We start from the raw sequence: 62,836 nt of genomic DNA, 5'->3' as shown, positions 1-62,836 counted from the left end.
AGGGCTGTAGTAGGAAAGCGTTCCCCCATGCAGTTGGCTGCCTGCACCGTTTTTCCACAGGGACGCCTGTTTGTGAGAAATTGAGACGGGAGTACTAGGGGAGTGTCAGTACTTGAAGGTTGGTCTTGTGGGTAATATACTAGAGCAGACTGAGGCTCGAGAACTGCAAGTGGCTCTTTTATTTGACTCCTGCGGCTCTTTGGAGCACATGATGTTAAAACACCATGTGATTTAATGATTAACCAATCAGGAGGCTTTTACTATGTTATTAACCAATTGTAGAATATTTGATCAGTCATGTTGCTGTGAGGATAATTAGGGAGAGAGAGTAAATGAAGCAATGAATTGGCATTACTGTGGCTGTTTTGGGTAATGTTGATCACTAATTGGGCTCCTGAACCACTGAGGGTCTGTAGTAACATATCAGTCAAGACCACCTGGGTTCAGTTCTCAGTTCTGCAATAAGTTTGCTGATTGACTTTAGGCATAAGAATGGCCATACTGGATCAGACCAAAGGTCCATCTAGCCCAGTATCCTATCTTCTGACAGTGGCCAGTGCCAGGTGCCCCAGAGGGAATGAACAGAGCAGGTAAACATCAAATGATCCATCCCCTGTCGCCCATTCCCAGCTTCTGGCAAACAGAGGCTAGGGACACCATTCCTGCCCATCCTGGCTAATAGCCATTGATGGACCTATCCTCAATAAACTTATCTAGTTCTTTCTTTAACCCTGTTATTGTCTTGGCCTTCACAACATCCTCTGGCAAAGAGTTCCACAGACTGACTGTGTGTTGTGTGAAGAAATATTTCCTTTTGTTTGTTTTAAACCTGCTGCCTATTAATTTCATTGGGTGACCCCTGGTTCTTGTGTTATGAGAAGGCATAAACACTTCCTTATTTACTTTCGCCACACTTACTTTCTCTGTGCCTCGGTTTCCCATCTGTAAAAGGAAATATTCTTTCTTTTCCTCACCCATCTGTCTTGTTTATTTAGACTGTAAGTTCCTTGGGACAGGGGATGTCTCTTACCATGTGTCTGTACAGCACCTACCCCGATGGAGCCCCCTAGGCCCTATTATAATGCAAATCATAACATTGAATAATAGTCTCTACAGTCATTCCAGCTTGAGAGCTGCACCATTTTCCCCACAATGACCCGTGCTGGGAGAAACCAACTGGCTGTGAGATGTTCCTATGTCACCAGGCACTGTGCTTTGCCATCTTTCCATATGGCTCTGTCTTTGCTCCCTAATGATGAAGACTCCCCACAAAGCCAGTAGGGGCAAAGTCACTTTTCAATTTCCAAAGGACGATTTTAAAAAAAAAAAAATTGTCCATTTCCTTTTTAAAAAACTATTTACAGAAATAGCTCGTGATTCATCAAAATATTTTCGCTGAACATATAAAACAGTGGGGTCATTCACTCAAAACCTTGCAAACCACATTCCCTCCACCTCTCGCCCCATCCCGCCCCAAACAGAAGGATTTGAGAGTGTCATTTTGTTTAGAGGGTTTGTGTGCACACAAAGAACGGTAATTATGTAGACAGATCAGTTATGGCATTGGCCCTGCTCAAACACAACTCAGCCTATTACAACTCCTCTCTGTATTGAGACGTAGACTGAAATGTACGGCACCATTCATGGGAGGTTAACCGCTTTGCTGCAGTGTGGTTTCTCAGCTGGCATGGGTTTGGTTTTGTTTTTTCTCTCTCTTTTTAAACTGAGAAGAATTTGCCTCTGGTTAGGTCTAGAGCGTGTTGCAAAACATCCTGTAAAATGAAAAGTCAAGTCCTGTTGCTAAATTTTTGTGAAAAATGGAAGGATCAGATTCTCAGCTAGTGTAAATCTTGACTCATACATTGACTTTGATGGAGTGACACTGATTTATACCAGCTGAGGATGTGGTCCAGAGGAGGAAATCTTCCAGGGTGATAAGTTGCAAAATACCACCCTGAAGTAGAAAGGAAAGACAGTCTTGTGACTAACTCACTGCTGGGTGCTGGGACAGCTGCGCTTAATTGAGCTCTGCCACAGACTTCCTGTGTGGACTTAGGCTAGTCACTTATGCCAAAATTTGCAAACGTGTCTATAAAGTGGGCCTCCTAAATAAGAGGCCTAGTTTTCTGAGGTGCGAGCACCTGCAGCCTCCACTGGCTTCAGTACGATTAATTGGTCCATTTTTGTGGGATCTGTCTTCGCTGCAGACTTAACTCAGCTCTTACTCAGGTGTTATCCCAAGCCCCCCTCCGATCCACACACACAACCCTCTGGCCTGAGTGAAGTGGTGTTTTCTACCCCAGCTAGCTGGCCCGGCTGGGACTATAGACCTACCACACCAAGTGATCTCCCTCGGGCTGGTAACCCACCCAGGATGAAGGCTAAATCACTCAAGTACTCAGAAGGACAGAGAGTTTCTCCCACAATTCACTGGGAAAGAATCCTAAACCGGCTCAGCTTACTACAGCACAAAGGACCACACAATGTGCCTCCAGAAACCCTAGCGAAGCACACTGGGGAGCATAGCATCAGAGAGGACAAAGTAACTCAGGCCGGGCTGTGCAGTGTGGCAGGCTAAGATCTGGATGCTGGTCACTCTGAGTTAATTCTGCAGTGAAGACAGATCCCTGGAAAATCCCACTGCTTATTTAGGCAGCCGAGTATGGATGTAGGTGTCTAACATTACTCACCCCAGATTGCAACTTTTTCTTTCACATCTTTGCCCTTTCATTTCCCCACCTATAAAATTGGGATAATATTCACCTGCCTCGGTTGCCAACAGTCCCTTATTTCTTCATCTCTGTACAACAAGATCAGGAATTGCTGAGTGCCGCAAAAAGCAGCAACAAAAACTCCTGCTGAATGTAGGTGAGTGCTGCTTATTATTATTATAAATAATGATAATTAATACTATCGGGAGGAGGGGTGGGGCAGAGATGCTAAGAAAACAGTCCCTTATTTTTGAAATACAATGTTGGCAACCCAACGTAGTAAGGAGTGGCAAGGTTTGGTTTGTTAATAGTTGGGAAAGTGCTTTGAGATCCTTGTGTAATATACTTGACAAGTGGGTTACCCATCCCGCTCTGTGCCTGCTCCACGCAGCATGGCCACCTGCCACAATTGCCAGCTAATGCACTGAGGCCTTATTTAAACGTGGCTGCAGCTTCGTTCTGCTCCTAGAGAGACAGGCCCTCTAGAGTCTATGGAATGTGCAAAACCACAATAAAGGAACGTCACAAGTTGTCCTCTGTATTAAACAGGTGCAAGTGCCCACCTCAAGTGTTTGGGATTTTTAAACCCCTCCCAGTAGTAGCTGAGCAGGTGTCCGTGTTGTTACAAGAGCACTCCGTGTCTGTACTGCTGTAAATAGCTAGTGCATCGGAAATGCACCTGTAGGTGGCGCTCAAGAACACGTGCCACTGGTCGTGGATTTTGTAGGACCAATAAAGTTTGTTGTTGCTGTGCGCTGCAGATGGCTTCCTTTATGCCGCTCATAATACTCATCACAAAACCAGCAGGCGCATTGGCACGGATTAGCCCCTCTTTGCAGGCAGCGAAAAACACCCCAAGCAGCAAGTGCGAACTCCATGGAGCAGTACCGCCTCTCTCTCTCTGAATAGGCCATTGCAGAAGAAGCTGTGTTAAGACCAAGAAGTGGGTGTTTGATCAAGACATTACTGACAGATGTCCAATACAGGGCAAAAAAAAATCCTCTCAGCTATCGGGGGAGGTGATTTAAATTAATCTACTCTGACTTCCATCTTGAAGGCCTTTATTTGTGTGTGTTGTGTAATTGGCTGAATTAGTTTGTGGTTGATACTGTGTTTTGTTTTGTTTTATTTTTAATAAGGGAAGATGGAACCATAGCCACTGAGAAGAGAAGATCCTGACCCTAGTCATGGGCTGTAACCCTAATCCATGCCAGGTGGCTACGGCCAGGAAACCCAATGTAGTCCTTTGTTACAGGTTTTGGTGTTGAGAAGGAAATAACCTCAAAGTATCTACTTGGATTTCTTAAGAAAATGCTTAAATGTTAGCAATTAGAGCTGGTTTAAAAAAATCAAATCAGTTCTGTGAAAATTCTGGCGATCATTATAGTTCTCAGTTTTCTATATGGAACTGATTTCTTTCTTTCTTTTTGTTATTGTTTAAAAAATTCTGTGGCGTGTTTTTAATTGATTTTGAAATCTAATTTTGTTTTTGTTTTGAAAATATTCAGTTCTGAGCCCACCCCTGCCCCATATGACTAAATCTGCCAATCAAAATTAATAGTTGAGTAGGGAGGAGGGAACTACCACAAAAAAAAAAAAAAGGGTGGGGGGGAGAAAAAAAAAAAGCCTGATTAAATTAAAACTGAAAATGACCAGCAGAAATTTTCACTGAATAACAGAATTCCAGAAGCTGGGAATGGGAGACAGGGGATGGATCGCTGGATGATTCCCTGTTCTGTTCATTTCCTCTGGGGCACCTGGCATTGTCCACTGTCGGAAGACAGGATACTGGGCTGGATGGACCTTTGCTCTGACCCAGTAGGGCCGTTCTTATGTTCTTATCAAAATGTTTTCAAGAAAATTTTCATTTTTGAAAAAAAAACCTTTTTATTAGAAAGATTTCAGTCTACCTATTCAACGTAGGAAAGAAATGGTAATAAATGAGACAACTACATTATCTAACTGGCTTCCATATACCCTTTCTAGTTGCTGTTCTTCATCCAGAATCATCAGGTGCAGGCTAGAACATGGTTTGCAACAATGCTATTGCCTTTTCCTCTTCTCAGAAACTTCTAGCTAATACGAACAGACCAAACATCTGGTAGTGTCATTAATACACATGTAAGGTACTCAGATAATTAACCCTCTAGCTGCCGGGGTAAAATGTGATGCCTGGGCCACACCATGTTGGCCACACATGTTGCGGTGTCAGGTAGTTTTGGGAAGTGCTAGTCACTCCCAGGTAACCATCATAATAACACTGGCATTTTTATGAGAATCTTCAAGTGTAATCTACTACACTGCGACTGTAGCTTTTTGTTCTAATACCCTGGCTTAGTGTGTTAATGAGAGGCTCCTGTTAAGCTGTGTGTATGTGCTGGCTGTGTTTCCCCTCCTGCTGCTGATTGTAATGGAGATAGAGAAGAAAGCTTTGACTCCAAATGCCTGTGGGCAAATACTTGGAGAAGGGTGGGTGGGAGGAGGGCGTTAGGTAGAGTCTAAGACAGCGTAGGGGATGCAGAGTGGACTCTGGTGTGGACCATAGGAAACAAACCTGACTTTGGCCTTTACCAGCCCTGGCTCGCTCTGCTCCACCCCTAGAGCTGGGATCTTCAGCCTGAATAAGCAGTTTGTCTATGGAAGGGGGGTGACTCGTACAGAGGGGAGCAACTGGTGTGGGGAGCTCACCCCAGCCGCGGTGTGAGGCAACTCCGTGCGTTGCTGGATGACCTGTCTCATTCCTTGTGTGTCTTACTGAATCCACTGTCCATCCCACCCTTATTATTTATTTCTATTACAGCAGCATTTAGAGGCCCCAGCTGAGATCAGGGCCCCATCGTGCTTGGGGCTGTACATTCATAGTGAGACAGCTCTTACCCTAAAGCGCTTACAGTCTAAATAGATAAGGCAGACAACGGGCGTGAGGGAAACTGAGGCACAGAGCAGGGAAGTCCCCCAGCAGGTCAGTGGCAGAGCCCAACTCTCCTGATTCCCAGTCCATTGCTATATCTCCTGGACCAATCTCCCTGCCCCCGCCCTAGCACCCCCAGCCCTTTCCCACCCATACGTGGCCGTTTTCCCCTCGGTGACGGATTTAGTTGTTTCCTCTCAGTTAGTGCCTCTGCTTTGATGTGGCAGAATGATTTCCAGCTGCCTCGCAGGGCTGTCTTTTACTCTGGGAAACCCACTGGAAATGTCAGGGCTGGGGTGAGGTGGCTGCTTCCCAGGCTGGGTTTCCGTTGGGGGTGGGGTGTAGGGGAGAAAAGCATCATGTGCCAGAACCTGGCTCTGACCCCCGTGCTCTACACATTGTGAAGCTGGGATGCCCTGAAAATTCCTTCCTGTCCCCCTTCCCTCAAAGCCAGATCTTCAGCTGTGTGAGGTTATCGGCCGGGCCATCCCTTTGTCTGTTCCTGCTCCCGTCCTTCTCCCTGTGCTTTCCCAGGCCTCTGTGACATGCTCTGGATGTGCCCCCAGGGAGTGTGCTGAGCTTCCTGCTGGAATTTAGAGCAGCCTTTAGATCAGATAGCAGAATGACAGGTGTCTTAGATTAAGTTAGATGGAATGAGGGTGGAAAGGGGAAGGCTGCTTTAAACATGTTTCATAGGAGCAAATCCTGCCCTAAGCTACACCTTTGTATCACCATGAAATTGAAGCAGGATCGCTGGGAGGAAATCAGGAGAGAAATCATTTGGAGTCAGTGGGGAAAACCATTGGAAAATCAATGGGGAAATCATTTGAGATCAAGGGGGGGCGGAATCACTGGGAAACCGTGGGGTGGCTTAGATGTGGCCTGTGATGTTTTTTAAGCCCTAAGAAAACTAGTTTTAGTTCTTTTTCTCACGGCAGTGTGAACTGTAAAGAATCAATAGGGAGCTGCTATCCGCAGAGGGTAGGCCACTCGTGGGTTCAAGGCAGACCCTCAACAGAGCAGCTTTCAGGATAATATTGTTTCCCCTATTCTAACAAAGTTTCTGGTTCCATTTTTGAAGAAACAACTTTCTGATTGTTTTTTTTTTTTACTGCTCATATGACCCTCTATAATACTGTCTTACATTTACATAACACCTTTGGTTCCAAGGGATCCTGAAGCACCAGAGTTTACACACAGTGTTCAAGGATCACTTCACCACCGCTGCAGGCATGCAGGTAGCCTGGGTCCTGTGAGATAGGACAGGATGTGAGAAATGCAGCTCCCATTTGAATGGATGACCGAGGAGGAGATTTTCAAAGTCGCTGCAAGGTAAGTTCTAGAACGATCATGAAATTGGGATTCCATTTCAATGTCCCCTCCTGCTGTTTTGAGGGCTTCATCATGAGACCGAGCTTTCTGCTGAGCCGGAAATGCTGCTCTTAAAGAACTGAGAAATGGTTGGAACGGAGGACTTGGCATCTGGACTCTCAGCGAGTGTTCCAGCAGGACTCCTGGGTTCTTTTCCCACCTTTTGAGGAAAGAGTGGGGTTCGCTAATTAAAGCAGAAACCTGGGAGTCAGGAGCTGGGGGTTCTGGTCCCAGTTCGGGAGGGTGTGTTGTCTGGTGTTTGGAGCAAAAGGGTTAGGAGTTGGGTCTCCTGAGGCCTATTCCCAGCCCTGCCACTGATCTGCTGTGTGACCTTGGACAGCCGGGTTAATCCCTCGGTGCTTCAGTTTATCCATCTGTGAAACAGGGATAATAACACTTACCCACCTCACAGGAGGGCTGTGAGGACTTAATTAATGGTTATCAAGTGCTCGGATGAAAGGTGCTAAGATGATAAAGATGATAGCTGCAAAGTATCATTAAAAAGACGCTGAGCGCACCCAGATTCATCTTGGCATAAATAAAGAACTGTCAGGGCCAATGGAAAAAACCCAGTGGATTCGCCTGCTTGTCAGCATGAATCTTACAAGCGGAGGAAAGTGCAGTACTGACATTTCATCATCAAAGCGTCGGCCTTCGTTCTCATGGACCTGGGCCACTTCCCATCTGTAGCTACCAGGAAGCAGTAGGGTGGAGTGAGGGTCCCGTATATCCCCCCTGGGGAGAGCTCGTGCTCTGATGTTGGTTATGAAGCCCCCCGCCCTGGCAGAAATGGGAGGAAAGTGGTGGATGTTAAGACATGGGGGCACCGATAAGCAAACAGGAATGTGCTCCTGCCAAAGCACAGGGCTGACCTGAACCTAGGGTGATTCAGAGGCGTGCTGCCTCATAGTCAGGAAATCCAGGGCACACCCACTGAGACATGCTCAGACGTCCCAGCGCCCCGGGTGTCACGACTCACGAGCGAGGCCAGCTCCCCTGTTGTAGCTGTTTGAAACGAACCCTAGTGGAAAACTGGCTGGGTCTTTATGGCGAGTGCAGAGGCTGGCCGGAGCGGTGTCAGGTCAGAGGAATAATACGGCCACTGTTTCAAACACCAGGGGTTTCTTAGCTCGGATAATAATGTTTCTCTTGTTGGGCTTGTCTGTTTAGATTGTAAACTCTTCAGGGTACGCTGTCTTTCTCGCTCTGTGTTTGTACAGCCCCTAGCACAATGGGATGCAGACTTAGCTGGTGTTTTGGGTGCTGCTGCAATACCAATGATAAAGCAGTGCTCTCCAATTAGGATAGATCACTAATGAGTGATCAACTTTTGCTAGTTTTTTTTTTTATGAACCACCTTGTAGAATTTAATAGAGAATTCTATCACCACGAAGGACAGTTTACAAAACCTCCATAGAGGGGGTCTCATTCTCCATTAGATCCTGTTAGATTTTAGAGCAATTTCATACCCCTGTTTAATTTCTGTACATCTTGGCTGGAATTTTCATAGGAGCCTCAGTGAGTGAGTTACCTTTCAAAACCCCAGCCTCCATGCCTGCTAAATTCTATCCTATTCTTGCCCCTTCTCCTTTAGATGCTTGCGTCCGCAAGGGCACCTCAGACTTTTCTTCCACCAGGGAAGAAATTCCCATGGATTGTGTGTCTGAATTAGATCTTATAAAGAGCTTCAAACGCTCTGTGTTGGTTGCCTTCTAGAGTGGAGTTTGGCCCCTTTGGCTGATCTGTGATATTGAGCTCATTGGGCAGGCCCATAGCCCATGTATATTTGTACTGGCAACAGCAGTTAGTAGTAGTCGTATTTCAGCAATGGCTAGCGATGCTAACAGCAACGGGGCCCCATTGTGCTAGGTGTGGTATATACACATAGAGAGACAGCCCTTGCCCCTGAAGAGTTTAGAGACTAAATACACAAGAGAAAGGATGGGAAGGGAAAGAGGGACATACAGAGGAGACATGACTCACCCATGGTAACAGCAGGGCAGTGGCTGAGGTCCTGAATCCTGGCCAGCACCTTATCCACTGAACCACGCTGATGACTCTCTGTAAATTATAAATCTATGCTAGCCACGACATGGAAACGACACCCACGTGCATTCACACTTACTGACACTGCGTCAATTCTGATTTCATTGACACTGGTTTCAGTCCAGAATAACTCCACTGACGTCACTGGGGTTACTCCAGAGTTACACCAGTGGAGAATCTGGCCTATTTAATAAACTTGGAAATACTGGATTGTCAGGCTCTAGTAGTGTAAAAAGCAGTCTTAAAAAGAATGTGTCGGTACATATTTTATCTAAAAACGTTTCGAAGTCAGTTCCATTAAAGCAAGATATAAAGTAATATCGCGAGTGAGTGTGGAAACAGTGAATACAAATGTGAACTGCTCCTGTAATTAAAATATTACACTAGAAAAGGGAATTTGAGACTTGATTTCATTCTGTCACTTTAAACAGTAATACTGATAACGCTAATCATATTTTGCCCTCCATCTGACTATCTCAAAGCCAGCGAGTTAAACCACAAAACCCAATATTGACCTCATTTTGTAGATGGGGAAACTGAGGCACAAAGAGGGGAAAGTGACTTGTCCAAGGACAGACGGTGACTTAGTAGCAGAGTCAGGAATAAAATGTGTCTCTCCTGACTTCTGGCCGTGTGTCCTAGTTACATGACAGTCCTTCACACAAGAATATGTAGTCGTACTGTAAGTATATTGGGCCACATCTACATCGGTATTTGGGAGCATTACCGCTGGAGGAGACAGGCTATTGTTTCTGTTCATGCAACACAAGGGAGGTTTTGATGACTTTTCGAGTTAGGCTTGCTGTCCCTTTTTGCTTCCTTGCCGCTGTTTGAAAATTCATCCTTTGAGTTTAAAGAAAAACAAATTTGGATTAAAAAATGTGGAGATCAAAGACTTAAGCATTGGCAGAGGGATATAGTAAGCCCATGCTCGTCCCACATTTCCCTGTTCCCCCCACCATACTTTGACGGCTTGGCTCTACTTCCCCAAAAAAGAAATCGGCTTTTTTTTTTTTTTTGTTCCTTTTTAAAGTGGCTTTGTGGATTGTTGTGTCTGTTTGTTTGTTCTCGCTGCTTTTTTTAAATCGTAGTGCCAACCAGCTTATTATAGGCTGCATGAACTCCAAATATCTCCAGCATGAAGGAAACTGGGTAATCAGCTCTGAATGCAATTTCCTGTGTGAGAGACGGGAGGCAGAGCTTACAGTCTGGAGATAGACTGCACAAACTTGTCCAGTTGTAACCTAACACTGCCCTGAAGAAAGAGCTGCAAAGATAAAGACGTGAAGTGTCCTCTTTATTTGAAAGTGCAGGACAGTCCTGGCAGGGACAAGGCACCAGGAAGGGCATTTTTAAGGAATATGTGAAGACAAAGAAAGAAAGAAAGACAAGTTGAAGAAATCTAGTTGAAGAGGGCTGGAGGAGTGGGGTGTTTGGAGAAGGGAGCAGCTGCAGAGACCTGAAGGAGACCTTCACATGGAGAGGACGATAGGATGACACTCCACTTGTGGGAGCTCCATTAAAGTGTAAACAAAAAAAGTGAGTTTCTCCAATGTGTCTGTGTATTCTTGGGGGTGGGAATTGGCTGATCACAGGATTCCTCAATGCAGCTGGGACTGAAATGTGTCTGGAGGGAAGCTTATGCAGAGCTGGAGTTTCTTGCAGCTGAACAATCAAGCAAACTTTTGTGCATGTGGATGCGGCAGTTGGGGAGAGGTGTCCTGCCCGGGTGAGTTAGAAATCACTTCTTGGGGTTGTGCGATTTCCTTCTTGTCTCCCCACCTAAAGTCTTCATGCTGATTCATTCCATGTGAGAGTTCCTCATGGCTGGGTTGTTTAGCAATCTTCAGTGAGCTTCTCTCTCTCACTGTCTTGCTCTGCATGTGGTGTGTCTGGCAGGTCCCAGTCAGATGTCCCAGGTGAGAAGTGATCTCTCAAGCCATTCTGACTCACTCAATGGAGACCCCGTGCCGGATCAGACACCCTTCCTGCCCACTAGCACAGGTAAGCACAAGGGGCTTTTGTCTCCCTCGCTTTAAACTTACAGGGACTTGTCTCTCTCTGGCCACTGGCAGGAGCCCTAGGCTTCCCTGTTCTTTTTATTTGTTAAGTAGAAGTCTTTGTCCAACTTTCTGGGTTATAAAGAGAATTGTAGCTCTTTGTGGCTGAGCACAACGTGAGCTAGATCCTCAGCTGGTGGAAATCAGCATGGCTCCACTGAACTTAAAATAGCTGTGCTGCTTTCCACCAGCTGCCCTGTGTGTATATCCACCACACAATGGGGATCAGAACCCCAGCTCGTGAAAATCCAGGGACGCTAATGGAGCCCCACCAGCTGGTGATCTGTGGGCGTGGGGCGGGGGATGGTGCCACTAGGACAAGAAAGTTTGTGTGAAACTTTCCCGCAAAGTTTCTGTAACTTTCCCATTTCTAATGGGACTTCCCCAAGCGCCAGGATCGGTGGGAGCAAGGGCGCTGGAGACGAAAGGTGCTTGCTGAGCTGTTTTCCTGGCTTGGGAAGAGGCGAGGATGTTGGCTCTGCAGGAGCCAGAAGGGTTAAAGAGCAGGCAGACGAAATGGTGCAGAGACTTATTGGCGAGGGGCTCACCTCCAGGCTTAAAGCCCACCGCTTCCTTTCCCATATTTTCTCTCTCTGTCTCTCTCTCTCTCCAAAGACACTATTGTGCTCTCGCGCGCTGGCTGTGTGGGACGTAACCTCTCCGAAGGGGGGAAAGGGAGCTTGGGTTTCTTTCTGCTGCCTCCTGCCTGGGTTGCAGACCGTGCAGTGGGAGCCCTGATGCAGCTGCACTGGAGCTTTGGCTTCTCACAAGAACTTTTGTCTCCATTCAGTCGCCTCGTGTTCTTGGGCCTGGGCCAGCTCCTTGCGAGATGCAGCTTCCCCCCCACCCTCGCTCTGGGCCCTGATCCTATTAAATTTAATAACATCCTCTAGCCCCTGCTCCGTACCCGGAGAAAGCTGTCTGCTTTATTCCTTCCCCAGATCTGGCTTCAAGCCCCACAGTCGGAAGGTGGGGAGGCTCTGGGTTGCTGTATGTAGGGGGGTCCATCCGATACCCATGGACTGGCCAAAGATCAGAGAAGATCAGTGCTCCAATGGCAGACCATGGGGAGACCATCGGGCGGATCAGAGCCTGATCCTGCCACCCTTGCTCATGGCACGTGGCGCTCAGTCCCATTGAAGCCTGTAAGATTGCTCAGTAAATGCTCCTCAAAAGGGGTCAGGGCTGCAGAATCAGGCCCTAAATAAGTGGGTTCCCTGGATCCCTGATTGCCTCCATCTCCTCCTCCCACCTGGAGCAAATCCAGTGAAATTCCACTACCCGTGAGAGTCCTGCTCTCTTTCCATGCATCGTGCTGTGTTAGCTACAGTGTGCTGGCTCTGAGAAAGCCTCCTCTTGGAATGTAGCTATTGTGCGTGGGGAGGGAAATCAATTTGACCAGAAGAGGTTTCCAGGCTACTAAATGATGACTCTTCGCCAGCTGACTCTGAGCGAGTTGTTGTATACGTAATAAGCTCTCCTGTAATTTAATATTACCTGCTGTAGAACTCTAACGCTATGTGAAAGTTGTCCCGTTGTTGTTATTATGGCAACACCATAATGCCTTCATTTGCATTTGCCGTAATGAGAATGTTGATTGGGCTGGGGTCTTTGGCTTTTTCCGGGGGATGTCACGCACAGTTGGAGGACCTCCATTGTCAGCGCAATTGGCTTCCGCAGATATTTACATGGAGAAACTACACTGAAGGGCAGATTGAGAGGAATGGGTCAGAGCAGGAAACTGACAGCGAAAGGTGAAACACAGCCTATTGTGTGTGCTGTCAGAGTGAGACACAAAAGAGGCCAAATTAATTCCTGGTGTAATTCCACTGATGGACTTATCCTGCAATGTGCCAGGGCCCAGATTTCAGAGAATACATTCCCTTGTTGTGTTCCCCCAACATTTCCAACTTTTCCACTTCCTGTCCCAAACTCTTGTGTATTGTTGCTCTTTGCTGTTCAGCGGCTGACATGTTCCACCACAGAGATGGCTGCACCACAGGGAAGAATTCTGTGCATCAGTGGCCACTGTTTTCCACCCCAGAGGTGGATTCATTTCAGTGGTGGGTGAGCAGTCCATAACAACCTCTGCAGGGCTAGGTGGGTTTTACTCGGGAAGTTAGCCCGAGCCTCCGCTGGTGCCGCAACATCTACACAACTATTTTGAGCGCACTGGTGCAGTTCTGTCTACACTCAGCAGTCTGTGATGGAGCAAGTACTTGAATCCAAGTCTGCAAAGTCCCATGCTAGCACCACTGGGTTCCATCTCTTTCACAGCCTGCTCTTGGGGCCTGGGACTTTGGCCTAGATCTAGGTTGCTATGTAGCAGAGGTTCGACAGGGCAAGAGTTCTCAGCTTTCAAAACACCAGAAGCTCCTACCCCTGTTTGAAAAGGCACCAAGTGCCACTGCTTACTGGGAGACGCTCACTGGTCCATGCAGAGCCAGAATTCCACCGAGAAGAGTCCATTCCTGCTCTTTGCTGAGGACTGAGGTGAGATGTTTGTTGTTTTTTATCCATCAGGGTAAGAGCAGCTGCTCCTTGCGGCCTTTCCCTTTGCAGGATTTTCATCCTTGTTTGGAGGGCACTCCAGGGATGGCATCCAGTTTGTCCACACAGTGTTATTTGCTGAAACCTTGTCTCTTGGGAAGTTTCATTTGAAGATTCTGCCTCCCTGTTCCTACACCTAGGATTTGATCATGGGGATTTGAACCCAATAACCCTTTCAAATATAATTAAGGAAGCCAAATTAACTTGGTGAGATTGAGTTGATAAAATAGGTGGGGAAACTGAGGTGCACGGAGGCTCAAGGTGAGCGAACCTGTGGCAGAGCTGGGGACAGAATCCAGGTCTCCCCACTCTTAGTCTCATTCCTGACTATGGAGCCGTGCGGTTTCTACCTTATGAAAAATGACGTGACCTGGATATTTCTTCTGGGATCTCTGTCCCCTCTCTTAGTAGCCATCTCTGAAGATGGATCCCAGGTTATCACAACCTTCTTCTCACCGCAGGGAGGGCTGGACCCAGGTACCTAGGTACCATCAAAGCAGCCCCTTTGACAGGACCGCCCAGAGGAGGGGGCAAGTGGGGCAATTTGCCCCAGGCCGAGCCGGGGCCAAGAATCCCTTTCCTGGCTAGAGGCGCCTTTTTAATTTTTACTCACCCGGCAGCGGTCCAGGTCTTCGGCGGCATTTCGGCAGCGGGGGGCCCTTCAGTGCTGCCGAAGACACGGAGCGAGTGAAGGACCCGCCGCCACCGCAGACTCGGAGCGCCGCCCGGTGAGTACAAGCGCCGCAGCGGGTGGTGCCTTTTTTTATGTCCGCTCCCCCGCTTTGCCCCAGGCCCCCTGAATCCTCTGGGCGGCCCTGCCCTTTGAATTACCAGAGGACAGCGCTAGAGAAAGATGAGAATCCACTGGTTTCATGTCCAGCAGTGAATGAGTGAGCACAGGCAGCCCATACTCAGATGCCACCTTCATATGGCAGCATGTTGGCTCGTATGGGCCAGTCTTTCTATGACCTTACTTTAGCATGAATACCCTATAGACTTTTCTCTTTCTCCATCACTTCCCTAGAGCTGGTTGGAAAATATCAGTTATTTTCTCATGTGGCATTTAGAGGCAAAGAAAATCTGGGCCTTTTGGTTTTTGGTTTTTGAAGAGAATTTTTTAAAAAAATCTATTGTTTCACCAAAAAAAATCTCCCGTTTCTGATTTTTCATTTCCCTCCCCCTTTTCCAGAATAGAACAAATGGAGGGGACAGCTGGCACAACGTTTGGGAGGGGCTGAAGAAAAAATGAAAAATGTAGAGAAGAAACGAATATTTGGGACAGCTTTTTTTGGGGTGGTGGAAGCCATTTTCCGTCAAAAAAATTGGTTTTGATGGGAAAATTTGGACAAGTTCTACACTCCTCCTCTCTCTCTTTCCCCTGCCCTCTTTCTCCTGGGTACACACACAACTTTTCCTCCCCTCTCTGTCCTATGCACCCCAGATAGTCTCTCTGGCCACTCCACCCGCAGCGTAAGCATCTCACACCCAGTGAGCTCAACTCTGCCCCTGTCAGAGGCTGCCGGTGACTCCCCAGCACAACTGGGAGCAGGCCTTGGCCGCCGGTGCTTCGTTTCTGGGCTCCCCGTTGACATCCACTCCCCGGCTTGGCTACAGTAGCCAGCAATTCTGCGGCTTCCTGAGTCTGAGCAGGGGAAAGGGGAGTGTACTTAACATGCGAGCACACACACACACAGTGGTTTTTTTGACCATTCACAATGAGTTTGCCCTGAGGTATAACACGGGGCTGAAAGCAGTTTCTGTCTCGAGGCCCCAGCCCAGCCCCGCTGTACCGCAGGCCCAGCCCCTGTGACAGGCCCAGACAATGCCTCTTTCATAGAGGGCGCAGCAGAAGCCTCCCTCAGAGCTCAGCTTCTCTGGAAATGGGAGCTCTGCTGAGCTGGGTTTGCTGGGGCGCAAACCACAGGCCGCCCTGCCCAGTCCATTGTCCTGCCCGTGCTGCAATCAAGATCAATGGAGGAGATGCTGGGACTGGAGGCCTTGTCCACATGGGAGAGTTTTTCCAGTATACATTTTTCCACTACAGCTCCACTGGTGTAACTATGCCAAAAGAGTGCATCCACACCGCTTTGTTTACGCCAGCTTAAATCTCTTCTCTTATGAATCGTGCAGCTCTGTGCTTTTTCAAAATAACTGCACTCTTGGCACATCTCCCTTGGTGCCCTATTCCACCACTACATTCTCTGCCTCCTGGGATTTTTCTCGTGTTGCACGGTCAGATACCTTCAGGAACCTGCTGGCATCCTGGGACTTGGGGACAAACTATCAAACTCCCATGATTCCTTTCCAGAATCATTTGGTTTTAGCAAGCCAGCACCACTTCCAAACTGCTGTCAGGCCGTATGGGGAAAGCCCGGCTGCTTGGCACAATCCTGACAGTCAGGGATACAAACAGGGTACCCCAGAGGTATTGGCAGTCGAGAATGAGACCTCAGAAATGTTTGCTGTGGGGCATCATATGAGGGAAGCTTATGTACAGCCGCTGGCTTGCATGTGTGAAGGACTGTGCGTTCCTGAGTGGTCAGTCTGATAGCTTGTCGGTTCTGTCCCTCTGGTTGATCTGTGGACTCGGTGCCCCTCCCTCACCTGAGGGGCGGGGACTTCCGTTGTCTTGGTGGGCTCTGTCCACCTACCCAGACCTGAGATGGGCTGACAACTTGTCCTCCCTGCCAAATTCGTACTTAGGATTCATCTACCTGCAGAGTTGCACCAGTTTAACGCCAGGTACAGCTTGAAAGTGATTTAAGTTCTGTCTACACGGCAGTTGGCGGTGTAATTTCCAGCTCGGGTGGATATATTCGTGCCCTCTCGGATCGAGCTCGCGTGCTAAAAATAGCAGCGTTGCTGCAGCTGCACAGGTGGCAGGACAGCTAGCCGCCTCAAGTGCATGTCTTCGCATGGCTGGCCCATCGCATGGCCCATGCAGCCACGACTACACTGCTATTGTGTACTAGCATGATCCAAGCTAGCACTGGGATAGACTCATGGATTCCAAGACCAGAAGGGGCAATTATGATCATCTTGTCTACCCTGCTGTATAACACAGGCCAGAGGACTTCCCCAAAATATTTCCTAGAGCAGAGTTTTTAGAAAAACAGCCAGTCTTGTCTTGATTTAGAAATTGCCAGTGATGGAGAATCCACCACAACACTTGGTAAATTGTTCCAGTGGTTAATTACTCTAACCATTAGACATTTTCGCCTTATTTTCAGTCTGCATTTGTCTAGCTTCAACTTCCAGCCATTGGATTGTGTTAGACCTTTCTCTGCTAGACTGAAGAGCCTATAATTAAATCTGCGTTTCCTGTGTAGATACTTACCGACTGTAATCAAGTCACCCCTTAACCTTCTCTTTGTTAAACCAAATAGATTGAGCTCTTTCAGTCTATCAGGTAGGTTTTCTAATCCTTTAATCAATCCTTGTGGCTGTTCTCCGACCCCTTTCCAATTTATCAACCTCCGTCTTGAAATGTAAGCACCAGAACTGGACACAATATTCCAGTGGCGGTTGCACCAGTGCCAAATACAGAGGTCAAATAACCTCTGTACTCCTACTTGAGATTCCCATTGATACAGCCCAAGATCACATTAGCTCTTTTGGCCACAGTGTCACACTGGCAGCTGATTATCCAACCCACCCCACCCCCAAATCTTTTTCAGAGCCTCTGCTTCCCAGGAGAGAGTCCCCTATTGTGTAAGGATGGCCTACATTCTTTGTTCCTAGATGTACACATTTACATTTAGCTGTATTCAAATGCATATTGTTGGCATGTGCCCAATTTGCCGAACCATCCAGATCGCTCTGAATCAATGACCTGGTCTCTTCATCATTTACCACTCCCCCAGTTTTTGTTTCATGTGCAAACTTTATCAGTGACGATCTGATGTTTTCTTCCAGGTCATTGATAAAAATGTTAAATAGCGCAGGGCCAAGAACTGGTCCCAGCAGGACCCACCTGGAAACACATCTGCTTGATGATGATTCGCCATTTACAGTTCCATTTTGAGACCTATCAGTTAGCCAGTTTTTATTCCATTTAATGTGTGACACGTTAATTATATATCACTCTAGTTTTTTAATCAAAAGTTGTTCAATACCAAGTGACCTCCAGTTCCAGTATAGACCTACCCTTAATTAAACTGGTGCAAACCCATGTATGGATGCTTTTATTTTGATTTAGTTTAAATTGCTTATGTTGGAAGATTATGTAGGACAGTATATAAGGAGTGAAACTACAGAAGGAGGGCCAGATTTCAGGCGGGACCTAGTTTTGTGTGACACTCGGAGTTTAGGAATGCAAACCAGTGGCCAGTCCTCTCAGTATGTAACGTTGGCCTCTCTGCATGCACAAAGCAGGGTCGCCCGGGGGTGCAAGTGGGGCAATTTGCCCTGGGGCCCCGGCCCCCACGAGAATATAGTATTCTATCGTATTGCAACTTTTTTTTTATGGAAGGAGCCCCCAAAATTGCTTTGCCCCAAGCCCCCTGAATCCTCTAGGCGTCCCTGGCACAATGAAGATCTCTTTCTACAACTCTGCCTGCCTGCCATGTCACTTATTGCACAGTTCAGGAACAGGTTTAAACTAAGTGAAAATAAATCTTTTTAAAACTGAATTAAGAGAGCCCACACAAGAGCTGGCACCACTTTAAGTAACTTGATTGCAAAATGTGTGTGTAAACAGCCTCTCAAAAAAAAAATTAGAAACAACCAACCATTTTTTTTTCATTTTGCCCCCCCAAAAAACAATAAAAAGCTTTCTACGCCAAACACCTGACATCTATATTTTGCTTCTCCAAGTTTCATTGCAATTAGTGAAACTGCTGCATTTGTTTAAAATTAAAAAAAAAAATATTCTTTCTGGCATTTTCAAAGATTCCAGTTTCAAAACAAAACAATCCCTCAACTGGGTTCTGCTGTTTGCCACTAGAGTGCTGTGTTCTTCCTCTAGCTTCTAATTAAATTTCCTTTGAAATCGCCTGCCGAGATTCTGAGAGTTGCAGAAACCAGATAACGCCCCTTATTTCTTTTTCTGGAGTTTTTCATATTTTCCCAGAAGTGTAACAAGATGTGCATGGCAGTTGTGATCTCTCCATCTGTGTCCCCATAGCCTGATCCCTCCTTGGGGGATTTTGTGTCAGGGCCTGCGTTCAACATGGGCCCTATATACGGGACATCGTTCATTTCTTTCGCGTGCTTTGTGCTTGGGCTGTCCTCTCCTTGGCTTCTCAACACCAGGCTGCATGGGAGGGTAATGGAGATGCCATGACCAAACATGGTCTTCTCGTTAAAGCACTACTGTGCGACTCAGTAGCTCACTTTGCCACACGGTGCCCCATGGCAAGTCACAGCAGCCAATGTTTTCCAAAAGTGGCTAGTCTTTTGGGGTGCCTCCATTTCTGGGGGGCCCTATTTGGAGACATCTTAAAGGGGCCTGATTCCCGACAGAGCTGAGCACCCGGTCTCTGAAAATCATGCCCCTTTAAAGGTGGAAACCCAAAATCATTCATCATTTTTGCAAAGTCTTGGCCTAATTGTGCGTGTGTGTGTGTGTGTGTGTGAGAGAGAGAGAGAGAGGGAGAGAGTTCCCCATCTCTAAAATGGGGGTGACAATACTCCCTTTTTCTCACCTTTTGCCTTTCTTATCTATTTAGATTGTGAGCGTTTTGGGGTAGAGACTTTCCCTTACGTGTAGTCTACGCAGCAAAAACAAACCAACAAACAAAAGCAGGGCAGTGCAGATGTTTGCCAGGGCCCTGAAACCCAGTGACAGGAAAGGTCTCGGAGCCCAGGTTCCAGCCCGAGCCCAAATGTCTACCTTGCTATTTTTGGCCCTGCAGTGCAAGCCCCATGAGCCTGAGTCAATTGACCTGGACTCTGAGACTCACTGCTGGGGGGTTGGTTTTTTGTGCAGTATAGATGTAACCTATGAATACAGACAGCACCTAGCACAGTGGGGCCTTGTTCTTGGTTGGGGTAGGTCCAATACAAAAAAGAAGAAGAAGAAAAGGAGAAACACCCTCTCTCTCATCCTCCCCAAACCTTTGCTGAGGTTCTGAAATGTTCTGATACTTGTCAGTGTTTGTGGCTTTTTATTGTCACTTCTGATTTCCAGCTAGATCTTGTGAAAATCCTGAACCCAAGCCTTGAACCCAGGCTTCAAACTTGCAGAGCTCATGGCTAGTCAGATCTGTGGTTTGTTTCAATTCAGAGAGCTAGGGCCAGATCCTCAGCGGGTGGAAACCATCATAGCGCCACTGACTTGAACAGAGCTGTACTGATTGATGCCAGCTGAGGCTCTGGATGATAAATGAATCCAGAAGTAGGTGCAGGTTCCAAACACCTTGAAGTTCAAACCCTGCATTTCAGCTCAGGCCCATCTCAGGCGACAGGAAATATGCGTGCCCAAAAGAACATGCGCGAAGCTTTACCAGGGATGTCTCCAGCCAGCAGCAGAGAAATCTGGTGAGAACTAAGCTTCTCTCATCCCTACAAGGAAGGGAGAGATAAAGGGGCCTCTGCTTGACCTTTGGCCAGTGCTTTGTAGGTTTCTTTTAATCCCCCAAACTCTGCATAAGGCACCTTACCACCCATATCATTTTGGAATTTTTATTGCCCTCTCTACCCAGGTATACATTCTGTAATGTCTCCTTCCCTGGATAAGGAGGTTGAAGATTAAAGAGAACGCAGTATCAGTAGAGGTCACGGGCTGCAGCGTCTGATGTAGGACAATAGCCTCTTGTGCTGAGCTTTGGAATTTTGTACCCCGGGATGTAAGCACCAAATTGACCACTGTTTACTATTGGTTTTGCTGATGGGCACCCTTGGACCAGCCTGTTACATTCTGTTTCAGCCGCAGGGTAAATAATCTGATTGAAAGAGGAATGCAGAGGCCGGGACTGGGTAGAGTAGGGAATTATCAATGGGAGCTGGAAATTCTCACCTCTTGGGCTAACTCTAGCCCTGCTTGGGAATGACGACTGTTTGGTGCTCTCTATGTATGGCAGGTCTCGGTTCCTAGTGGGCCGGGGTCCTCGTCATGAAATAGCCATCCCAAGTGGCACTGACAGGCATTGCTGGAGACTGAACTGCTCTTTCCTCACTATATGTGGCTGCTCCAGGTCAGGACTCAGGCACGTTGGCAGGGTGGGGAAATCTGGCCCTGTTGCTGTACCTGTTTTGTGGATAAACAGATGACTTCAGGCTGCACAGCCGTCACTCCAGCCTGTCTCGCAACCGGTGTCAATTCTGATGCACCAAGCAAGAATGTGTTTACCCAGTTTGGCAACTTTCAATTCCCTGGCTAAGAACCCAGGTGCAACACGTTCTCAGGAGCAGATGCAAATTTGCACGGAAAGCAAGTTGGACGATTTAAGGTCTCCATGAGAAATGACTTGCTCCACCCAAATGGCCTAATCATTGGACTGCTTTGCAGTCATTAGACCAACAGCTATGTAATCTGTGGCCCATATAGGGTGACCAGATGTCCCAATTTTATAGGGACAGTCCCAATTTTTGGGTCTTTTTCTTATATAGGCTCCTATTACCCCTCACCCCCTGCCCCGATTTTTCACATTTGCTGTCTGGTCACCCTAAGCCAGGGGTCAGCAACCTTTCAGAAGTGTTGTGCCGAGTCTTCATTTATTCACTCTAATTTAAGGTTTCATGTGCCAGTCATACATTTTAACATTTTTAGAAGGTCTCTTTCTATAAGTCTATAATAGATAACTAAACTATTGTTGTATGTAAAGTAAATAAGGTTTTTAAAATGTTTAAGAAGCTTCATTTAAAATTAAATTAAAATGCAGAGCCCCCCGGACCGGTGGCCAGGACCCGGGCAGTGTGAGTGCCACTGAAAATCAGCTCGCGTGCCGCCTTCGGCACGCATGCCATAGGTTGCCTACCCCTGCACTAGACCCATAAAGCTTTGTGCTGCCTTTTTAAAAAGAGTTTATTCCCATATCGCCCTGACCCAGTTGAGGTAAGTGTCATGATCCCAGGCCCAGATTGGTCTGTCTATAGTCAGTACCACCCCAGAAATTCTGGATTCTCCTCCCTGTTCTAGAAGGGGTGTGTTGTCTACTGGTTAGAGCAGAGGGGGAGCTGAGATTAAGGACTGAAAAATTCTGTTTTCTTAGCTCTGCCGCTATGTTGCCTTGGATGGACACCTCTCTGGCTTCCCCACTCCATCTCCCCCCCCCCCACACACACAGTAAAGTGGGAGTAGTAATAACTTTCTGTTTCACAGGCTTGTTGAGATGAGATTGTATGAATGTAAAGTGCACTGCGATCAGGTTCTGTAAAGTTGGACCCTTGTACAAAACCCTAAGATGGCTAGCTAGAACTTAAAATGAAAGGTGCTCTATAGGTGCAAATTATTGTTCTTGTTAATAATGATGTGCATCAGCTCACATTTATCTATTCTTCAACTAACTTTTTCTAAGAACTCTTAGGTTAGAAAGGCACAATTTTCCCTGGCAGATCCTATGCTAGTTTGACCCTGTAAGGGTATATAATTACTGTACCCAGCATGTCCTTAACTAGGCTCTCCATAATTTTCCCTGGCATTGTGGTGTGGTTCATTGGGCTGTAGTTCCCACAATCTCCTTGGATTTGCTAGGCACCGTATTATCAGCTTTCCAAGCTTCAAGAATAATTGCTGTTTTTAAAGCTATGTTAAATGCCTCAGGGTCTGATCCAGCAGCCTTCACTCATGCAAAACTCCCAGTGAAGTCAAGGAGGAGTTTGCCTCTGTATGGAAGAATAGGAAGAGGCCAATATGACTCCGTCAGGAGCTCTTCAATGACCTAAAAATCAAAAAGGAATTCTGTAAAAAGGGGAAACATGAATGAATTGCGACAGAGGAGTACAAAAGAATAGCACGCATATGTAGGGACAAAATCAGAAAGTGTAAGGAACAAAATGAGTTACACCTAGCGAGGGACATAAAAAGCAATAAGAAGACGTTCTTTAAATACATTAGGACCAAGAGAAAGATGAAGGAAAGTGCAGGTCCTCTTCTTAGCAGGGAAGGAGAGCTAATAACGGATGACCTAAAGAAGGCTGAGAGGTTTAATGCCTATTTTGCGTCATTATTCACTAATAAAAGCTCAAGGTGACCAGATACTCAACATAATTAATATTAACAAAAAGGGGGGAAGATATGCAAGCCAGAACAGGTTCAAGAATATTTAGATAAATTAGATGTATTCAATAGGGCAGAGCCTGATGAAATTCATACTAAGGTTCTTAAGGTACTAACTGAAGCAATCTCAAAACCATTGGAGAACTCATGGAGGACATGTGAGGTCCCCGAGGACTGGAGAAGGGCAAACATTGTACCTGCCTTTAAAAGGGGGAACAAAGAGGACCAAGGGAATTATAGACCAGCCGACATAACTTCAATATCTGGAAAGATACTGGAAAAATTATTAAGCAATCAGTTTGTAAGTGCCTAGACGATAATAGGGTTATAAAGAGTAGTCAGCATGGATTTGTCAAGAACAAATCATGCCAAACCAACCTAATTTCCTTCTTTGATAAGGTTACTGGCCTCATGGATGGGGGGAAGTAGTTGACATGATACATCTTGATTTTAGTAAGGCTTATGCCACAGTCCCACATGACATTCTCATAAGCAAATTAGGGAAATGTGGTCTAGATGAAATCACTCTAAGGTGGGTGCAACTGGTTGAAAGACCATACTCACAGAGGAGTTGTCAATGGTTTGCTCTCAAACTGGGAGGCGGTATCTAGTGGGGTACCGGAGGGGTCAGTCCTGGGTCCAATACTATTCAATATTTTCATGAATGACTTGGATAATGGTCCAGAGAGTGTGCTTATAAAATGTGTAGATGGCACCGAGCTGGGAGGGGTTGCAAGCACTTTGGAGCACCGGATTAGAATTCAAAATGACCTTGGCAAATTGGTCTGAAATCAACAAGGTGAAATTCAGTAAAAACAAGTGCAAAGTACTTCATTTAGAAAGGAAAAATCCAATGCACAACTACAAAATGAAGTATAACTGGCTAGGGGGTAGTACTGCTGAAAAGGATCTGGGGGTGATAGTGGATCACAAATTGAATGTGAGTCAACAATTTGAGGCCGCTCAAAAAAAGGCGAATATCGTTCTAGGGTGTATTAACAGGAATGTTGTATGTAAGACCTGGGAGGTAATTGTCCCGCTCTACCTAGCACTGGGGAGGCCTCAGCTGGAGTACTGTGTCCAATTCTGGGTGCCACCACTTTGGGAAAGATGTGGATAAACTGGAGAGAGTTCAGAGGAGAGCAACACACATGATCAAAGGTTTAGAAAACCCGACCTGCGAGAAAAGGTTAAAAAAACTGGGCATGTTTAATCTTGAGAAAAGAAACCTGAGAGGGAATCTAATAACTGACTTCCGATACGTTAAGGGCTGTTCTACAGGGGACGGTGATCAATTGTTCTCCTTGTCCACTGAAGATAGGACAAGAAGTAATGGACTTAATCTGCAGCAAGGGAGATTCAGGTTAGATATGAGGAAAAACGTTCTAACTATAAGGATAGATAAGCTCTGGAACAGGTTTCCAAGGGAGGTTGTGGAATCCTTTTCATGGGAGGTTTTTAAGAACAAATTGGACAAACCCATATCAGGGATGGCCTAGATTTATTTGGACCTGCCTCCATGCAGGGGACTGGACTTGATGATCTCTTGAGGTCCCTTCCAGCCCTATATTTCTGTGATTCTATGATCTTGGGTCCCTTGGTTTTACCACAACCCTCAGTCTTGCTGACACATGTATTGATCCAGCAAAGCCTTTAGGGACTATTCACATGCTGGACGTGTGCACAAATGTTTTGCTGAATTGGGCCCTTACTGCATTTCAGTATCTCAAGATGTTCTGTAACCTCCTCCATGGAGAACCCCTCTCTCTTGTCTGTTTAGATTGTATGCTCGGCAGGGCTGGGACTGTTTCTTTGTGCATATACAGCAGCTAGCTTGTTGAAGTCTCTAAGCATTGCTCTAATACAAATAAATAGTAATAAGGCTGCATTCTGATCTCCTGTAAGAAATATCCTTTGAATAGGAATTTCCCGGTGACCTTCCACAGTAAAAGATTCAGCTAACTTCTCTGCTACTACATCATCCTCTCTAATTCCCCACCAAACCTTCTCCCCTTGGGGGCCTGGGTCTCCAGTCATGCACAGGCAGCTTTACTACTTCAAATGTACATTGGGAAATGATTATTTTTGTTCGTTTCTGGCTCGCTGTTCATCACATGGAGACTTAGTCTCGCATCTATGGCTGTCTTCATTGCAAATGAAGGTGTGTGTTTACCTCAAGAATGGTGGGGGGGGAGAAGCTTGATCTCAGCTAGCAAAATCAAGAGAAAAACTGCCTGTGCCTTGTTACCACTAGGATTTTGCATTACAATAGCTCGCTCCATGTAAAGACACACTTCGTTTCTGAAGTGAAGACGTAGCCACTTGCAGTGGTGTAAATCAGGAGGAATTGCACTGAAGTCAATAGGGTTTTAGCTGTTGTAGGTAGCAGAAGAATTAAGTGTCTCATACAGGAGTTTATTTCCAGCTTTAACCTTTCTTGAAATACGTTGTATTGTGTTGTTCAAACAGCTGGTGTTTTAGCTATGTGCGTTTCCATTTTGCCGTGCTGGTTTTACTTTCCTCCTCTTTAATTTGAGGGGGGAGGTCTGCTCCGAGGCACACAAACTTTCTCTCCCTCTAATACCGGGGCCTCTCCGTGCTGAGACTTCTGCCGTGTCCTGAACTGTGAGCGTTTCCTTGGGTTTCCTTGTACCGTGCTGGGAGTGGGACATGGTTTGGGCCAAGTCATCTGAATGGTTTAACCTTGATGGTTGTTTGTTCAGTGCCTAGAGGCTGCTACTCAGCTCAGGGCTCCATGGGTGCTCTGCGTATAGCCAGTGAGAGACCTTCCCTGTGCCAGAGGTGGGATTTTCAAGGAGCCAAAGGGAGGAAGGTGGCCAGATTCTATTTTATACTCCGTGGGGGTTGAATGCCTTAGCGTGCCCTTGAGAAGCCCAGCCTCAATCCACAAGCCAGACAAAGGGGGTGGGAATAGGTTGTTTTAATACCCCATCTCATGGATTACAAAATTGTCCACGACAGGAGTTCTTGCAGTGATTCTGAAGCAGCTGGCACAGGCCATTGTCAGAGAGGGGCCTGTGTGCTGACCGGCTTGGCTGTCCCTATGCCTTTATGTCTCTACCCACCAGAACACTATAAATAACAAATAATAATAACCCTGGTGTGGAGCTGGCGAGTTATTTGTGGTTTTGCTAAGGAAGTAACTTTTCATAGAAACAAACATTGGTGACCAAACGCCTCGTGGTCCAGCAGTGAAAATGTTTTATACACCATCACCCAAGCGTGCCGAGAGACACTAGGGCAAACGCCGCCAGGGTAAGCAGCCAAGGTATGGAAATCGGTGAAAGCAAAGCTGTGTTTGATCTGTCAGGAGCTCACTGATTAGCTTGTGCTCTGCTGTGGTTTTCTGGGCATTTCTCTTCCCCGCTCCCCCTCCTTTCTCTGAATATCTTTGAATCTGAAAGGCTTTAGTGCATTAATTTCAGACTGAATGTAAATAAGCCATTTGGATTTTTCCCAGTCGAGCAAACTTTCAAAACAGAGTTTTGTTTCTCTCTCTCTCTCTCCTTCTCCAATCTGGCATATGGGATTGGAGGATTTTTCTCGCACTCCCTCCACCATATTCTAAATCGCTTAATCACATTCTAAAATAGTCATTTGGGGGGGGGTCAGTAAACCACCTGGATGGATGAGGCAGTATATGTGGGAAAACCAAGAGAGATCACTCATTCATTTTATCTGCAAAAAACCAGATTAGAAAGCTCCCAAACGGTATATTGTTGCACAGTAGCATGTTGATAATGGCAAGCGCCTCAGTAGAGTATATCTTTGTTTATCTCTCCATCCGCCATCATCTTTCCTCTCCCTAGTCATCCCTGGGAGATTAAAGGGAAGAGAAAGATGAAGACAAAAATGGCAAGAGAATCCATGCCTTCATTCATATGAAAAGGGGACTCTAGCCAACACGCTAGATACAGATATTCTTCAAGTTTGGAAGGGCATAAGTCTGGATCGAACCATGGTGACTCCCCCTCCTTGTCCTCTTTGGAATGGGTCAAACCAATGTTCTAGGTCGAAATACCCCAAGTTTTGCAAAAAGAAGAAGTTTGTTTCGGACCTTGGCAATCGAAATACATCTCTAACTTCAGGGCACAAGGCAACCTCTAGCTCAGAGAATTAGGGAGAAACTTTCCCTCTTTTATTTTATATAGTTTCTTGTACCGCCCTCATCACCAAAGCCTGAGCGCATTCCAGTAACGTATAAACAGACATAACTAGCCTCTGACATGTCAGGAAGTTATTCCTGAATTGTCCACTAGGCGATTTCTTGCCCCTTCCTCTGTAGAAGGTGGTACCGCTAGCCATTAGAGATGGGACATCGGTCTAGCTCCACCGCGGCTCTGGTCTAGTACGGTCATTCCTATGTTGTATTTAAGACATGCTTGGGACAACTAAGTATTTAGCGATGGGAAGACCTCTAAAGGTTCAGCTAAGTACCCACAAGTTTGAGTACTCCAGGATTATGTATATGTAGACCATTCCTGACAAACACCTGTCAGGGATGGTCTAGGTATACTTGTTCCTGCCTCAGAGTGAGGGGATGGATTAGATGACCTTTTGAGGTATCTTCTAGCTTATACATTTCTGTGATTCCTCTGACCCTTAGCCAAACCTCTTAGAACTTTTCAATTGGGATGCTGGCACAAGAGTCTTTCTTGGACACTTCCTCTATTGTGGTCCACAAGAACAAAAGAAAACGAAGAGGAATCTAAGAAAGTGTGCCAGTCATCCTCGTGATCCTTTACTTGTATTAAATCTGAGGTCATTCTAACCTCCCTCTGAAGTCAGAGCAAGGGTTAACCTGGGTTAGCTGAACTTGTGCTGACTACAGCTTGTTCCTTGTTTACACTCGAAGCTAAACTGAGTTCCATCCTGGTTCAGCTAAACTGACCACCAATTGCTGGCAGGGTGCAATTTCCAGTTGTTTGCAAAAGAGTTTTATGATATGTTGACTAGATCATGATAGCTAAACATAATCTAACTCCCCCCCACACACACCCTACACACCTTTTTATCCTACTCAAGACCAGGCCCAAAGATTGGCCCATAAGTTTCATAGCTCCAGTGGGAATGTAGTACCACAATAAATCCACAATAAATCCATCCAATGAATGGAATGCCCTTCTACTTGTAACAGGTGTCATTTTTGCACACCTTATATTGAATGAATGGTACAAGGTGCCCAGTGAAATAGGTGAAGATACATGGCTGACACATTACTCAGTGTCACCAAATCTTCCTGCAAATCTTGCAATATTTGGCATGGGTTTGTTCTTAAAGTCTCAGCTTCTGGAGTCTAATGATGTCATGAACATTTCAGCTTTCCTTTTTTCTTAAGTAAGTTTCTAGTCCTTGTGGTTGAAGGGAAAAATCCTGAATATGGGATCCAAGTGCATCCTACAGGCTCAGAAACCAGAAGGCAAATGAAAAGAACATTTTTTTTTTTAATAATCTCACATTTTTAAGCCAATCTCATGATTGATTGAGGCCTGACTCATGACTTTTGAATGCTTATTGCATCCTATTGTCTCTGTGCTTATAAACAAAAATGTTTTCCTATGCCCAGTTGGCATTCATTTTTTCCCCTCCAACATATTTTAAAAATATTGTGCAGAAGTTATGTTGTTTGCATCGTTAATGATGCACCACAGCTCCATTTTGTTATCTAAGCAGGACTCAGGCATGTACTTTGTAAAAGGGAAGGGGAAATCTATTAAACTGCATGAAACCAATTGCCAGCGTGCTATCCTGGTTAAGCAATGTACTCTCTGGTTTTGGGCCTGATTGAGGCGCAGACTGTATCAGCGTTGGTATAAAAGTGTAATTGGGGAAGATGCAGAAATGGCATTTTAGTCAGTAGAGTAACCTGGTGATTAGAGCAAGGGGCTGGACCTCAGGACTCTTGAGTTCTATGCTCTGCCTCAGTTTCCCCACTTGTAAAACGAGGATAATAGTTATCCTATTGGGTGCTGAGGCTTGAATGAAAGGTGATCTCAAGATGTGGTAAAGGGAGGCTGGTGGGATGCAGCAGCTATATGGCATATGCGTATCAGTATGTAACTAGGAAATGAGAAAGGTTAGGATCAGGCAATCCCCAATCCCAAAATGTCTGACGTTTTGTTAGCACTTAATGCATCAACCCCTAGTTGTTAGCATCTAATCAGTGTCTGCTCACAGCTGTTTGCCGGGGGTCAGGGATGACTCTGGATTCTGCTGCAGGGGCTCAGCAGCTTCCCAGGGAGATCCCTCGGAACCCCAGAAGATTTCAGGGCAGCCTAAGTCTGGTGGCTGCCTCTAGTGCCGTGAGCAGCTCTCTCCCTGGAGGTCAATGGAACGTCAGGCTTTGCATGAGAGGAAAACAACCGGTTCCTGACCAGGGGGTGTTGGGTGAAGGATAACACGGCTCTGTCGCTGACCTGCTGAGTGATCCTGGGCAAGTCCCGCTCTGTGCCTCAGTTTCCCTTCCCAGCCTTTGTCTGTTGTGTCAGGGTGGGATTTTTAAAGACATTAAGGCTCCTAACTCCCATTGATTTCAGTGGGAGTTCAGTGCCTAAATACTTTCAGAAAATCTGGCCCGAAGCCCTTTGGGGCAGGGATGGTCTCTCACCATGTGTACGTTCAGCACTCAGCACACTGGGGCCCTGAGGTGCTGCCAATAATAGAAATAATTACAAAAGTGAAGAGGTAAACCTGCCTGGATTTCAGGGGTAGTTGAGGGTTGCTCAACATCTTGCAGTATCAGTCTCCCCAGGTGTGTTGTGCAAAGGATTATCGAGCAGATCAGAGTCCCCAGGGCTGAGCAAGGATAGGTGGAAGCCACTGGCTCACAAACACTGTGTGGGACAGCAAGTGCTGCAAACATGTCTTTAGCGCCTTGTCTTCTTAGAGCATCTGATCCAGACAGACCTCCGCTGGGCACCAAACCCATAGCTTTGCAGATCATACTCTATTGGGCGCCTTGTTATGCCAAGTATCTCTTTCAGTGATGCAATTACACTCTTCAGAGCAAGAAGTATGAGAGTTCTATTTAGCGTTATACCTGATGTCACTGAAATAATATCTAACACGTGGCTACTTCCTCCCAGAAGGCATATAACTCCTGGGGTACCTTGCCAAGGGATGATTAGGAGCCAGGACTCCTGGGTTCTACTCCCAACTCTGCTGATGGTTCGCCATGCAAATATAAGGAGGTTACGTCATCTCTCTGTGCCCACCTGTAAAATGGGGATAATAATTACCTGCCTGTCTGTTTCACAAGGCTTGTTTCTAAAGCACTTTGAGATCCTGAGATGAAAGCTACTGTATGAGTGTAGGGTGTTTCGTTAATAGTATTGTTTTCCCCTGGGCCTGACTGGGTCTGGAAAGCTCCCAGCAGGGAAGAAGATGCATCAAAGCAGGGGTTGATCTGCCTTTTTACAGGGTCCCTCGAGCCTGTTTGAAGCGTGAGCATGTCTGGGCAGTCTCCCTGACACCACCACAAGGAAATCTGTCTGAGCTCTAGCCAGCAAAGGTGCCCACGCCCATGGGGCACTGAGCTGTTAACAATGAGACACACGTGTTGACTCCACAACATGCCAATCACAGAACCACAGAGAGTAGGAGCAACTCCTGCCACTGGGTCTCAGTGCCAGGAGAGGTGTTGGGGCTGCTTCGGCAGCTCACGTGCTCTGCAGAACACTTGTGAAGCGCATCGCGGCGGCTCTCACGTGTGGGTACGCGGCTGAAGAGATGCCAGGGAGTGAGTCAGTGTGTCTCACACAGGGGAGAACCAACTTGTCCAAATTCTCTCCTGCTCTATATTTCTGCCCTGTTTGTTCCAGTGGAAATGAATCTAATTGCCAATTTCCTCCCTCCATCTCTCTGTTTGTATAGGAGACCTTGCGTTCGGTGTAATTAACCAGGTATGAACAGCGTGCAGCCCAGCCAGCTATCTGTTTGTCTATCAGTATTACTTGTATTGCATTAGCATCGACAGCCTCCGTTGTACTGGGTACTGCAGACACATCATGAGAGACCCTCCCTGCCTCAAGAGCTTATATTCTAAACGGACAAAAGGGGCGTTACAATCCTCGTTTTATATTTGAGGCACAGTGACTTGCCGTGTTACAAAGCTGGGGATTGAAACCAGATCTCCCAAGTCCTTGTTCGGGGTCTTAACCACAAAGCCATCCTTTCTCTCATCTTCTGGTAGCCCACCACCAGTAGGTGGTAGCCCCCAATTATCTGGAAGTCTAATTTTTCAGATGTTGGGTCCCATCCTTTAGTCACTTGCATTGGGGTAAACCAGGAATGACTTTACTGAAGTCGGTGAAGTTACAGGGGGGGAACCCTGTGTATGTGACCATCAAGCCCCTGATAATATATTACATTGTAGGCTTTTCTGAGTAGGCAATCATGTCTTTTCTAATTATTGAAGTGTTATGTCTATTTAGGGCGCCCTATCAAAGTGTGTGAATAATTATCTCTGGGCCAGATCCAGCTGGCCGATAGCACTAATGTATGACAGTGTAATTCCATTCGTATCAGTTCTGGGTTTACACAAATGCAGTGGAGAACCTTATGATCACATGGCCTGAAAGGTAACCTCAGGATCACGTGTGACAAAGGGCTTGAACCAAAGCTCACTCAAGTCAATGGAATTTTTGCCATTGGCTTTAGATCAGGCCTATAGGGGCAAACTTTGCATGTCCTACTCAGGCCAAACTTCCATGATTGAGCATGATTGTGACCTGCCAAATGACTGCAACATTTAGCTCTGTGTGGCCACTACTCTATTTACAACCAGGTATGCACCTCTTTCTCCCATGGCTTGGGTTTTCAAGGAAGCATTAGAACATTTCCTCCCCTTTGCCCTGCTTTGAGGGGTTCACATACTTCTACTTCCTGCCCCGGCTCACTCTGAGTGTTGGACCCAAATTCTCAGTGCAAACCTTTCCTGAAGCTGCTGAATTTCTCCTGGTTTCACATTAAAACCAGGCAAAATCACATGCCTGTGGGAAAGTACTGTAGAATGGAAGAGGGCTGAAACCAACAGGGTTCTACAGAAATTACTCTAACAGCCTCAAAGATTTCATAGCGAATGAAGGTGGGGGAGAATTCTCTGCTGGATTCTACAGGATAGTTTGAAAAACCTCTAGAAAGATCACTGTTTTCTATTAAATTCGATCGGACTGTCCCATAAGGGGATTTAATCTTGATGTTCGTGTGAAACCATAAACCAGTCCAGATTTGCTGGTACGTAGAAAACAGCTGGGAAGCAAAGTCTCCGGCACGCACACTCCACCACCAAGCATTGGAGGTGCTAGTTAAATTCTGGGGCTTACATCCCTCTGAACTTAAAAGTAGGGCTTAGCTAGGCTGAAAGGCTCAAGGATCCTCGGCTGTATTTTTCAGCCAGGTGAGCATCACGCATGTTTTTGCCTTTCCTACCAAAAGCTCACGTGCCTCTGTTGACTGTCTATCTAGGTGCTTATATTGCCCCCATCCGTCTCCGAGCACCTCACCATCCTGAATGGATTTTATCCACTCAACAGCCCTGTGAGGTGGGGAAGGGTTATCCCCATTCTACCGATGGGGAGCTGAGTTAACCATGCAGGAAGACTGTAGCAGATTTGACTGGGAGTCAAATTGAGGTCTTTCAAGCACCGAGCTCATGCCCTATCCACTGGGCAATCTTCGCCACTCTCTTTGTTGGATAGCTTTGTACGAGGTCGCTGTCTTCCCCTGCTTTTCTCTCCATCAGCCTCTCGGAATCTGGTCTAGAGTCCTCTAGAGTCAGTGCAAAGAGTCCCGCTGACCCCAGTGGACTTTGGATCAGGCCCTCCTCCCTCATGTCATTATGGCCACTATAATTATATGTGTGAGGTCTGCCTCCCTTCCTCCCCGTCTGCCTCCTGCCCTGTCTGCCTGCATGAAGGATCTCTTGTTATCTTGAGTATAATGAGGGGTCCAAGGCCTGCCGCTCTCTCCCCGCCCTCTGCCCCTGCCCGGCTGTGTGTAGGACCTCTTGCTATAGTCAGTGTAATTATGGGTGCTTGGTCTAGCTTTATCCTCCTAAGGTATAATTTAGCTTTATATAAAGTGTGGTTCCGCCCCGATGCTGCTGCACCTCCAGCCCCTGTTGTGTAAACGGTTGCTATTCTGAGAGATAAGGGAGCATGGGGGAGGGTTGGAGGTGGATAGGCCAACTGGGAGGCCAGTGGAAGAAAGTGAGGGGGACTCGGCAGAAAGGGGCCGTCTCTTCATGTTCGCAGGATCTCCGGCGGCCTTGTCTGCATGAGAGGAATTACCCTAACATCACGCGATCCCTCTAACATGCCCTGCATACAGACACCAAAGCCGTCTCGGGTGCTGCAAGCCATGCCTGGCTGCTGTAGGATTCCCGCCCACCCCCAGGGCTAACCAGGACTGAGGCTGAACGGTGTCCGCTCCATCATGTTTTGGCCCGTGCGGCTGGAAATCCGTGTCGCGTCACAACAGCAAAGCCGAATGAAGTCCTCGTCGGGCTGTCCCACAGTGCCGCTCTGGCCATCAAGCTAACCCACCAGTCGCTCATGTGCTTCATTCACAATGGGCCCCAGACAGGTGGTAAGGATGAAGCTGCACAGGGCCTGGATTTGGGGGGGGTCTGTCTGTCAACTCCATTGCATACCTACCGACACCCCTGCCTGATCTTGTTCCCCCATCTGGACAGAGGGACTTGGAGGCCTGCCTCACTAAGGCTATACCTTCCACCAAGTGCTGAGGGCTGCATGTCTGGTTTGTCCATCTCCTGTGGGCCAGCCCCTTTGACGGAGACCTGCCAGACAAAAGCCAAGCCAAGGGAATCTCAGGAGCCTGGCAATCCAGAGGATTCTGGCTGAAGCTGGGATATGTGACAACCAGCTGCTCAGTCTGTGTGGGTGCGAAGGAGCTGTACCTTTCCAGCAGGCTTCGGGAGCAGATGGCATGTGCCTGATGGCCTCCTCCTCTTTCTCACTGGTCTCGCTGTGCTACCATTCAGTTGCGGTAACAGCTCTCCCACGTTTCTCATGCAGCAGCGTCTTGTGGGTGCCAGCTGGGACTGCGACAGCATGGGCTGCCTATCACTCAGTGCCCTCTTCCTCCCATCTGGGATCGCCCTGGTGAGATCCTCCTCAGAGCAGTGCCCTTCTAATGCCCACTACGGTTCCTGGGCCCTTCTTCGCGGAAGTGCCCAAAGCGCATGCCGGCGAAGACTCCCACAGCATGGGACTTTTTATTCACCCTGTGATAGGATGCTGCTGTGAGAAAGCAGTGCAGTCTGCTGGAGTCCCAGTGAGCTTCCACACAGCAGTGTCCTATCCCTGCTGGATAGAACCCCTGGCAGTGTGAGCTTCCCCACAGCAGTGCCCTGAGGGTTGCTAACTGGAGCTCTTGTAGCATGGGCTTGCTCCCAGGAGTGCCCAGGCAGGACTCCAGTAGGGTCTGAGAGAAAATTTCAAATATTATTTTCTGAAAATGATCATGGGAAAAATACCCATGTTTCCAATTTCATACCAGGCCGCTATGGGTATGACTACCCTGTCCACAGCAGGGAGCCTCCTAGCCCAGGTCGACAGATTCAGGCTCATGCTACCACACTAACAATAGCTGGGTAGGTGTCGCCTTTTGGGCTGGAGCTTGGGCTCTGGAGCCTGGGGCGGGAAATAGGCTTCAGGGCCGGAGCCATAACGTCCAAGTGCTGTCTACGTGGGTACTTCCAGAGCGCTCGGGTGAGCTCTGCAAGGCCAAGGCTGGGAGCTCGCTGCCACGGCAGCATATGGGACAGAGAGGTTTTGCTTTTCACAGGGTAACCAAATGGACCTCAGACCTTGTGACCATTTCGAATTGCTGCGCGTCTTCCAGGAACAAACTGACCGTCACGCTCACACGGCATTTTAACATTTAGAAAATAAGCAGGGGTTGGATTTAAACAAATCAAATGATGCACCAGCCTGTTTCTGAGTAAAACATCTGAGAAATGTTGTATGATTTTAAAATTTGAATTGTGAAAACCTGGTGGGATTTTCAAAATGATGTTTATTGAAGTCTTTTAAGTCATGATTTGAGGACTTCAGTATCTCAGTTAGAGGTGAGGGGTCTATTCCAGGAGTGGGCGGGTGAGGTTCTGTGGCCTGCAATGTGCAGCAGGTCAGTCTAGATGATCATGATGGTCCCTACTGGCCTTAAAGTCTAAGTGTCTTATTTAATTGTTTGTCCAGCAGTAGCGCCTAAGGGCCCCAGTCACAGACCAGGAGCCCATTGTTCTAGGCACTGTACAAACACAGAACACGATAGTCCCTGCCCCCAGAGAATTCACAAGTGCTCAGCACTGGCCTGACTCTGTTCCAGCAAAGTCAAGGGGACTTTTACCATTAACTGCATCAGGGCTGCCCTGAGGATTCAGGGGGCCAGGGGCAAAGCAATTTCGGAGGCCCCTTCCATAAAAAAAAGTTGCAATAATATAGAATACTGTATTCTCGTGGGGGCCCCTGTGGGGCCCGGGGCCTGGGGCAAATTGCCCCACTTGCCCTCTCCCCCCCCCCCCCGGGCGGCCCTGAACTGCATGAGGAGCAGAGTCGGACCGTGCTGAGCGCTTCTGAAAATGCCACCCAAAATGACCAGATCCTCAACTGGTGTAAATCGATGTAGCTCCCTTGGCGTCAATGGAGCTGTGCCTGTTTACACTAGCTGAGGATCTGGCCCTAGGCTTCTTAACTTTCTTGTGAATAGTGTGCCCAGGCTCGAATCTGGGAAGCCTGCTGCCTTCGCACTGTTTAAGGGATGTGAAGATGGAACGGATGATGGAAGAGGTGTCTCATTGTTTCCTGGTACTCCCCACTCAGTCTGTCTGATGCCATCTGTTGTCTCTGGTCTTATATTGCAATTGTAAGCTCCTTGGGGCAGGGACTGTTTATGTTCTGTCTTTGTACCGCACCTAGCAAGGTAGGATCCTGGTCCATGGTATGCTAGCACATATAATAATAATTAGAACCTTACTGTCTTTCTCAGATCAGGAGGAGATCTCGTGCACTTCCTCCACGCAGAATCCAGCGGTAGCACCGTCTGCTCTGTGCCACATCCCAGCCCCTCACCCTCAGGCCCCCGCAACGGAGGAGAAAGAGAAACTGCCAGATGACGACAAGTCCCTGAACCTTCTGGCAAATGGAACAGCACCACCCAAAAGTGAGGCCAAGTCAGAATTCATGGTCACTCCCGAAGCTGTGACACGTAAGTCTCTGCTTCTTTTCCTTGGGTTCTGCTGGGGCGGGGGCGGCATTGGGGGTTTGGCTCCTTGAAATCACGATGGTACCTCTCCCCTCACTCATGGGTTCAAAGAAACCCATAAACTATTTGGGACGGGGACTGTCTTTTCATTTTTGGTATGTACAGCACCTAGCACAATAGGCCTAGTCCCAGGTTGGGGCTTGTAGGAAGTACCGTAATACATACAAAAATAATGTCAGAGGCTCCTAGCAATAGTGAGCACTATCCCTGTTCTTCCATTATCCTCCCACTCCCAGATAAAAGCAGGGAGCTGTATTTTTATCCCATACACTAGGGTGTGGCGCTAGTCCGGGTGGCGAAAGTAGGAGTAGCATCCAGTGAGGGGGTAATTGCTGCTGCTGTTGTCTGTAGTGTTAACCTTACCTGCCAAAGTTATACACAGGGACATGTGGGAAGAAAAATGAGGGACACGCCTTCTAACTCCTGTGAAATGCACCAGACGGGGAGAGCCCCGCAGAGGGACAGAAGGGGGAAATGGGAGGGGTTTTGCTAACATTACAGACGGTCCCTCCTACACCGGCATGTAGGCAAGTTAAGTAACTAGGGGTTGAAGAAGTGGCAGGACCAACCTGCAGGGATTGTGGGTTTAAGGCTAAAGTGCATCTCTCTGACTGCCCCAAACACAGCTAAGGGCACAGTAGGGATGAGGATCTGCAGTTCCCACATGAGAGACGGGTTGTGTCCTTTGAGAGAGATCTGATACCAGCAGCTCTGCAGAGGGACAAGTCAAGGGGGGCTCATGCATTGGGGGTACTGCTCCGCTGGGATAGCAGTGATGAAAGCTGTGGCATAGGCAGGTCGAGAGCGTTTTTAGCACTGTGCTGTCGAAAGCCTGCTCTGTGACGGGTCAGATAACACAGTGGGAAGATCGCCAGAGTTCTGTCTGTCTGTGGCTATGCTATCGATCTGCAATCGGAGGGTCACTGCCGCTCAGGCAGGCGTAGCCACGCTAGCTTTAATCGAGTGAACGCAGCTGCGAATCGCCCTGATGGCATAGCCACTGGTGTGTGCTGTACAGGCCCACCCAGTCCCCCTGGGTGTGTACTTGCAATGCTAGCCTGTGCTGAAGCTGTGTTGCTGGGGCTTCTGTGCTGTTTTTAGCTTTGCCCGTTAGTTAGGTGAAGCTGCAATCGTGCTTTGGAGTGCAGCGTAGGCATAGCCTCTATCCATGCGCCCACTTTTGCTGGGACAGCGCCACCGTTGCATTATGGGTCCCATTTTTGCCAGTGCAGACAACCAGCTCTATCCCCTGTCCCCTGAAAACACCAGCAGAGCTGGATCCAGGGGCAGGCTACCCCTACTGTGCCTCGTGCTGAAGGTGAGGGAAGGTGGTTTATCAGGTTTGGGAGAAAGCAGGCCAGTCCCTTGCTGAATCGTTAGATCTGTTCTCTCCCTGCCCTCGGACTGCATCCCTGAGCCTGGATTTAAGGGTCTTGCCCTCAGTCTGCCCCTTAGGCACACAACAGTAAATCCCCTTTCGTTGGATAGTTCAGTAGAGTCTTTACTTTTCCAGGGGCATGAAATGGATTGAGGCTTCCCATTGGAAAGCGGGACGGTGGGGGCTGAGGCTCTCAGTGAGGTTGACAAATTGCCGGTGGTGCAGACTAGCGGGTAGGACGGAGGGCAGCCAGGGAAAGGATAGCGAAGTAGGGTTGATCCTGATGGATGGACAGGATGAGAGTACATGGAGTGAAGAGATTACGTGCTTCCTGTACTGTAACTTGGAAACCTTGCAGGCATCTGACCTTCTGCACCTCTGAGTCACTCTGTTGTACCCTGCCTGGGGAGCAAGCTCTCAGCCCTCCTCTCTTTGCCGCGGATTGGCTCACGCATGCTGCCTCCGCATCAGCCCCAGTGCAGTCCGCCCTAGGTGGCTTACCTGGAAACAGAGCAAGCTCTCTCTGGAGTGGATGAACAACACTAGGGCAGTTGACAGGTACACAGGCTGTGGGGGGGAGAAATCCAGTCTCATGCTTCAGGGTATCATCAGATTGCAACAGGAGTCAGGAAGAATTTCCCCCACTGAATATAGCATTGGTTAACTGCACTGTGATGAAGTTAAATCTTTCCTCTGAATCTCCAGGCATGCAGCTGGAAGGAGGATATTGGACTGGACGGAACAATGATCTTAGGTACTTATCTGGCCCCCATACCATAATATCTGAGCCCCTCATAATCTTTAACGTATTGATCCTCCCAGCAGCCCTGTGAGTAGGGGAGTGCTAGTATCCCCATCGCACAGGTGGGGAATTGAGACACAAAGGCAATTCCTAAGTGAGTTAGGTGCCTAAGACCCATTGACTTTCAATGGGAGTTAGGTGCCTAGCCCACTGAGGTGGCTTTGGAAATCCCATATTAACTGAATTACCCAAGGTCACACAGAGAATCTGTGGCAGAGCAGGGAATTGACCCCTAGATTAGCACCCAGACCCCTGGCCCATTCTTCTTTTCTGATATAATGGGGCAGGGGGGTAACAAGCAACCATGGAACTGGATTTGTTTGTGTAACTTCTCACCTAGCACCAGGAAACCTGAGCTCTAGGAGTGAGGCTATTATGTGCCTTAACCCTCAATGAAGGGTCATTCAGCTCTGGAACAGGCTGTTGAATCACCATCATTGGAGGTTTTTAAGAATTGGACAAACCTGTCAGCAGGGATGGTCTAGGTTCACTTGGTCCTGCCTCGGTGCAGCGGGCTGGGCTTGATGCCGTCTCGAGGTCCCGCCCAGCCCTGCATTTCTTTGATGAATTTGTCTCTTTCCAACAGCCACACCAACCCTGTCACTCTCCAGTCATGCCGCTTTATGGGGTAATGATGCCGGAGTGTGTGACAACCAATCAGGGTGGACCTTTGAACAGACACTTCACATTTACCATATGGGGATTAAATACAGTGAAACCTGTTCTACCGGAAGCTGCCATTAAAAAGTCGTCATTTTCCAGCAGTTACCCCACGCTGCTATCTGAGACACCCGCGTAATTCCCTGTGCTTCGAATGGGAAGTAACAGTGGTATCTTAGTAAGGTGGGGAATGTTTGTTTTAATGATGACCTCCGCTAATGGCCAATCAAAAATCCCTTGTCAGGAAGATGTGGGTCTTTCCCTAATGATGAAGCAACGATGAACTGCAAATAACTTCAGGCTTTCAAGACCTGGGCCAAATTTCAAAGAGCTCAGGTCTGATTTCCAAGTGCTCAGGACCCAGAATTGGGGCCAGATTTTCCAAACAGTTCAGTTCCCTTTTAGGTACCTAAGTAAATAGCCGAAGTTTTCAGAATTGCTCAGCACCCAATGTGCTGAGTTATTGGGAAAGTCTGGCCATCAGTGTCACAATGGGAGCAGCTGGGGGCTGAGTTCCTTTGAAAATCTACTCTGTGGTGCAGGGCAAACAGATCTCAGGTGCATCTTGATGTATCCCCCTGTGGATAATACCAGAGGGAGGTGAAATGACGCATTCTGAAGTATAGGAGAGGTTATAGCATTGGGATCCTGTAATTTATTATCCGAGAGTCAGCACTTATGGGAGAAGGCAGGGAGCTTTGGGAAGGGGGCTTTGGAATTGTGTCCCTGTTCCATGGTCCTGGTATTATCCCAGCGTTGTGAGGGACTCAGAAAAATGACCTTCAGCAAAATTGATTGTTGTTCCTAAAACCTTGTCTTAGCAGGAAGAGACACTGCTGTGGTCAGATCCTCAATCCACTCAAAGTTCCTGATGACATGACTAGAGCTGAATCTACATAGTGCTAGGAGCTGCTGAAGGTGCCATCTCTTGTATAGGAATTAAAATCAAGGTCCTGGCCTCTTTAGGCCATTAAATATCCAATGACAATGTCCCCAAAATAGGGGTGATAGTCCTGGGTTCCTGGACCATTTCTAACTGGTTAATTGCATTCTAACTCCCTAAATTCTCCTTGAACTTGCAATTGGATACGAGACCCTCCTGGACTCACTTGTCGTGTAGTGTTGCACTGCGCTGTTAAACAGCTGTTGCATTCCTCCCCAGAGGTGGCTGCATGTCGGAGGTAGACTGTAGCCATTCTTCCATCTCCTTTTGAGTGTTTGGGGATCCTTTGCGTGGAAAACCGCCCTATAACTGTAAGATATTATTACTAACTCTGAGGGGAAATTCTGGCCTGGCTTCTCTGCTGCTCAGTGCTTGTCTGAATCAGGGAATGATTTTGATTTACAAACAATTTAATCCGAGGAATGCAAAGAAACAGAGAAAGCCAAACCATGTACACCAGGCACTTTTGTAAACCCGGCCATTTTCAAAAACATTTAACGACTGAAGCTGTAGAATATTTGTGGGGAGTGGCTGGCGAGGCATGTCTGAAAATTCCTGACCTGTGCTTCTGACTTTCTCTCTGTGGACTGCATCAGATTCCTGGGCCCAATGGGCCTTTCTTGCATCAGATTGAGCAGGATTTTTGAAGCCTAGCATATTGGAATCATACTGGACCATGCACTGCTAGACTCTGTCTACACCAAATGAAGGCGGGGACCTGGTTCCAACAGGGCAATAGAGACTGTTTCCCTGTAACTGGGTGAAAAAGATTAGTGCATTAGAGGAGGGAGTGTAATCTAGTGGATGCAGTACTTTGCTAGAAACTCGGAATATGTGGGTTCAATTCCCAGCTCTGCCTTTAACCTGCAGCCAATTCACTTCCCCTCTCTGTGTTTCTGTTTAGACTGTAAGCTCTTCAGGGCAGGAACTATCTCTTACTTGGGGTATGTACAGCACCTACCACAATGGGGCCTGGATCTTGGCTGGAGGTCTCTCTCTGTGCTACTGTACGATAAATAATAGTTGTCCAGCTACAAGTAGGCTAAAAGTTGCAAAAAGATCAGGGGACAATCATTGGTTGTAACTGGATTCCCTGGCTCTGGGCTTGAAAGACTTCTGTTGGCTGCAGTGGGCTTTGGACAGGGTTGCACTGAAGATGGGGCCTTTTAGAGGGGCGGGGCCCAGACAGTTAGGGTCTAGCAGGACTGCACCCTCTCGAACACTAGTCTCATGACAGTTTGGAAACACACCCGCCCACCCCAGGGGCTATTGTATCTTCTTGTCTCTTTGACAACGGGAGAGATGCCATTCTAACAAATCGTGCCTGGGGGAAGAGCCGTGAGGCCAGCCTCCGCAGGGAGAACTGGGGAAATGGTAATGAGCAGCTGGGAGCAAAATTCTTATCAGCTGAGGCCTCACCTGTAATTTTCCGATTCAGGGATTCACCGCTATGTAATCTCACTTGTGCCCCTGCGGTTAAGGTCATGTCAGCGCAAACCCATGTTCTCAGGGGCGGATTTAAACTCAGCTGTAGAAGTTCACTTGGAGTTTGCGCCAAGGATACAACCCAGTTCAGGGGGCAGCTCTGTTTAGCCGGTGTATAAATGTATGTCCATGTGTAGCTATTTTATTATTATGCTAGCACTGAGAGACAGGGGCCCTATTGTATGTAATAGGCGCTGGACAGACACACAGTACTAGATAGTCCTTGTTCCAAAGAGCTTACAGTCTAAATAGACAAGGCAGAAAGGAAATGGTGTTATCCCTAGTCCCTTTACAGATGGGGGCGGAGGGGACAGAGTTAAGGGCCTGGTTATCAGAAGTGCTGAGAATCCCCAGCACCAGCAGAAATTCCATCCTTTAAATGACTGCTCTAAGATGACACAGGGAGCCTGGGGCAGAAATGGGTGTTGTATCCAGACAAGACCATCCTTCCCCTCAACACAGAGCTGCTGTTCTGGTCTGCCATGATGACACAGTATAAGAAAAAAACAAACCCAAAATACGCAGTTGATGCAATTAGGGCACCTCGATTACATCTTGTACAGATCAATGATGGTTTAAACATTAAAGAAGGAACTTGCGGAGTGATTAAGCCAAGCTAATGAGGCTGTTTTCAAAAGCAGCCACTGATTTTGAGTGGCCGCTTAGACAGTAAGCGCCTTAGGGCAGGGACCCTGTTTTTGTTCTGTGTTTATACAGCCCTTTGCATAGGGGCATCCTTCTCCGGGACTGGGGCCCAGAGATACTATGATAATAGGTATGATGATATGATAATAGGTAATAATCATCGAAACACCACTGGGGCCTGTCAGAGGAGCCAAGTGCCTCCTCCCAATGACGTCAAGAGGAAATGCGTGAAACCAGTCCTTCTGGAACCTGGAACCCTAAACAGCCTCAAAAATGGTTCCTTTTGCTTCCCCTGCAAACGTTTTTTCCCCTAGGCCATTATCTTTGGGGCCATCCCTGCTCCCGCTTCCCCCAAGCTCCCCGGGGGGCAGGATCAGGCCTTCATTGTGACAATGGGAGAGCGTCTAAAGGTTTCCTGCTTTGGAGAATCAGCTGAAAGTTTGGATCCTGCTCCTCTCCGTCGGTGTGTACATTCAGGCTGGGGATCTCTCAAGGACAGGCGCTCGTGTGCTTTCAGGCGTTTCTCCTCCTAGCTGGAAACTGAAACTGAAAATCACCCAGCACCTCAAAGAGGAAAAGGTTGGGGAATGGGAGTCTGATTTAATCCAAGCTCAGTTTGTTCTTTCTTTCATCCCCTCCTCTTCCTTCCTGTCCCCCTCTCACCCCTCCTCTATCTACCCCCCTCCTTCTGGATCACGTCGCCCGATTGTTTTCACCTCAATTTTCAGTCCCGCTTTTCCCAGCATGCTCTGCCACGGAGCTTCTCACACAATCACCCTCCTTTAGGATCCAGTTGCTTAAACTTTCCCCCCGGCCTCGTTCATGCTCTAAAACCAGCCTTAAGCACTAGTGACTGCCTGGGACTGCCCCGCCCCCATTCTGTGTGGGACAAACCTGCTTTGCAAGCCCCGCTACTTCCTTGCCAGCCATTTCCCCATTTCTGCTAGCCGGACCGAGTGTAGCGCTCGCAGCCCTGCTGGGATACCCAGGCTAGGAAAACAAGATGCTGTTTTCTTACCTCCATTGATTTTATTTTTGCCTGCGAGCGGCCTGGCATCCTCGCCAACGTGAGACAGAAGCACCTTGTGTTTGGACGTCTTGCTCGATGCAGTCCTGGCCCTTCTCATCCCTGCAGTTCAGGCTCCCTGTCCCGCTGACGCCCCGAACAGAATGCGGCTACTGTTCCCCGGCTTGGCTCCAGGTGCCTTTGCCCTCAAGCCTTTCTGCTGAATCATCACTTGTTTACTGACGAAAGAGAGAGAGAGAGAGAAATTCAAAGTTTGGCACAGACAACGGCAGGCAGAGTTCTATTTATTTGGTTATGTTGCGGGCCGGGGAGCTTGATGATTAACCCTTCCTGATCTGGATTCCAAATCCTGTCTGTGGTCGGTAACCAGGCCGACTAACCACGCATGGGGGGAAAGGCAGGATTAAACTATTCTCCAGATTCCCCCACATTGCCTTGTCTGGCCACGCAAAGTACAGACGAGCAGCCCTTTGGCCTCAGCTAGGGAGATTCGCAAGCCTGACTTGTTTCTGCAGAATGCGAGGACAAGAGGGAGTCGCAGCTAAAGCAGATGTTTGTTTTCCTCCCCTTTAACGTCCAGCCAGAGGTTGCGGATCCCTTTAATTAGGGCATTCATTTGTTTGGCGAGAGATCCACAGCCCAGCTTTCTTACAGGGCATCGTCTTCTCAAGCTCCCTTCTGACTTTCAGCCCTGGGGGTTGGGGGGGAGGGGGGAGTCCAATGTGAACACACAACTCCTTCCTGAGGTCAGCAGCCCATTTGTGGCCTTCAGACAGCTGACCAGCCTGGGCGGTGTCTGTGCTAGCCTTATTTTGGGAAATCACCCTGTGGGGGCAGCTGCTTTGAGGGTTGTGCTAGCGTAGTTCAGTCCAGGGTAGTTTTTATCCAGGGTGTCATTTAGACCCTCTCTGAGCAGGTGGCATCAATGCAGTGGTCGCAGCCCAAGTCCAGCCACGTTACCGCCATCAATGGAGCTGAACCAGTGGTGGTCAGCGCCTCCACCAAAGGAGTAACTTCATTATTTGGTAGCAGCAGTAGGCTTTTATCCTTTATACGGACCAGGTTTTCAGAAGAGCTCAGCCTCTTTGGTGTTGAGCTCTCTTAAAAACCTGCCTTCTGGGCTCTCTTCTTTCCCGTCGCGTTGTCATGAATATCTTATATGACCCCATCACCATAGCAATTGAATGCATTGCAATCTGGGCTGCGTTTATCCTCACAACCCCCCTCTGAGAGGGGACAGGGCTATCACTGAAGCAGAGACACTAAGGGACTTGCCCAAGGTCTCACAGAGCAAGGTGAGAAACCCAGGTATCCTATGTCCCAGGTCAGTGTTCTAACCACTGGGCAATTCTTCCACCATAGGACTCTACTTGCTCGTTCCTTTATTTTCCATCCCTTCTCCTCCCTCCTCCTCATGTCCCTCTTGCTCTACTATGTCATCTTCTTCTGCATCTCTCCCTTTCTCCCCCCCCACCACCCTTTGTGCCTCCCTTTCCCCCTCCCTGATGCATCAGGCCAGATCAGTGTAGCTAAGCCAATGGGGCTGCACCGAAGACACCAGCTGAGGATCTAGTTTCCAGGAGCCTCCCGTCTCCCTGTTTCATCTGTTTGAGGTTGGGGTGGATTGGGGGCAGAACATGAAGGCTGCCTCCGCAGAGGATTGTCTGGTTATGTCAAGAAGGGATAGAGCCTCACAATCTAGAGATGGCCTTTGCTGATAGCCCTCCACAAAGGGTTATAAGGAATAACCATCATGGATTCGTCAAGTACAAATAATGCCAAACCAAGCTAATTTCCTCCTTTGATGGGGTTACGGGCCTAGTGGATGGGGGGAAGCAGTAGGTGTGATCTACCTTGATTTTAGAAAGACTTTTGCCACAGTCTCGCATGACATTTTCATAAGCAAACTAGGGAAATGCAGTCTAGAAGAAATTACTATAAGGTGGGTGCACAACTGGTTGAAAGACCATACTCACCGAGTAGTTATCCATGGTTCGCTCTCAAACTGGGAAGGGGTATCTAATGAAGTCTCATGGGGGTCAGTCCTGGGTCTGGTACTATTCAGTATTTTCATCAATGACTTGGATAATGGAGTGAAGAGTATGCTTATAAAATTTACGGATGGCACCGAACTGGGACAGGGTTGCAAGCACTTCGGAGCACAGGATGAGAGTTCAAAATGACCTTGACGGATTGGCGAATTGGTCTGAAATCAACAAGATGAAATTCAATACAGACAAGTGCTAAGTTCTTCATTTAGAAAGGAAAAATTCAATGCACAACTACAAAATGGAGTATAACTGGCTAGGGGGTAGTAAGGCTGAAAAGGATCTGGGGGGTCATAGTGGATCACAAACTGAATGTGAGTCAACAATGTGATGCATTTGTGAAAAAGGCTAGTACCAGTCTAGGGTTTATTGACAGGAGTGTCGTATGTAAGACACAGGAGGTAATTGTCCTGCTCTATTGGCACTGTTGAGGCCTTAGCTGGAGTATTGTGTCCAATTCTGGGTGCCAAATGTTAGGAAATGTGTGGCTAATTGGGAGAGAGTCCAGAGGAGAGCAACACACATGATCAAAGGTTTAGAAAACCTGAAGAAAGGTTAATAAAACTGGGCACGTTTAGTCTGAAAAAAGAAGACTGAGGGGAAACCTGATAAGTCTTCCAGTATCCTAAGGGCTGTTACAAAGAGGACGGTGATCAATTGTTCTCCATGTCCATTGAAGGTGAGACAAGAAGTAATGGGCTTACTCTCCAGCAAGGGAGATTTAGGTTAGATATTAGGGAAAATCTTCTAACTCTCAGGGTAGTTAAGCTCTGAACCAGGCTCCCAAGGGAGGTTGTGGAATCTCTGTCACTGGTGGTTTTTAAGAACAGGTTGGACGAACACCTGTCAGGCATGGTCTAGATTTACTTGGTCCTGCATAAGCACTGAGGGCCAGACTTGGTGACTTCTCGAGGTCCCTTCCAGCCCTACATTTCTGTGATTCTATGAAAGGCCTTTAAGCCCAGTAGAAATGGTCTCCCCAGATACCTTCCAGGAAGAACAAAAAATGGCTTCAGGGCTCTCCCGTGTCTCCGTTCAAGTAAAATTCTCCCAGATGGTTCCATTGGACCAGGGCTGTTTAACGTTCTCTTTATAAAAATTCCCCCTAGATGTGCAGAGCCTTAAGCAAGCCCAGCTGGATTGTACTTTCCACTCAAACATCTTTACTGGACTTAGCCTTGTCTACACATGGGCTTAACTGCATTTCGACCGGGGGGAAATTTCCCCTGCCCATTCCTCCTCCCCTCTAGAATTTACTTATTTTTCTACCAGCTCCAATTATGAGTTTTGTAAAGAAGTCACCTTATTTATAGTGTTTCCTGTCCATGTTTGACAGGAGATTGGCAAACCTTGCGGAGGATGTCAAGCACAAAGCCTTAGATGCTTTTTTGTTCCTCATACAGCCTCCTGAGGCCCAACCATGAGCACACAGGGTTGGGCTGTAGTTTAAACCTGTTCCTAATTGATTTAAACTAAATAGAAATTAACCTGGGTAAGGGGCGGTTCTATTTTTTTTAATGACACTTTACCATGTATTCTCCCCCCCCTCCACCCGCACCATGTTTGTAGGTGAGCTTGCTACTTATCTGATGCACTGGCAAAATTTGTGTCACGTTCTCTAGTGGGCCACTAGAGGCTAGCAACCTAATACTGCTGCCAACACAGGGAGCTGCTCCTTAAGTTAAAGGGGCAACGGTCTGTGCTGTGCTGTTGTGGTGACAGTTGTGGGTTCAAACCCTGTTGATGGCCCATGGCCAGGAGTGGGTTACATATGAACCCTATTCATATAGGCCAAAATGTTCCCCCTGGGGTTCCTAAACTTTAGACACCTTGAAAAAGCTCTTGCCTTACTGAACATCAGTGGGAGCTGTGGGTGCTCAGCACCTTTGAAAATCCAACCACTAGTTTAGATGCCTACATTTTAAGGCACACCTGTATGAATAATGTTAGTCATCCTTTTTAATTCCCTGGGAGAAATGTCTCTCACAGAGACTGGTTAGGTCTTACATCGCTCTCCAGCTGGTGCATTATTCATTACTCTTTATTGTGTGTATTATGGAGGGGGGTAATTCTTGTGGTGTTGTGTTATGGAGGGGGATCGGGGCCTTTTTGTACTAGACAGCGTGCACACATATAATGAAAAAGTGGCCCCTACCCAGAAAAGCTTCCGATCTAAGTGCTTAATGGATGAATGTCTTGCTGGGTTTCTCTGCCTGTACCTGTGCAGTTAGTGTGTGATCTTCTCGTGTGCAACGGCCCCTCTGCCTGAGGAGATGATGGGGGATATGTGAGTGGTTGGGGGCAGCGTATGCATGTTCCAGATTGTGAGCAATGCCCCTCTTTCCTGTAGCCCCCTGTCCCTTCCAATACTGCTTAGTCCAGGTCAGGATGTGGGAAGACCTAGTGTGCTGGCACTAGGGAATGGGGGCTGGGAGCTAGAGAGAACCACAGACTCTGTCCGTGTCTACACTGCAAATTAAACCCAGGCTCTGACTCAGGTTTGAGCCCAAGCCCCGTTCTGTCCACACACAAATCAGTCTGATGAGTCGGCAAGCTCTCAGGGCCCGGGTCCTAGGATGAGGCTAGGGAGTGGGTCAGAGCCTGAGTCCCGCCATAGTCGAGTCCAAGCCCTGTCATTTAGCAGTGTGGACGCAGCTCAAGCCGTAGACCCAAGTCCAAAGGTCTGTGTGGCGCAGTGTGGATGCGTTAGCGTGGCTGTGAGACCGGGTTCAGCAATTGTCAACCCAGCTTTACAATGCAGTGTGGACGCTCAAGCCTGGCTTGGAAACACATCCACAAGCCAGGGTCCCACACACCCGGGTTCAGAGTGCAGCCAAGACACCCCCTCTGCATCCAGCAGCATCAGTAAGAATCCCCTTGATATGCATTAGAGCCAGGACCGGTCTTTTCTCTGCCATGCGGGATGCTCCTCTGAGTGCAGCTCTCTCTAACACACTGCTGCCTCTTGCCCACAGGCCAGCCCCAGGTGCGAACACCCCTGCGGGGTCTCCAGCCGTCCAGCCCCATGGACTGCACCCCTCTGCTGCAGAACGGCGCCGGGCGTGTCCCGGACCCAGGCGGCACAAACCGAGAGGCCGGGAACGGCGTCCTCGGCTCGCTGCCCAGCTCTCAGAAGCCTCATCGGAAGCTGCAGTCACACTACTCCATCAACAGCCAGGGCAGCAAGAAGAGCAAAGGCAGCTCCAAATCAGCCTCCTCTCAGATCCCTGTGGAGGCGCAGCAAGGTACCGGCTCTCCCTGCCCCCCCCCCAGCTCCCCAAATCCTCCACGTCCACTAATGGGAACAAGAGCTACAATGCTCGAGCGAGAGATGGGAGCGCCCAGGGTGAAAGGGGTGACACTCACAGTTACTGCTTTGTGCTGACTGCCCCTTGCTACCGTTCAAGCCAGGGAGCTGTGTGGATCCTGGTCCGATTCCCCCACATTTTCCCTATTAGCTCTGGGCTGGCCTCCCGCCTCCCTGCCAGGTCCTCTGCCCCACCTCCTCGCGCCTCACGCTGGTCCTGTTAGTTCTGGGATTCCCTGCCCCCTAATCTCATGACCCTCGCATAGTTTTGGATCCCCTTCAATCCCAGTAATGTCCCTCCCAGCCCTCCAGTAATCTCCTTCACTAAGGGAGAACTAAGCCTCACACCTGCCCCATAGATTCCGGGACACACACTTCCCCCTCACACTGGCCTTACATCTGCCCCATAGATTCTGGGACGCGCTCTTCCCCCTCATGCTGGCCTTACATCTGCCCCATAGATTCCGGGACGTTCTCTTCCCCCTCACATTGGCCTTACATCTGCCCCATAGATTCTGGGATGCGCTTCTCACGCTGGCCTTACATCTACCCCATAGATTCTGGGACGCGCTCTTCCCCCTCACACTAGCCTTACATCTGCCCCATAGATTCTGGGATGCGCTCTTCCCCATCCCTACATCCTCCCCCCCCCCCCCCAATCCCCATTTTAAATGAAACAGCCCATTCTGGTAAAGCTCCGTCCGTTTCTCACTGCTGACCTTGGGCGAGTTCTTTTTGTTTGCCTTCAGGTTTCGGTCTGCCTAGCTTAGGGTTTTATACTGCTGCCCATCACCGTAGTATCTGGGCACCTTCCACACAAAATCGTCAGCAATGGCCAAGATCCGAGAGGATTCCATGGAGTCTCTAAGCTCCCCGGGCAGCACTGGTTGGCCCTATAGTGCCATTCGCAGGCCCCACCCTGCCTGTGTGTCTGCAGAAGCCAAAGGCCCAAATAACCAACCACCCTGAGCCCAGCAGCCCCGGGCTGGTCTCAGATCTCTGCCCTGAGATTGTTTGTGGTGGTCTCTATGGAAGCTGGGAGCTAGGGGGTTAAATCTGGAACCCTAAAATGCCTGTTGGGAACATTCCCATCCAAGCCCTGGGATGGTGCTGTGCCAGGCAGCATCCGTGAATAACAGTATCATTCATTTCTGTCCTCTGCCCCCCACCACACTCCCTCCCTGGCTCTGCCATCCCCCTCCTCAGATTGCTGCGTCCACTGCATCCTCTCCTGCCTCTTCTGCGAGTTCCTGACCTTCTGCAACATTGTGCTGGACTGCGCCACCTGCGGCTCCTGCAGCTCCGAGGACTCCTGCATCTGCTGCTGCTGCTGCGGCTCCGGGGAGTGCGCCGACTGCGACCTCCCCTGCGACATGGACTGCGGCATCGTGGACGCCTGCTGCGAGTCCGCGGACTGCCTGGAGATCTGCATGGAGTGCTGTGGCCTGTGCTTCTCCTCCTGAAGCAGGGCGGGGGCGAGGAACCCAGAGCCAAATCCCTCGCCCAGGCATAAACGCGAGGGGACGGGGGCGGGGCAGGGGTGCCTTGGATTGGGGATCCCCCCCACCCCGCCACCCATTTGGCTCTTATTTTTCTTGACCTGCCCCACGTCATGTGTTCGGAGGATCCTGCAGGTTTCCTGGCCTTTGAGAGAGCCACACGGGAGATGGAAAGGGGAGGAGTCCAGAGACCCCAGCAGAGCCGGTAACCTGAGGCTGGAAAGCACCTGGGGATGGGAGTCCCCTCCTTAGAACCATGGGACAGCAGAAGATTCGCTGGATACCTGCAGGATCCAAACTTTCTCTCTCTACCTCCCCCAGCGCTGTCAGGCTAGGTAACCCCAAGCGGTTCACGGGGGAATTGAGACAGCAGCGTGGCTGCTTCCTGCCACCTGAGCCGAGAGCAGGAGAGCAAGTCCTACGCAGAGACCCTGAGCTGCCTTGCTGGGCCAAAGATCAGACATGCACCGAGCCACCGGCTGTCTGAGGAATCAGCGAATGGTGCCACCCCGCTGGCTGGCTGCTCCAGTGCCCCACTGGCTGACAGCTGGCATGTTGTAGCGGCACGAGTGGCCCTTGGCTGGCAAAGAAAAGTGTGCCAGGTGCACTGGTGCCAGCTGATTGGCAGCTATTGCAGGAGCATCCATGCTGCTAGTTCAAACTACGGCAAGGGCGTGGTGCCCGCTCACTGGTATTTTAGGCACAGGAGTGCCCGCTAGTTTGCAACTCGAAGGAGTAGGCTGATGTCCCCTGGTCAGCAGTTAGATATCGTGAGCCCGCAGGGGGATTGCAGCTGGCCTGCCAGCGCCCAGAGTACAAAGACAGGACTTTTTCACAGAGTTCCCACAGACCTGTCTAACCTCCCGCCCTGCGGACTCGGACGATGGGGTCCAAGACATGGCACAAAACGTACGCACCGGCCTCATCCTCCCACCCCAGGCGGGAAGCCGTGGCTATGGGCAGCAGGGCGCTGTGAGCTTCAGGGGGCCGGCCGGGGTGGGAGGTTGGAGATCGAACGCCTCGGCCTCCCTTTGCGGTTGGAAGTGGCTTCCCCGCCCCCTTCTCGGTGCTGAGGAAGACAGGCAAGTGCAATAAACCCAGCCGGCTGCTCCCTTGTGACCCCAGCACTTGGGCTATCGCATGCGAGCGTGCGTGCGCGCGCACGCGCACACACTTTTGCACAGAGCCTTTTCCTTAACTGCCCCTGTGATGGCTGACAAAGGATGCCCAGAAAAGCCTTCCCCGCAGAGAAGCTGCGTGTCCATGCACAAATTGGTGGAGAGAGGAGATTCCAGACTCTCCCTGTTGCGAAACGCCTTCTCTCCTGGCCTTCTCGTTACAGGGGAAGGACAGAGCTCTCCGGGCCTGACTCAAAAGTGCAAGCCACGCAGCAGTGGCTGTTGGACACTGCGCCTGCTCGGAAGGCCTCCGGAGGGCCAGTGGCTCCGGCTCTCTCTCCCCCTGACCTATACCGGCCTACCCTGCTTGGGCCTTCAACTGCAGGGAAGGGAGGAAATGCGCCCTGCACAGGGGGGGGGGGGGGGGGGTTGTGAGGTTTTGTCTGTTTGATTTGTTACTGTAAATAAAGATCTTCCTGCATTTCTGACCCCCGACGTCTCCTGTGTCGTGTGCTCGGCCTGGGGCAGCATCACGGGACCAAGGCCAGAGCCCGGCAAATGTCCCCCAGGACAACTTTGCCCCCCACCATCCTCAGGGCCTTTGAGCAGTGGTTCTGTCCCTGCTTAGGACAAGGTCGGGGATTGAGTGGGGCCTGAGTAGCAATCTGGAGTGTATCCTCCTTGTTCTCTCTTCAGGGACATGAGGGAGGCTGGACAGAGAAGCCCGCTGAGATTTATCCCTCTGGGTATCATGCTAGGGGTATTAAGGGAGAGCCCCCAGGGCACAGAACTGCTGGTATTTGTCCCCCACTTTGAGACAGGGTACTGGGATGGATGCCTGCTTAGATATCTCCTGGGGTTCCTCCCCATGGTTCTAGCTAGACACTTCCATGGGTTGTTCCACTGGATTTGCCTTTGTTAGGGTTAGGAAACTGCCACACAGAAAGGTGAACTGGTTTTACGGAAGCCAGGGAATAAGCCTCCATTCCCACAACACGGCCCACCGCTGCAGCCTGCTTTGCAGGCTCTGAACCTCTGCCACTTCACCCACCTCTGGGGCTGGAACGCAACAGCCGCTCTGTGTGACAATGCTGCACGACAGTGTTTTCTGAAGGAGGGGAAGCCACGAACAGCGGCTGCAATTAAAACAGCTGCCACGGGAACTTGGGGAGGCAGGAGATAACAGGATTGCCAACCCTGAGCATTCAAAAAGCATGAGCCAGTCCCCCAAAATCATGAGATTAGCTTAAAAATCGTGAGTTTTCAATTATACATTTTTAATTTGTTTTGTTTGCCTTCTGGGGTTTGAGCCTGTTTTCCAGCTTTTCTCTGCCATCACAAGGGCTAGAAAGTTTCTTTTTAAAAAATGCAAGCTGAATTTCTCACAAAATCACAGGACTCCAGGATCTGGGGCTTTAAGGAAAACAGCAAATATTGCAGGACTTGCAGTGAAATTGCAAGAGTTGGCAACACTGACCAGGACACTGGAGTTAAGACCCTGAATTCTTGAGAAAAGGGCCAGGGGATAAAGATCACAAGCATGCTGAAAGACAGCCCCTAATACCTTGGTAGGGACATTGGATCATTCAGAGGGGAGAGTTCTCCCTACTGAATCCCCCACACCACTCACTCCCTGCCTGGATATTCCTTGGAGATCTCTGCATATAGCGAAGTCAAAGCCTAAAGGTAGCCTGGTTTCACGCTCATCTCGGGGAGGGAAACTCCAGGCCAAATAGGTCAGTTGGCCAGAGTGACACATGCTGGTTTTTGCACTCTGGGCTGCTTGCCCTCTGGGGATAAAGTTTCAGTTAACCAACTTATTTTTAGTGCTGACCTAAGGCAGCACTGAGCCCAAGCCTCGCAAAGTGAAAGGCTACACGTACACCGAGGGCCTGATCCAAAGCCCATTGAAGCCAATGCAAAGCCGCCCCTTGATTTCGGTGGGCTTGGCGGCAGGCACAGCCCCTGAGTCTGGGCAGAACCGTTCTGCAAGCCTATGGAGCTAACCCCCAGGCTCGGCCTGGACCCTGATCCAATCCCGTCTCCGGTGTAGCAGACAGAGGCTGGGTACAGTCTGTGGTGGGCTAGAGAGCCCTCCTCAGCCCCACAGTACCAGCGCCGGGGTAGAACCGAGACGGGGAGAGGTGGGAATCGAATCTAAGAGCCGAAGGCAGTTCTTGCTCCTAGATAGGGTGACCAGATGTCCTGTTTTTAAAGGGACAGTCCCGTTTTGGGGGACTTTTTCTTATATAGGTGCCTATTACCCCCCCACCCCTGGTCCCGTTTTTTCACGGTTGCTATCTGGTCACCCTACTCCTGGAGGGCCTCCTCCAAAGTCCATTGACGTAAATGGGAGCCTGTCCACTGGGCCCTGGATCCTTGGCAAGAGGGGCCAGGACAAGACCTTTCCCCAGCCCCCCAATCCCCGGCCTCACTTGTGGTGCTAGTTAGTGACTGCTGGCAGCTCCCGAGCTCTCCCCTCAGCCGGCCGGCGTGCCAGCTGTGGTAACAAACTCTGCCAGAGACGCTAATGGGGAACAGATTTCACCAGCGGAACCGGGGCCTGCTGTCAGAAGCACAGTGCAGGCTTTTGTCTGACAGACGGATGAGAGGGGAGTGGGAAAAAGCACATACCACGCTCTCTCCCACCCCACACTCATCCCCACCCTCCTGTGCCTCTCCTGAGCTGTGCACATCTGCATCGCGTGCTTCACGCCGCTGTATGCAGAGAGAGGCATTTACGCTCTGGCCAGCCCCGAGGTGGTGTAAGTTGTCTGTTCTCAGATGGGAGCTTAGCCTGACCGCCCTTGTGTCCAGACTGATTCTTCCTGTGCACAGGATTAAAAACCCTGAGCCTGACGTTGTAAAAACAGCATGCACGCCAGCCACACACCCCGACACACGTTAACAAGAAAGAGGCCCGATTTTCAGAAGAGCTCAACACGCTGGGACTTGTGCTCTGTGGCAAGTACATCACCAATTATGGGTGATGAGTCCTTGAAATCCTGTCCCCCTAAATACCTCCCATTTGACTGTGTTCATGAGCAAATGGGATCCTATGGCAAACGCATACACAGCCACCTTGATTTATCTGCCCCTTAAATAAGTGGCTTAAAATTCGTGTGTAAGGGAGGGGAGTTTGGTTTCTCTGAGTGGTGGGGAATGATGTATTTCTAAATGTATGTGCTGTTAACACCTACATACGCTATAGTGACGGCTGCACTAGAAAATGCAAATAAAAATCACTGCTCACTGGAGCTGGGCCTAATCGAAAGTGAGGCTAAATGCTGAAAAGTGACACTCTAAAAATGGCCTCAGGAGCACAGCTGGGCAAACAAGGAATTTTTTGGTTCATTGGCAATTTGGAAAAGTCGAAGAAAAAAATCATTTCGGGGCTAAGGCAGTGTTTTGTTTTGACAAAAGGTTTCCTTTTGATTTTGCCCATTGTTTCACGTTCTTGGATGTTTCTTTAATAATCTTAAAGGATGTTTTGAACCAAAAAGTTGTTTCAAAACCAACATAACCCAAGTGATTCATTCTGAAAACGTTTAACCTTTTGATTTTTTTCCCTGATTTTTTTTTTTGTTGTTTTGGTGTCCAAATGAATAATTCCGTGAAACTGACACGAATTTGTGGCACGTTGCAGTGTTGCGAGAGCTGCCTTTTTTGCTGAAAAAAGTTGCGTGTGAAAGATTTTCTCCCGGCTCTAATCAGAAGGCTCCAAATGTATTGTGTCTCTGTGACTCCAGATCAAATCTACTTAGCTTACAAAGAAAAATGCTGTTTGTTTCCTACCAGCCAGCCCTGCACAGAGGCAGGCTGGCCTCTTTCCTTCTCACTCCAATCCAGCAATCAGAACTGCTGACAGTGCATGAGCCATGCGAGATACTCCAGCTCACACCCACCCAACGCCGTGCCGGCTCCACAGAGTTTACAGGAGTAAAGAACAGTCAACAGATCTGCTTATGAATACATACAGGTTCACTATTGCAGTGCAACCGGTGTCATCATTTACACGTGTGTGAAATGGGTGTTAAATGCTGCTGCTCTCCTTTGGTAGCATTTAAAACCCGTAGGTTTAAATGATGACACAAAGCACAGAACAATGCTGAATTAACACCACAGGGCAGCATTTCTGAGTCAGGAAGTGTTCTTTTTAGAGATCCAGGGTATAAAACCTGAGAGGACATGCCTCTCCCCAGCTTGTGTGTGCCATTGCAAACTCAGCATGATTTCTCCCTCTTATCCCAACTCTCTCCCGCTTGATCTGCGTTATACTCTTTCTGCTCTTCTCCTTCTAGCTCCCATCTTGGGTTTTCTTGCTCCTTTCTGGACTCATTTTCAGCTGCTTCCCTTTCTCCTCCTCCTCCTTTTTAATAACAAGTGGCACTTACCTCGCACTTTTCATGAGAAAATGTCAAATGTCTTGATGAAAGAGGGTAATGTATATTTTTTACAGATAGGGAAACTGAGGCACGAAGCAGTTGGCTGAAGTCACACAGTGAAACAGCGGTACAGTCAGAAATCCAGTCTCCCAGTTCCCTCTGCTCTAACTACCAGACTATATTCCCTCTTGTTTCCTTTCTCTTCTCACCAGCTCCCTAATTTCTCATCCTTTCTAGGAGCAAGTTAGGATGCAGAAGTGCCCCTCCCACTAATTAAGCTGGTTATCCTTCCTGGTCTTTTAGCAAGCCTATCCCCATGCATTTCCCTAATAACCCAGCAGGAAGTGAATTCCTGCTTGGGATGGGGCTTGAGTCTCCAGAGCTCGCAGAGGAAATTTGGCTCATGAATATTAAACAGAAAGCTACAGGGGCCTCATTCTTGTTTCTGGCATCAGGTCACCAGCTGGGTTCTGGTGTAACTCTCACCTCGCTCGCCTGCTTCAGCCCTGATGGACTATCCCTGAAATGCCCGAAACCTAACAGGAGTTTGAGAGGAACTGTGGGCCGGTTGCACTCCACAGCTTGCCAGGTTCTTCTGGGAAGGCAAGGCTTAAAAATGGGGTTTGCTGCAATTGCAGATCAGGCGGGCTCCCTTCCTGCACAGCAAAGCTGTAGCCTGTTATCTCCACAGGGCTGCAGCTGGCACTCATCACACACCTCTGTTCCTCCCTGCCAGTCTTAGCTCCAACCCTGTGATTTCTCCTTTGGCAGCTGAGGAACCCTGCAAAGGGCCTGCACTGGCCCGTGGAATAGAATCCTGAAAAGGTCCTGAAAAGAGCGGACGTGGGGATATGCGCTTCTGGGATTCATATGGGATTTACTCTTTCCCAAGCGCCGCCTGTCCTGGAGTCCCCGAGGAGCTGGCTTTCCAGCTGAGGAAGCAGAAGATGAGAAATGTGGACTTCAACACCAAAACTGTGCGACTTCCAAATGGTTCTGCTGGAAGGAGCCCTCGGCAAAAGCCTTAGCCCTCAAGTTCTCTCTCCTGCTACCCGCTGGTTGTGGCGGAAGGCTGGGAGCTGTGGGACCAGATTTTCAAGTGCTCAGCACCCAAAATTGGGGCTAGATTTGCAGATGAACACCACTCTGTGCGCTGGGCTCAACTGCAGATCTGGCCACTTCTTTAAGCACTTGAATGGGAGCAGAAGCTCTCATTCTCCTTCTCCCTAGAAGGCCACCTTCTAGGGGTGCTGGAGTCACGCAGGGGTCAGAGGGTCCATTTGCAGAGGGCAAATGGGGTCAGAGGGTCTGTTTGCGGAGTATAAATTATCTTCCTCTGGCAATAATCTGGGGCTGGGGAGTGGAAAGACTCTTGGGATTTGAGAAGTAAATTGTAGCCAGGTGGGTTGGAGCAGCAGCCAGGAGGCTTGCCAAGCTGGCTATTGAGTAGGGGCTAACATCAGCATGTGAGCAGGGGAGCGAAGCAAGGGCAAGGTGTAATGCCAGGTGCATTCTGCCGGCCAGTGGGAAAGCAGGAGGGCCTCTCCGAAGGGTGAGCAGGGGAGGACGGGATGGTTGGACAGTGGAGCTAGACTTCCCATGCAGTGATTGACACTCGGTTCAGACCACTTTCGAGGTCCCAGCAGGACCGTTCCAGATGTTCTAGACCATCTCCCATGTGCGGGTCAGGCTCCGCTCTCGCCCCAAGACTCACTCACATCCCCCGTGTGTCCCTCCTACATTCCAAACTAGCTTTGGGGCAGGAAGAGATGAGAGTCCTCCATCCCCATGACTCCCCAATCAGCTCCCTACCTTCAGCCCAGCCCTCCCCACCTCCCACCCCCCGCATTTTGCTTTTCCCTAAAACACTGCAGTGGGAGCCAAAGGGGCAGTAATCTCCCCTTTGTGCTTGGAAAAGGCACAAGGCTTTGAGACTAGCTGGAGCAGGAGAGGAAGGAGTTAACCCTGCTGCTTGGGAATTAATTAGCACCAGATGTGTTCGGTTTCAATTAATTAATCTCCTGCCGACACTTGGTTTTTACAGTTCCCTCGGAAGCCTCTCCAAGTCAAGGAGCTGTCCGGATGCCAAAGCTAGCTCTGTGCCTGCAGGCCTGGCAGGTCCCGGGCTGCCAGAGCTGCCTGCATGGGCCACGATGGCAGTTCAAGGGGTTTGTTATTCTCCTATTCACCATAGGCTCCAGCTGGCCAGGGCGCGCACCCAGCCTCTGACACTGGTAGCAGTGAGCTGTGATGCTTCTTGGGCGGTTTCCCAAGGGCATGTAGGCTATCGGCTGAGAATTGCTACCGGCTGGGAGTGTACGTACATGGAGGCTAAACGGCCTGCCTGCTCTGGGGCAGAGTTAAGGTTGGCATTGGTACAGCGAGTGGTGTGGTTGGCTCTCCTGCTTTTCTGCTAGCCCCTGTTTGCATCGTTACCCCAGCCCACCACTCATTCTGCGCGTCTGTTTTGCTCTCTTGTTGCACACGGCTAGGTAAGCAGCAAGGTCTCATGGGCAGGGGTGGCTAATCTATAAAAGGGGGACAATTACTACTTCCCTACCCCATAGCAGGGGGACGCAAGGATGCAATTAGTCAATATCCAGTGGTTCCATTTGGGGCCCAGCTCTCATTTAAAACCAGCATGCATTCAATTCCCAAACTCAAGGTCCACTCTGAAGCCAGCTGCGGACAATGGAAAGGCTCCCAGGGCGGGCAGTAGACATAGGATCAGTCTCCGGCTGCAGAGAGAACCTGGATGAAATCGCCTTTGTGAGGTGCCTTGCAGATAGCAGTAGTTCTCTCCAGGTTGTGGTGAGATGGGCCAGCCTGGGCTGTAAGCCATCCTGAGTCAAGGGTTCACCAGCTCAGGCTGCGTGTTCTGTTCCCTGTGGAGTGGGCTGGCCTGGATTTGAATTTATCTTCTGGAACTCCAGCCAGGCCTATTAATGTATGGAAAGCAAAGGGGATGGTGGGCTCCCAAGAAGCCCTTAGCCTGGCCATCTCAGCTGGAGGGACCCTCTTTGGCTGATTATATTTAGGACTTTAATTTGTGCCAGGCTCACTGCCGGCGATTTGTTAGGAGCGAGACACAGGGCATATGAATAATGAAAGTTCGTTGTCTAATTGCTGATCAACCGTGAGGGAACTACGCTCCCAAGCTCGCAGGAAGGCATTAAGGCACCGTTCACTTGACCTGCCTGGATCTCACTTTGCCTAGATGTGGCTTTTCACAATGTGCTCCGCTGTAGTAACGACTGAGTTGGCTGAAGACCCAAACAGAGAGGTGGTCAGGCCAGATGGAGGTTAGGGCCAAGGGCATGGGATGTCTGGAAGGGCGTGGGGGGGCCCTCACTTGCGTGGCCTGGACAATAGTATTATACAGTCCTGCCATCGCTGATCGTGCGCGAGAGCCTTCCCATCTGCAATCCCTACCACCTGTAACAGTCTCTACGCGTCTCTCTGCCTCATCGGCTCTCCGTCTCGCTCCCCATCTCTTCCTCCTCCTCCCCTAGCAGGTTATTACTGAACACTGGGTGTGGCTACACTGCAATCGGGAGGTGTGATTGCCAGCATGGGCTAGCCCTGCCCACGCAGGACGCTGGGTACGTACACATGGGCTAGCCCACGCCGACCGGGCTTCACTGCTATTGTTATTGGAGCTATCTAGAGCAAAGCTAATTCACTTGTGTGATCGTGCCTCTTGATAGCAGTGTAGACATGCCTGCTCTGTAAAGCATTCTGGGACATAGTTTGTGGGAGAGACCCTGGCTCTGCAAAATAACCATATTAGATGGGGATTGAATCCCACAGTTTGGCTCTGGACCTTAGAGACAGTTCTGAATAGTCACAAAGTCCAGGGGGTGGGGAAATCTATGGTCCCATCTTAGAGAGAGAGAGAGACCAGCCATGAAAATTAGCTCTAGGCCTGATCTTTCCCAATGGTCAGGGGTTTGGGATGAATATGACCCCTTGCAAATCCCCACTGTGACAGGAGCCTCCTTGGCAGGTGGAGAGATGGACTAAGGGCTCTCCAGCAGCCCTGCTTCCAACCCCCGGCAAGGGGTGGACCAGGGGCATGGCTGGAGCATGCTACACTATGGTGAGGCTCTGCTTCCCGGGAGCCTTGGGCTGCAGAGTGCGAATTAGAGCAGCCTCAGGGCTGCTGTAACTAAGATGTGGCCCCAGAATACGGAGAGTACAAAGGGGCCTTTTCCCCCCACTACCCCTACATCCACCCCAGATCTCTCCACTCCTGCCACCCTCTCAAGCACAGGACTGAAATAACTGGGAATCAGTCCCCTTATTCCTAGACTGGAGAGTCTATGCCAACACCAAAGAACTCAGAGGATGGACAGTATGTCCTGTCCACCCTTCTTTGGCCACTTGCAGTACTGTTCCATGCAGTCGGCACACCGTGGCGTACTTTGCACAGGCCAGCATGAGCAACGTTAGCTTTGGACTCATCTTGCTTTCTTGACTGCTCTTTAGCTTGCTGTGAAGGGCTCAGAATGACATGAAGCTGCCCCAGCCTAGAGATGTGTTTAGCAGCACTGAATGTGTATTTTGTGGCCTTAGACATTCAGATGGATGAGAGGCAACATTTCCAGAAGGGCTGAGATGATGTCCCATTTTTAAATATGACTTGGGCACTTAGGATTTTAAATCCCATTGACTCAACTTGGACTCCTGAGTGCTTAAGTCACATGTCAAAATGTCTTGAATGACTTAGAAGCCCTAAGTTACTTTTGAAAACAAGCCTAAGGGTTCTAAGTCACTTTGACGCTTTTGAAAATTGTACCCTACAAAAATATCCTGAGTTATAACGTGTGCAGTGGTGAGGTAGCCGTGTCAGTCCCAGGGTATTTGAGAGACACAGTGGGTGAGGTAATATCTTTTATTGGACCAACTTCTGTCGGTGAGAGAGACGAGCTTTCCTTTCCCAGACCACAAGAAGAGCTCTGTGTAACTTGAAAGCTTGCTCCTCATCAACTGAAGTTGGTCCAATAAAAGATATTACCTCACCCACCTTGTCTCTCGGTGTTATAATAGAAAGGATTCAAAAATAACCAGGAGTTTTGAAAGGGGTGTAATAAATAGAGCTGGTCAGAACATGAAATTTGCATCCTGTGGGGGTGTAACAAGGTTGGGACTCACCACCGCGGCACCTCCTACTGGTTACTCCGGGAATTAGCTCAGTCCAGTGGAGTGTCCCCTCTTGATGGTATCCCGCCCGTTGTCTTGCCCTCGGTTGGCTTCTGAGCCCACGTCGCTCACCAACTCGCGGCGTCCTCTTCCGGACCACTGCCCTCCGGCAGTGCCCCTTAGTCCAGCCACACCCTCTTCCGGGGGGGGAGGGGGGAGGGTGTCAATCAGCAGTCTCTATGTCTAGCCACCGTGGTCAACCACACACCCCAAAGTCTAATCCCTCCTGTCAGGCATCTGGCATGGTCTATAATGGCCGCTCCCTACGGCCAATGGCTGGGTGTACTGCAAGGGGGGAAGGGGGGGGACCCAGGCCCACCCTCTACTCTGGGTCCCGGCCCAGGGACCCTCTGGAGGCAGCCTCGCTGTCCTCCTTCTCTCCCCTCGTCTGTCTGCTTCCCTGGGCCGCTTCCCCTACAGCCCCTCGCACCTGCTAGGCCCTTCCCCTCAGGGCCTGCAGCCTGGCAGACACCAGGCTGGAGTTTCCTTCTGCTCCCCCGGGCCTGCCCAGCACTGCGCTGTCCCGGGTGCTAGTCTCCCACCCTGGAGACAGACCTTCCCCTGTCAAGGCCTGGGACAGACTGACTGCTCCTTTCCAGAGCAGCCTTCTTATAGGGCTGAGCCTGGCCCTGATTGGCTCTCAGTAAGCCCTTTCCTGATAGGCTGCGCAGGCTGGCAGCCATTCTGGCCTACTCTAGCCCCCTCTCACATAGGGTGGGGCACTCGCCCCGCCACAGGGGGAAAAAATGAGATTTCCAAATTTTTTTTAATCTCAAATTAGGATGAAAAACCAACATTTTGACATTTTTGGCAAAGCGTGAAAAGATTTATGTTGGGTCAACCAAAATGTTTCTATTTTGATAAATGTGGAATGTTTCATTTTGATTTCAACCCCTTTTAATGTTTATTTTTCTAATATAAAATAAGTTTTGAAATGAAAAGTCAGTCCAAAATGAAAAAAAATCAAAACTCTTCATTCTGGAAATGTCCGTACGTCCCATTTTGACATTTTTAAACTGATTTTTTTTTTCATTTTTTCTCCTTAAACAATCAATACAATTTCACAAAAAAAATCACTTTAGTCAGAAGGGCACTTTCCAATAGCAAACTGTTTTAGATGAACATTTTCTGACCTCCTCTAATAACAAACCCATCTCCTCCAGGGCATCAGCCAACCTCTAACTGGCTGGAAAGAAACTACCCCATCTTTTCATGTGCTGTATATTTATACCTGCCTACTGTATTTTCACTCCATGCATCTGATGAAGTGGGCTATAGCCCACGAAAGCTTATGCCCAAATAAATGTGTTAGTCTCTAAGGTGCCACAAGGACTCCTCGTTGTTTTTACCCCACTAGGCTGTTATCCTATCACTTCTTTTGACACATCTGATGCTGGTCAGAGATAGGATACGGGACTAGAGAGGTCCCATGTCTGATCAAGCCTAGAAGTTCCTTGCTTTCAACAGCGTGTCCTACTTGTGTCTTGAATCAAAATCAATAAAATGCAAGTGGAAGGATTTTTCTTTTTCAACTACAAAGACCTTTTTGATCCTGTTTCCTGTCTGGCCATGCACCGAAGTGGTGCAGGCTCAGAGATGGTTCATGAACCTACCACCTTTGCTTTCTTCTCGCTTACAAGTGCTTAGTTGGGTCCCGCTTGCTCCTTATTCGCAGTCCTGATCCTGCCTAATTGGCCTCCTCCCCTTTCATTAATGGCAATTTTAAAGGGCATGGGGATGGGAAAATAAACAAACACATTGCACAAAAATCTTTCAAGCCAAAGAGAAAACAAATCGTTGGAAGGCAAGGACGTTTGTTTAATCATCTAGGTTCCAGGAGGCTGCCTCTGCTAAGCGGAGCCAGTGGAAGGATGGGGGCAAGCAGAGAAGCCTGTAGTCTATTAAACTTCCTTTGAGAGCCTGCCAGACTGACAACAGCTGGAAGAAATTAACATTTCAGGTCTGTCAGCCCGTTCGCTGGGCTTTTTCCCCCACAGAAAACAAACAGCTTGATGACTGTGGTCTCGGCAGCTTCACCTTCTCACTCTCTGAGGTCCCGGGCTGCAGACAATAGCTGGTTTCATCAGATTTTTTTTTTTAAAAAAACCTGCAAAGAGAGTAGAATGCCAAACAAAGTTCAGATCACACTCTAAAGCAGGGCTACCACCGGGAGTGAGGGTAGAAATGCCATCATCTTCTGCAGCATCTTGTGTGTGACAT

At 48.8% G+C, this 62,836-nt stretch overlaps 1 protein-coding gene across 2 annotated transcripts; it reads left to right on the top strand.

The window, feature by feature from the left end:
- The first annotated feature begins 10,421 nt into the window (after window positions 1-10,421).
- On the top strand, window positions 10,422-49,915 carry LOC113407129 (myoD family inhibitor-like). Of its 2 annotated transcripts, none has more exons than XM_026655214.2 (5): window positions 10,422-10,578; window positions 10,939-11,043; window positions 35,842-36,060; window positions 48,081-48,350; window positions 49,619-49,915. In XM_026655214.2, the coding sequence occupies exons 2-5, from the start codon at window positions 10,950-10,952 to the stop codon at window positions 49,873-49,875; spliced, it is 840 nt and encodes a 279-aa protein (XP_026510999.1). In that variant the 5' UTR covers window positions 10,422-10,578; window positions 10,939-10,949; the 3' UTR covers window positions 49,876-49,915. The 2 variants fall into 2 exon arrangements, with proteins under 2 accessions (XP_026510999.1, XP_026510998.1); XM_026655213.2 differs by lacking the exon at window positions 10,422-10,578 and adding an exon at window positions 10,612-10,768.
- Window positions 49,916-62,836: the final 12,921 nt, after the last annotated feature.

This window comes from Terrapene carolina, unplaced genomic scaffold, assembly GCF_002925995.2.
Source record: "Terrapene carolina triunguis isolate 2854851 unplaced genomic scaffold, T_m_triunguis-2.0 Scaffold198, whole genome shotgun sequence".
NCBI lineage: Eukaryota > Metazoa > Chordata > Testudines > Emydidae > Terrapene > Terrapene triunguis.
The sequence above is the reverse complement of the archived record's forward strand: the minus strand, read 5'-3'. Positions and strand labels throughout refer to the sequence as shown.

Excerpts from the sequence above, each read along its gene's own strand:
- LOC113407129 (XM_026655213.2), top strand. The coding sequence starts at position 10,681 with ATGCAGAGCTGGAGTTTCTTGCAGCTGAACAATCAAGCAAACTTTTGT. Across the intron at positions 10,769-10,938 it reads GGGAGAGGTGTCCTGCCCGG|GTCCCAGTCAGATGTCCCAG; the intron begins GTGAGTTAGAAA and ends TGTGTCTGGCAG. Across the intron at positions 48,351-49,618 it reads CCCTGTGGAGGCGCAGCAAG|ATTGCTGCGTCCACTGCATC; the intron begins GTACCGGCTCTC and ends CCCCCTCCTCAG.